We start from the raw sequence: 72,089 nt of genomic DNA, 5'->3' as shown, positions 1-72,089 counted from the left end.
TTGACTGTTACTTTGTTGAATATTCTGATATTGTTGGTTTTGAACTAGATACAAACCTTCATTTGAAAAATCTTACATAAATTAAAATCATTAATTATATGGATAAGTAGAGCCTTCAATACGGGCTAGGCCCGTTGGGCCGGCCTGGCCTAACTCGTGATTTGATAGGGCTGGGCTACGATTTTTAGAGTCCATTTAAAAAAAGGGCTTTTAGCCTGGCCTAAATAAGCCTTCCGATTTGTGGGGCTTGAGAAATATGGATAGGGCCAACCCCTGGGCCAAATAAAAATTAATTAAAAAATAAAAATAAAATAGAGTATTAAAAATAACAATAGTCTAAACTCAAAAATTGTTTAAAGTTTGAAATATGACAATTTAAATACAAATTATGTTTATAAAATATGTACTACATAAAATAAAAATTTCCTAAAATATCTAGGGAATCACTACATAGGCCGTAGCATATGGAATGTTGTCGTAGTTTTTGTGTTTTATTATGATCATTAGAAAACAATTAAGTTAATATTTCTATTTAGCTATTTATTCTTTTACTTGAAATCAAACTTAATATATATTATAAAGATAATTTTATTTGTGGATCTGATTAACAAATAGTAACACTAACACCATGTAGTTGTCTTGTTGATATTTATGATAATATTTTAAAACTATAATTTAATTTAATAAATTATAAAAGAATATACTTTTAAAAAAAGAGGGTTGGCCCGGCAAAGCCCATAGCCCACGTACTTGTGGGCTGGGCCGACCATTTTCTGGCCCACACCAAAAATGGGCTAGTCCGACCTGGCCCGTCAAATTTCAAAGTCTGTATGGATTAGCCCGGATGGGATGGGACAACCCATATTGACAGCTCTATGGATAAGGATACGTACCTTTAACTAATGTATCTGAAGTATGTATCTATGTATCTAATGCATGCACCTAATTTCATTGGATGCATTTGATCTATTATATACGTGTATCTGATACATACTTTGTGACTTAGATGTGTTAATTATGTACCAGCTACATGTAGCATATAACATATACATGTATTTGAAACTTATTATGTATTTGAAGTATGCATCTAATTATTTGATATTAATCTGAAGTATGGAATTTGAATTGTGCGTTTTGGCTTTGGTGGGTCTTCGTTATGCTAATTGTGCCAGTAATGAATTTGTGATTGTCATAATTTTATAAAAATATACAATAATCTCGTTGAAATATGATCAGATTACATGACAAAAACGTCTCAAATTCTGATCCAACCGATGACACTTTATTTTTCAAGAGAAGTCTTTGTTAGATCCACCTGGAGCACGATGAACGTGCTTTAATTGATGTCAAGGCCTGCAAAAAAACTTGGATAAGATTGGACAAAGGCTTATTATCATGAAGGTGCAGCTCTGTGTCTATTTGCAGGCATGCCCCCTCTTTCCTGGAATCAAATTTTGCTATTTTACTAAAGAGAAAATAGTGAAAATGATATTAGATTTCATGGAGTTTCTCTTTGGAGCTAACAAATTAAGAAGACAATAATGATGGATTTTGTTTGCCACGTGAGGTCTACAATTATAATTAGTTGAAAGATCTATTTTGAAATAATGGACAAGTAAAAGTAAATGAAAAGAATATTTTTTTATTGAAGGATGTTCAAATTGTCCCTGGATATTTCGCCTAGGGGTGTATAGGCCAATCGACAAGTCAAATCGAACCGATACACCAAGTCAATTTTTTTTAAAAAAGCCCAACTTGTGATTGGATTTGGCGTTGAAAAAAATAAATTCGACCACTCTTGATTTACAGAAAAAATAAATCAATCCGACATAATACATATATATATATATATATATATATATATATATATATATATGAAATTCTTGAAAGATAGAAGGGATAATATCGTTGTTAGAACACCACAATATTTTTCTTTTGGGGGTTAATGTTCTCAATGGTGAATCGATCATTCGATATCCTTTTCCTAAAAGATCATAAATCCTACCCTTTGGCATTGCGATAAAGTGTTGAAGAGTGAAAGACACTACATCGAGAGGGAAAGACCCGGACATTAAGAAGGAACAAGGATGTTATATCTCTCTAAAACAGGTACTGATAATGAACCACAAGCCCTAGCTTTTAAGCTGACAAAAATATATTGCACTTCAAAATAGTTACTTAAAGCAGTGCAAACGCACTTCCTATCTAGGCAAATCAAACCCAAAAAATCACTTCTCCCCAGCCAGTCTTGCAAAAGCGGGTGTGCGGAGAACAAAATTGAGCATCAAGGCTGCAATGCACACACATATATATACAATTTAAATTTGGTTATACATAAAAAAAAAAAAATTAATTATAATCTACTTTGTTAATATATTTTAAATTAGCTTATGGTTCTTGTTGTTTAGATATATTATTTCAAATTTAGGCTTGTAGCATTTGTAAATATTTTATCGAGCAAACAACATTAATCCTATTAGTTTAGATCCTAATTACTAGTTTCACAATAGTTTCAAATATTACTTTTTGTACCACATTTCGTTGGTTGGATACATATATCTTAACTCGACAGATACATGTATCTGAGGAAATAACAAAGCAGGATACATATTTAATTAAGAATTGTAACTAAAATGCTTAATTTAAGAAGGAAATCACTCCTTTAACAACTTTTGAATATACCTATTCTAATAATTTTTTAAAAAATTCAAATTTCTTTCATTTATTTTTTCTCCAAAATTTTGATTTTTTCTTCTTCAACTTTTCATGTTTAGAGAACAATATATATCTCGCACTCTAGTTGATTGTTACTTTGTTGAATATTATGATAAAAGTATATTGTTGTTTTTGAACTAGATACAAACCTTCATTTGGAAATCTTACATAAATCAAAATCATTAATTATTTGGATCAGGATACGTACCTTTAACTAATATATCTAAAGTATGTATCTGACGCATGCACCTAATTTCATTGGATGTATTTGATCAATTATATACTTGTATTTGATACATACTTCGTGACTTAGATGTGTTAATTATGTACCTGCTACTTGTAACATATAACAGATACATGTATTTGAAACTTGTTATGTATATGCAGTATGTATCCAATTATTTGATATTAATCTGAAGTATGGAATTTGAATTGTGCATTTTGGCTTTGGTGGGTCTTCGTTATGCTAATTGTGCCAATAATGAATTTGTGATTATCGTAATATTATAAAAGTGTGATATACAACGATCTCATTGAAATATGACCAGATTACATGACAAAAACGTCCCAAATTCTGATCCAACTGATGACACTTTGTTTTTCAATAGAAGTCTTTGTTAGATCTACCTGGAGCACGGTGAACATGCTTTAATTGATGCCAAAGCCTGCAAAAAAAAAAAAACTTGGATAAGATTGGACAAAGGCTTATTATCATGAAGGTGCAGCTCTGTGTCTATTTGCAGGCATTCCCCCTCTTTCCTGGAATCAAATTTTCCCAACTTCTATACATATATTTTGAGTATATGTATAGTAAAACGGTATCTGATTATATCTTCAATAATATATGGTATAAAATATTAAAAGTGGTAATATATGTAATTGTTTGAAAGTAGAGGTTGTAACAACTCCAATTTCACAATAATAACATTCAAATATTATAATCACTAAACTCGAAGTTACAGCGGAAAATGAAACCAATAAAGAAAACTATTGTAGAAGATAACTAGAAGGAGATGAGAAACATAGACTCAAAGAAAGGAGGATGAGATGACTAGACATTTTTCTCAACAATTTGCATAATCCCTAAATCACTGACCACTACCCCATTTAATGGAATCATTTTCACGCCCACTATTCGACCCGGATCCCAAATTAGCCTGGACTTGTTGCTTGCTCTTGGCTCAATAGCTCTTGTCAGCCTAATAACTACTTGTGTGACCTTGGTATCCATATTGGGTTGGACTTGGTTTATAACAGAGGTAAAGTTAATATATATGATAGTGATGTATGTCTAATAAGATAGTTTTCCCTATTTTAATTTGTATTCAGATCGAAAGTAACACTTACATTATTATAGATTTCATATAGAAAGTTAATCGTCTACTTTATAAATATTTTGTTTTGTATTCAATTTGATTGTATACCATTTAATCTTATAAATTTAGCATATCGAACAATAATATTTAATGAAAGACTTTTGTATTAAAGTTAATTTTTCAATCTTTTTGAAGGTTCCTATTCAATCAACATTTTAAAGTTCTAGCTTATCACAGAGATAAAGTAAAATCATATTTGATTTTTTTTGGAAAAATTACTTAAATATACAACACTTTTTTACCTATTCTCAGTATTTCCCTACTCTTTTACTAAAATACAAAAATCCCTTATTTTCCCCCAATTCAACTTAACCGGATACTTTATTAGTTTAAGTATCCGCCCGTTATTAATTAAAGTATCCGCGCTGCTATATTATGCATCCGCCCGTTAATTAAGTATCCGTGCTGCTAACAGCTTAATAATTTAAGTATCCGCCCGTTATTAATTAAAGTATCTGCGCTGTTATATTATGCATCCGCCCGTTAATTTAGTATCCGTGCTGCTAACAACTTAATAATTTAAGTATCCGCCCGTTATTAATTAAAGTATCCGCACTGCTATATTAAGTATCCACACTGCTATATTATGTATCCGAAAAATACTATAAAAAGGAATTTTTGGTAATTAATGAAAGAGTAGGGAAATGAAGTAATTTCTTTCTTATACTATGTCATTTGCCTAATTTTTACATTTTTTTTTTCAAATATTGTGTAATTGTGAGAAAAAAAATGAAAAAATCAGCTAAAATTTTGAAATAAAAAAATCGACTTAATGTTGATTTAATTTATAAATTTAATAAATTAACATAATTATTTTTCAATACAATATCAAATCAATACGATCTATATGTACACCTCTAGTTCCGCCTCTACTTGTGCATTTAAAACTTTGAAAATAAGAGCTACTCCTATGAGTACATATATTTAATTATAGAAACTAAAACTTGGCTAGTAATGAATATATTTTTAATTATAGAAACCTAATTCTACCAAACTAGCCTTGTTTATTTGGTAGAGATCCAACATGATGACATTTATGCTTACGCAATGTTACCTACGAGACTCAATTAAATTCGGCGGCGGCGCGCGCCCCATCCTTCAATTCTCCGCCGCCTAACTACGCAAATCAACATATTTGTCTTCTCACGAAAACGTGATATTTCTTTTCGTTTTATATTAATTGATTTTTTTATACGTATGTTAAGACATTATCAATAAGAAGATAATTTTACTAATTCATTCCTTAAAAAAAAAAATATTCAGAATTATTTACAAACAAATGTGAAGACTTTAAAAGAGAACGATAATATAGGAACAAAAATAATTAATATCTTCTTGATTTAGTAAGGTGGACAATTAATATAAAACAACTATTTGAAAGAAAAAAATCAACTAATACAGGACAAATGGAGTATTTTTTTTGTCCCAATAAATGTGACACTTTTTGTTTTACGAATGTCAAACAATTTAAGTTTGACCGAGAATATGAGTGTGGAATCTTCAAACTTTTTGAAATGAAATTTATATATCTGTAAATTACGTAAAAAATATTCTCAGTTACTATAATTGACAATTCAAAATATTTTAAAGATGTATGAAAAATTTAGGGTAAAACATAAATTTGTTTGATCTCAAAATTTTAAAAAAGGTATCACATAAATTGAAACGGATAAAGTATTATTATTTTATATAATAGGCGTGGGTTCTTTAGGTTTAATGTTCTATTCCTTTCGATTCGAAAGAAGTGATTTTCTCTTTTTTTTTTAAAAAATAAATAAATATAAAAATAAATAAATTACGTTATATTTATGTCACATTTTTTTATTTGATAATTATTTAATAGTATCGTCCTTATTTTATCTTTATGGTAAAGAAAAGTCAATTAAAAATATGCACTAAAATAATTTTTATAAAAAGAATTTCATAAACATAATAAAGTTTTCTCTTGTTTCTTAAAACATCGTGTTCAGACTGTCACATATATTGGCTGAAATAATTAATTACACTAGCTAACTACTCGGAATTAGAAAGATGAATTATTAAAATAAATAAAGTTGAATGGCTGAGATTTGAATTGATTGGAATTAGAAAAACAAGTTAGCTCATTGAGAAAGATGAATTGTTACCATGTATAAATATTACTCATATAATAATATATATACAACTCTAATACATAATTATATATCATAAATATAATATTTTTAAATAATATAAATGTATTACATATACATACAACCATTTAACTAAAAAACGTTTTGCTACGTGATACATTTATGTAAGATGCTCGAATATAAATGAGTGGAACCCCAAAGAAAAAGTTCTTAAATATGGAGTAGTAATTGATATACAAATACTTTGCTGTCGATAGTATCTCTTTTTAATTTTGCGATCTACCAAGTTTCAATTGGTAACTTTATTAGTTTCTCATCAACATCAGTTATGGTGCAGTGATGAGACTGCTCCATTCTTAAGTAGAAGACTTAGATTTGAACCCTGAGCATGAATTTTTTTTTGTTGGAAGAGCTACCTCTGAATGAGTCATGTAGTGCTCTATTCAAATTTAGTCGGGATTCCAAAATGAATTTCGAACACCGTGCACATTTGTTTTTATTAGCTTCTATCAATTAATAATTCCACTTAATCTACCGCGATGTGAGCTTCTATACGTAGGTAAAAACTTAACGACCAGCCTATTCAAAAGTTAAAATTTGAATATACACGTTACTTTTAAGTTGTTAAAAAGGTACTTAATTACAAATTCTCTTAAGAGTAAGACCTTTATTAAGTGCAAATAAATGAGACTTTATAAGTAGTTACACTAAATCAATATATGTATAATAGATATTTGCATATACATTTCTGTTACTTAAATATGGTTAATTTAATTTATATTTTCCACTTTATTAAACCATTTATATTGATACATGTATATTCCTATACGTATGTGTCCTTGTATCTGTTAAAAACATTTTGTTTTTAATATGAAATTACTATATAATGTGAATTCTGATTGAATCGGGTTTTAATGTAGACCGGAGTAGGAAAGCCAGCAACGGGCTATTGTACACCTTTAGCATTTAATGATTCATTTAACGCAAAAAAATAAATAAATTTACTTCTACATTACCTACATTCCACATATCCCATGCATAAAATTAAATTCAAGAAAATAAACCCCCCCCCCCCCCTACATTATATATATTGTACTTTTCATTTCTCATCACTCCACAAATTCACAATATTCCTTGGATAAGTTCTTATTTTTATTTTTATAGTGTTAAAAATGCAATATCAAGAATCAAATTCATTTCAGGGGAATCACCGAACCACAAGGGTGAAGCGAAGGTCATCGTGTTCGGACCCATTGGAGAGGGTGGTGAAGCTAGCATCCGTAAGTGCGGTGGTGATATTTAGCTCGAGTAGTTGTTGCATGTGCCATGCAATGAAAAGGCTGTTTTGTGAGCTCGGTGTGAACCCAACGGTGTACGAGTTGGACCATGACCCTAATGGGAAGTCGATGGAGAAGGCTCTTTCCAAGCTTCTTGGAAACTCACCTGCCGTTCCGGTTGTGTTCATAGGTGGTGAACTAATTGGATCGATGGATAGAGTTATGGCCTCTCATATTAGTGGATCTCTTGTCCCTCTTCTCAAAGAAGTGGGGGCACTCTGGCTTTAATTTCAAATATTGTGACTTTTATGATGCATGGGTGGCTATAAGATAAAGGCAAGTGAAATTCACGAATGTTAAAGGCGCCAAAATATGAAGTACTATATATATTTATACATTTTGAAGTACTATATATATTTATATAGTATAGTTTATGTAATTATAGCGAGTAATTAACAATAAAATCTTCTTTTATTAAATTAAATACTAGTATATTTGTCTTTTCATCAATCTTATAAGTTTTTATTCCTTTATGTATAACTTTTCTTATTCAACTCAGTTTTTCTGAATTAGTTATTTCTGTTTGTCGTATCCATACTTTAGAAAGTACTCCATCTGTTTCAAAAAGAATGATCTAGTTTCTTTTTCAGTTTATTTCAAAAAGAATGATTTCTTATCTTTCTTGGCTGTCACGACCCAAAATGAGTTGTGAGTGGCACCCACACTTACCCTCCTAAGTGGGAGAACCAAGGAATCCAAACCCCAACACATATCAATAATTTAACTATGAACAACAACAATAATGCGGAAGCTCAAAACTTATTAAAGTAACCAATCAAATAAACTTCTAAAGTCTAACACTTATTATCCCCAAAATCTGAAAGTCATCACATCAAGGACATCTAATCTTCAAATACTAAGTCTAAGAGTATTAAAGACACCAAAATAAATGAATAAAATAGGTAATGTCCGAAAACTAAGGACATCATGCCATGACCAAGAGAATCAAACACGAGCTGGAATGAATAGCTCACCCTGGAACCTGATGTGCTGGAGACTGGCTAGAGCTGAGGGCAAGTCGAAGTCACTGATACACTCGCTACACTCCACAAAAAGAAAACAAAGAAAAATACAAGTAGGGCTCAGTACGAGGCAACATGTACTGAGTAGGTATCATCGGCCAACCCAAAATAGAAACTAATATACAATGAATAATAGTATAAAGTCAACTATAGCACTTAGCAGGTGATAAGAAACAACAACATGAACAAGTGACAATTGAAGCAAGTACGTAATCAATCACAATATCAAGCACACACACGAGGACTCATGCCTCCACTTCACACTCGTTTGGGAAATGCGTTCATTGAGATTGAGTACATTAAGTTAATTCAATATCTTTTTCCTTTAATGTTACCGTGTCGGAACGTGACACTCCGATCCAATTATACTGTGTCGGAACGTGACACTCCGGTCCAATAATACCGTGTCGGAACGTGACACTCCGATCCAAAAATATCGTGTCGGAACGTGACACTCCGATCCAATAATATTGTTAATTTATCATTTATTATCACCACTTTTTAATTCATTAATAATATTACATCAAGCCTTCTTTATTCAAGGCATCACTTCGATTGAGAGGTTTTCAGATTATAAATCTCACGGTCTCAGGATTTTAGACCAATCACAAACCACACAACCAAGCCACACAATCACACAGTCAAGTACATAGAAAACTTCATAATATCATTCAATGCATATCAATCGCTATTAAGAGTTTATCTATCAAATAGAATAAACCATAACCTACCTCCACCGAAGAACCGAAGTCAAGAGAGCTAATCTTCAAATTCCTTCCCTTTCTGTAATGCCTCCGAATGTTTCTCGATCTATCAATTGTACATTATTCGTAAGTAAACAATTCTATCGATCCTCATATCACTATATGCCTAGTCTAGAGTTAAGTCTCAATTCTTTTAAATATCATAAATCTAATGATATCAATATAATATAGTTTACTTACTTAAACCCATATATCATCATTTCAATTATGTCGTAATAACGACCATTAAAGCTAAGCTACTGATTGTGAATATCACCCTAAAACAATAAAATGCAAACTAACTTATTTATGATAATACACTATAACCTCATTCTTAAATGTTGGATTATCAAATGGCACACATTTGCCAATAATTACTCACAAAAGTTTGTCTCCAACAATCCTGCCGCTACTATCCATTCTAAATTCCCATCAAAACCTTAATTATAAAACAATAATTATCACTCCTACTATTGATAACTACACTTCACCCTAACACTGCTGCCAATGCACACTCGTTCTTTCCAATGTCTCATCTAATTACAATACTATAATAATCATCATAATTTATCGCCTAACATTCACTCACTAAAATTGGACAAACAACATATTCAATAGATAAGACAAATGGATAATTAATGCATCCCAGGAATTTTCACTCAATTAATATAAACCCATTACATATTACTTAAGGAAATCTAAGAGTTGAAGCATTACCTGGATGGCAGTCGCTTCTGGTTGACGCCGCAGGTAGTGTTTCTCTCGTTAGTGTTTTTAATTATCTAGGGTAACTAATTATGAACTAATAAATATTAAATCTTACTAATTTTAATGTTATCTTCTTTAACCACCAACTAAATTCATTATTAAAACAACCCCACTAATTCCATATTGTAGTTACAAATAGTCCAAAATACCTATTTAGAATCTATCGAAAAGTATTTTATGAAATCAAAAGCTCTAGTACTCAAAACGACCAAACGGGTCATTACATTGGCAACACTTTAACTTCAACTTTCTACATGACATATTTAAGACCACAAAATTAAAGGATATTTTTATACATTTGGCATAACTTTAATTTAGAACCACAAAGATTAAAAAGTCTTCTTTTCTTTCTTAAACTCTATTCCAAGTCAAATTAGGCCTTTTCTCTTTTTTTTTAAATAGAAGGAGTAATTTTTTTTGTGTCTAATATTTTTAATTAAGAACTTTTCGAGGTAAGAATTGCAAGGCTTGAAACTTGGTAAATAGTGGATTCACCTGACTTCTCTACCCTTTTCACTTAAATATATTTCATATTTCTTGTGAAGAAGAGAATTCAAAATCGGGCTATATATGCTTTTTCTTTTAGTATTTCGATTATATTGATAAATTAATTGTTCAAACAATGAACTCCGTACCCGATAGAGGATTTAACTCTGGATACAAGTGCCAATTTTGGGTAAAAAGAAACGGGTAATAACCTCTAATTAAAAAAAGGGACTCTTTTTTATAAATAGATATACGAAATAAATTTTTATTTATCATAAGTGAATACTATTCAACTTTTCAAAATACAGCAACAGTATTTCATCGGACCATCCAAAGCATATTTGTGTTTGATTTTTTCTTTAGAGCTAAATAGAAATGAGAGAAGTATTGAAAGCACTTTTATATTTGGCATAAATTATTAGTTTCATTTTAAAATTATTGACAGCCTTAAAAATATTTTCTATTTGATTAACTAAACTTAGATACATCTTTGATCTGTCACATGACTTAGCAAGTGTTCTCAAACTCTTGTTAGAGCATGTATCTCTTAACAAAAAATCGAGAAAAGTGTTAAAAATACTCCTAAACTTGGCGAGAATTTAGGTGTGTATTTCATTCATGTTGCAACTTGCAAGATCAGGAATGTATTTAAGTTCAGCTAGTTATGTAAAAAGATTTTTTTAAAGTTGTCAATAATTTAAAAATAAAACTAATAATTTACACTAAATTTGGAGGTGTTTTTAATAGTTTTCAAAAGAAAATCCTACTCATTCCATATATTAATGAAGCTTGTTTCATTCGGAGTAGGCATAGAGAGGCTCATCTCTTCTGTTTTGTAATATTTAATTATAATATAAAATAACATCCACTCTATTAGACTTGGACGGTTGAAAAAAAAAGTTAAATATTTTATAAGTTGTATTGGTACTATAATATAAAACATTACTTATCATGATTATATGGAAAAATTCTTTTAAATATTAAAATAATAAAAATCTGATCATATTAAGGACACATGAATAATACATATACATGAAGACCAATAGCAAGTAAATATATAAATTTCGGCTATCTATTTTATCAAGAAATTATTAATTGATATTCATCTTCACGATATTCTCAATTAATGATTATGCAATATCATATATCATTATTTAATTTAAGCTACTCTCGATTTTCATATTTCTATACATAAATAGAACTAATTTTATCACTCTTTTCTTTATATTATTTTAGTGCTAATTAGAAAATCTGCATAAAAATTATTGGACAATTCCCAAATTGAATATTAGACATGTTCATTCGAGCACACTTAATTGACCACTTAGATCACATGCATTACAAGACAGCCCTAACGTAAGTGTAACACCCAAAAAGAGCCCAAGTGAATCCCTAAAAAAACATTTTAAAATACTAATGTAAATATGAAGTTGTATTTGTTCGTTCAAAAAGTTATAATTATATATATATAATTTCTTAATTATGATTCATAATCATAACTACTATTTTGAAATTGTATCTGTTCACTCAATCTAATTGTATAAACACATATACTATTCATTGGATTCACTCATCGCCATCATCAGTCATGATATCTGGATACACAAATATAAATATGTTTTTGAATTCATTAATACAAGTTGATTACTGATACAGTTGCATTGAGCCACTTCAACTTTTCATTTTAACCTCTGAATTTTCTTTAAAAAAAATTCACCTCAAATTAATATCAAAATTCCTCAAATTCAAGATACAAACTTTTCATGATATACCTAATAATCTTTTAAAATACCACTCATTAAGAACTAGTAACAATTTAAAAAAACTCGCAAGTTGAACTTAATTATAGTATTGTGATATAAAGAAGCTGTTAAAGTAGTTACAAGTGTGAAGGAATAAAAGTGGCAGATTAGTCTTTTCAAATAGTTAGTTATAACAACTTGTCCTAGTGATAATTAGGAAAGTTAGTTACGAGTTAATGTAAACCAGAACTTATACTATTGCTTGTATCTTCACTTAAAAAAATTCAATACAAGTTGTTTGTTCTCTCTTAGCTTCCATTAATCTCACAGTTGTGAGCTTGCATTTACGTTTATGGTATCAGAGCTGCTCTTCACAGTCATTACTGGAGAAGCTAGTTCAATCAAAGGATCAAAGAATCAGTAGGTTGATTCATCGATTCATTTTTTTTTTGTATTATATGAAGTGTGGGTTTAGAGGTGTTCTTGCAGATTGTGAATTCATTCCAGCCGGAATCAATGGTTTATCATCAGTATTAGCTTTGATTTGCTTCCGCGTCAGTTTTTTCAGTCAATTAGAGGATCAACTTTTCAGATCTCAAATGGCGATTGAAGGAACAACCTCAGATCTGCAGCAAAATAACTCAGGTGTTTTTGTTTCTCAAATCACTAGCTTTTTACAAAGCCAAGGTATTGATTATAACCATCCTTTGTTCCTTAATCCTACTGATGTTAGTGGATTTAGCCTTATTTCATTTCAATTGCTTGGAATCGAGAACTATACTTTGTGAAGTCGATCTATCGTGCCAGCTTTGTTAGGGAGAAATAAGATAGGATTAATTGATGGAACTGCAAAGAAGAATATGTTTGGTGAGGAACTGTGGGGACAACGAGAAAGAGTAAATGCAATTGTGTTATCATGGCTAATGAACTCTGTGTCTAAGAGTTTATTTAGTGGAATTGCCTTTGCTTCTACAACTTTGGATGTCTGGATAGATTTAAAAGAGAGGTTTAATAGGGTGGATGGTTCTAGGACGTATAGTTTACACAAAGACATTACATCAGTACAACAAGGCACTGCGTATGTATCAGTGTATTATACCAAACTTAAGAGTTTGTGGGATGAGTTTGAGGTCTTAGTACCAGCTTCTTGTTGTAATTGTGATAAGTCCAAAGGGTTTGTTGCTCATATGAATCAACAGAAATTATATCAATTTTTGATGGGCTTGAATGAATCCTACCAGCAGGCAAGAAGTCAAATTCTTATGATGGATCCTTTACCAACTATTAACTATGCATATGCTATGATTGTTGGGGATGAAAGTCAGAAGGTTGTGGTCAATAGTGTGAGTAGTATGGGGATGACCTCTTCTAGTCTAGAATCATCAGTAGTTATGTACTCCAAAGTGGGTGATAGTTCAGGTGTAAATCAAAGGTTTAAGAAGAATTCACTACTCATATGTGACTTCTGCAAGTGTAAGGGTCACAACAAAGAATTATGTTATAAGATTGTAGGCTATCCATCAGATTTCAAGTCAAAGAGAAAGGTTCAAGGTACTTCTCTTGCATCTATTGCTCCTGGTAGTAACTACTACAATCCACTTTTCCAGGCACATGCCAATCTTACTTATGGTATGAACACAAGTGTTCCTCCACCTGGATAGGGAAATTTTCCTGATCTGAATCAATATGCTGTAAATACTGGAGTTCCACCTGAAGCACTTATTGCTAAAAAATCAGCAAGTGCAGTTGATAAAGAGGTCCAACAGTAACTTCAAAGTTGTACATTCACTAAGGATCAATATGATCACATCCTGAAAAAGGTTCAACAGAAGTCAGAACCAAGTGCTTCTATGTGTAACACTGCAAATAATTCAGGTAAAGCATTTTTTGTGTCTGAAAATAGTAAGATGTGGATAGTAGATACTGGTGCAACAAACCATATGGTTTCTAATCTTGATATGTTGAGTCCAGATACTATGAATAAACTGGAAGTGTCAAAGCCTATATTTCTTCCAACTGGTGGTACCACTCAGGTGTCTCATACTGGTTCTTGTGTCCTCTCAGAAAGAAGTGTGATCTCAAATGTGTTACAAATTCCCTATTTCAAGTACAACTTGTTGTCAGTCAGTAAAATCACAAGGGAATTAGGTTGTTCAGTCACCTTCTTTCCTAACTTTTGTGTTTTTTCAGGAACTTTACAGTGGAAAGGTGAAGGAAATTGGTAAGGAAGAAAGGGGTCTGTACTTAGTGCTGAAACACTTATCCACAACTTATGACAATAAAAAAAATGAAGTTGCATTGGCTGCTCATCAGAACAAGGAATCAGACATTGAAATATGGCATAGAAGGCTATGTCATGTATCATCAACAGTACTAGCTAGAATATTTCATATGAATAAACAGAGTTTGTGTTCAGTTTCAAAGTGTCTTGTATGTCCCTATGCTAAACAAACAAGACTTGTGTTTCCTACTAGTAGTATCAAAAGTAGTTGTTGTTTTGAACTAGTACATGCTGACCTTTGGGGTCCTTTTAATACACCTATTGTTGATGGTAACAAATATTTCCTTACAATAGTGGATGATTACTCTAGAATGACTTGGTTGTTTTACTTCCTTAGATTCTGTTTCTATACAAGTATTCTTACAGTTTGTTAAGACTTAGTTTGGGAAAATAGTCAAAGCATTCAGGTCTGATAATGTTCAGTTCCTTAATTCAGTTTGTACTAAGTTGTTTAAGGATATGGGAATCATTCATCAGAGATCTTGTCCATATTCCCCTCAGCAAAATGGGGTTGCTGAGAGGAAACACATACACTTACTTGAAGTCACCAGAGCACTAAGGTTTGAAGCCAACATCCATTTACAATATTGGGGACATTGTGTGTTAGCTGCAACCTATATTATCAATAAACTGCCTAGTAGTGTGCTTAACTTTGAGACTCCTTATGAAAGGTTATATGGTACTAAACCATCTCTGAATCATCTTAGAACACTAGGTTGTCTATGTTTTTCAAAAGTTCTTACTGAGTATGATAAGTTGATGCCAAGATCTAAGTTAGCAGTTCTAATGGGGTTCTCAGAAATACAGAAGGGTTATATACTACTTGATCTAAATAACAAGTCTTTCTTTACTAGCAGAGATGTAGTGTTTAGAGAGGACATATTTTCTTTTGCCCAGGTTAATGGATCAGTACATCAGAAGGTGTTTGTGGATTCACTGCAGGGTTCAGATATGTTGATTCCAGTTCTTGATTCTACTGTCTCTATGATTCCTAGAGGTCCTTCCAGGACTAATTCTCAGGAAGTTCTGGGTACATAGACAAAGACAGATATATCTAGCAGTATTGTATCAATGATGAGTCTATTGTATCAGAGGAACCTATGGTGAATACTGAGGTTATAAAGTCAGTTGAGATTCCTCAGGAGGCTGAAGTACTTCATAATAGTAGATCCACCAGACATAAACATACCCCTACCTGGATGAAGGATTTTGTTTTCTTGTCTGTTAACAATGATGTAAAATATCTTTTAGGTAATTACATGCGTTATGCTCACCTATCTCCCTCCTATCAATGTTATATTGCAGCTAGCTTAAGCATCAAGGAACCTGATATTTACTTGGAAGCTGTTTAAGATAAAAGATGGATTGATGCTATGGCAATAGAAATTCAGGCCTTAGAGGATAATAAGACTTGGGTGATTTCAGACCTGCCCAAATGAAATAAGGTTATTGGTTGCAGGTGGATTTATAAGATTAAATACAAATCTACAGGTGAGATTGAGAGATTCAAAGCAAGGTTGGTTGCTAAAGGCTACAGTCAGAAGGAGGGGATAGATTACAAAGACATTTTTTCACCTGTTGTGAAGATAGTGACAGTTAGGACAATAGTGTCTCTTGCAGCTTCTAGGCAATGACATATACATCAGATGGATGTATTCAATGCCTTCTATGGTGATCTAGATGATGAGATTTATATGCAACTACCTCAGGGCTTTGTCAGTCAAAGGGAGAAAGTATGCAGACTAACAAAGTCACTCTATGGTCTCAAGTAGGCTCCAAGGCAATGGAATCAAATATTGATTGAAGCTCTTCTTAAACTCAACTTCAAACAAAGTCAACATGATTATTCATTGTTTATCAATAGATCAGGAGCAATGATAATTATAGTATTAGTATATGTGGATGACATGCTAATAACTGGTAGCTTCCTGAAGTTAATAGAATATACAAAGAAAGCATTGCAGCAAGCTTTCAAAATGAAGGACTTGGGGGAATTGAAGTACTTTCTAGGCATTGAGTTCACTAGATCAACAACTGGTACACTAATGCATCAAAGGAAGTATGCTCTTGAGCTTATAACTGAAGTTGGCATGAGTGCAGCCAAACCTGCAGGAACTCCTATTGACATCAATGTCAAACTAACATCTAAACTATATGATGAGAATGTAAACAAAACTCAGGATGAATCAAATGATCCACTAGTTGATCAGACAATGTATCAAAGATTGATAGAGAAATTGTTGTATCTGAATATGACATGGCCAGACATATCATTCATCACTCAGACACTAAGACAGTTCTTACAACAACCAAAGAAGTCTCATCTTGATGGCTGCCTTAAGGGTTGTCAGATACCTAAAAAGACAACCTGGTCAATGACTGTTATTATCAAGTGAATCAAATGGGCTGGTTACTGCTTTTTGTGATGCAGATTGGGCATCCTGTTTACTGACCAGAAAATTTGTGACAGGGTACATGATCAAGATTGGTCAGTCATTAGTATCATGGAAGGAAAAGAAGCAAACAACAGACTCAAGAAGCTCAGCTGAAGCTGAATATAGAAGTCTTGCCTCCACTGTGTTAGAATTAGTGTGGCTACTTGGGATGTTGAAAGAAGTAGGAGTTGAGGTTCAGTTACCAGTACAGATATGTAGTGATAGCAAAGCTGCCATTTAGATTGTTGCAAATCCAGTATATCTTGAGAGGACAAAACATAATGAAATCGATTGTCATTTCATAAAGGAAAAACTACAAAAGGGTCAAATTAAGGTACAGTATCTATCAACTAAAGAACAACCAGCTAATGTGTTAACAAAGCGGTTATCTAGATTGCAACATGAGCACCTACTATCCAAGCTAGGAGTTCTCAAGATTTTTTCACCACCTAGCTTGAAGGGGAGTATTGTGATACAAAGAAGCTGTTAAAGTAGTTACAAGAGTGAAGGAATAAAAGGGGCATATTAGTCTTTTCAAGTAGTTAGTTATAACAACTTGTCCTAGTGGTAGTTAGGAAAGTTACGAGTTAGTGTAAAACAGAGCTTATAAATATAGCTCTTACTACTGTTTGTATCTTCAATTAAAAAAATTCAATACAAGTTGTTTGTTCTCTCTTAGCTTCCATTAATCTCACAGTTGTGAGCTTCCATTTACGTTCATATAGTCACCCATGGAGTTTCTTCTTCAAGTCTCATGGAAAAATTTGTATTTCGCATGTCTCAATTTATTTTGCATAGTTCAAATTTTGAAAGTCAAATATTTAATTTTGATCGTGAATCGAGACATGTATTCTTTAATAAAATTTACATATTTGAAAATGATGGAAAAAAAATACTATAATTTACAATTATTAATAATTAATTTATTTTTAAAAATATTTTAAAAAATAATGATAAGAAAAAACTTATATAAATTTCAAAATCAAAAAGTGTCACATAAATTATGGCGGAGAAAATAATTCTTTTAAAATATTATTAGATATGTAATTAGAAGAAAATAGGAGGGAGGAACGTGGGAACAAATGAATACAAATATGTCGCCCGAAAAAAAATCTCCTATCGGATATAACCCCATAAATAATATAATAAAGAATGACAAACGGTTAATTTTTTTTTCGAAAATCTACTATTATAAAATTCAAAGAATAGCTATGTATGTATTTTTTTAAACAATCTCTATACAAATAATAAGAAAACTAAAGTTTGTTAAGCCAAGTAATTTTCCCATTAAACAATACTCCCTTTGGCTCAATTGATGTTTTAGATTTGAACACATAAATCAAGGAATTAATTTAATCTTAAAGATGTTAAAAGAAATTTTGATTAAAATGCTCTTAGTTTTTTTTTAAAAAGAATTTGACATAATTATCATCAAAATGGTATTTGAATTGGGAATGTGTTAAAGGACAAATATTCTTTATAAAAATTAAATATCTTCTTAATTTAATACTATACCTACCACTTTGGATCAAATTTTAAAGATTAAAATCTCAATTACCTCAATTATTTTGAACCTAAGAAAATACTAAACATTGAAATAATTACTCCTTTGTCCCACTTTATTAGTCAGTTAAATTATTATTTTTTATAGTTATATTAAGTAATGATTTAAAATATTAATTTTAAATTTTATGAAATAATCTATAGCAACACAAATATATCTATAACTATTTTAGACCATAAATTTTAAAATAATTATTTTATTTTTAAATTTCGAATCAACTGCGTCATGTTATTGTGACATTTTAATATTAATAAAAATGTATCATATGTCACATTATGTATCATGCTATGTCCACTGGTGGACATTACATTTGTGACTCTTTACTCTCATCAATTATGGTAGAATATGGTCAATAGTGGTTAGTAACTTTTGTAACCTCTAAACTCATTAACATATTATTTTACCTAATTATTCCCGGTAACTCTTGTAACCTATAAGTCATTCATTTATCCAATTTACTACCTCATAATCTTCCTAATAATTGCAATGAAGAATTCCTCCTCTATATAAAGTGATAATCTTACTTTGTTTGGGAAAAAAAATATATACGAGAGAAATAGTATAAGAAAGATGAGAAGTTTATATTGTGATTATATTGAGGCCAGTGTAGTAAAAGAAAGAGTTAAGACAATGAAAGATATTTTAAGGGCTTGTTTGGAAAGTCACCCTGATAATTAGAATTTGGTGTAATTGAGTGTAATTACATTGTCTGACATGTTTGGTTGACCATGTCGTATTATCTATTTTTTTATTAATATAATTTTGTTAGTACTCTAATTTTTAAATTAAAGTAGAATTAATTGTTGAATAAGATTATGGACTTACGTTTTTCTTTTATGTTAAATCATACTTAGGTATATTATGTTGAAATTTAGCATAAGCGTATTATGTTAAATTTTTTGTTTTGAATTTAGAACTTATGTTATATTTTCAACTTAATTTGTTTTAGGAGCATTGACTTGATATTTTACTTGCAGACTATTTTTTAGTCAGAGTTGATAGATTAGCTTTGTCAAATGTTTTTATAATTTTATGACATTATATTTATAATATTAATCTTATTGTCAAACATGCATTTCATGATATTCATAAAAATTTTGTGCTTTTTGTTTTTATGATTAACTAGTGAAGTTGTCCGCGCTTTGCGCAGTTATGAATGATGATAAAATATTAATACATTTATCAGATATATAATTGATTTCATAGAGAAAATGTTTGGTTAGTAGTTAAACGGCCTCCGACAAAGTCATAATTTACTCTTTTGAATCAAAAGAAATATAACTTACGACAATAATTTTTTTATATAAAATACAAAATAAAGAGAAATCATAAAGAGAACTACAAAAAAATATGACATTATTCTTACAATCTTAATCATTAAAAAATAAAAAGAAAAAAAATACAATTAATGCACAATCTTTCGAGTTCTTGTCGACATCCACTACCACAGGCCGATCACAATTCAATAGTCTTCATTTTATTCTTCAAGTCAAACTAAAGAATGAGTAAAATAAGTATTAAAAACATAACAATTTAAAAGGCTATTGTGATAATTTCTCCAAAGTCTTACAATGCTTCTATTTGTAGGACTATAATATGAATAACAAAAAATGTCATCAATATGACTATTAATTATTTTAGAGGTTATAATAATAAAAAATATGAGAGTAATGAAAATAACGACCATAAAGATTTGCATAAAACAATATGAAAGAACGGTTAATTGATATATTTAATATTCTATAAAAAAAATAGAAAAAAATTGCTATATTTATATAAGAAAATAAATAGGATTCTTAGCCAAAGATTATAGTAATGATGAAAACCTCGAGAGACTTGAGACATTATTGTGTAGATTTTAGTGTTATTTAAAATTTGTAGTGAAGGGTTTTGTAATTGAAAATTCATGGGGGAAATTATATTTAGACATTTTTTAGTAAGTTAAAGGCCAAAACTAAAAGGAAGAGATAATTATGTCCCACAAAGTCATAAGTTACTATTTTGAACCAAAAGAAATTATAAATTTATGACAATCAAAACATTATATAAAATAAAATAAAGAGATGAGAGAACTAAAATAAATAAATAATACAATAGCATTCTTACGATTTAATCATTAAACATTTAAAAAAATAAGAAATCAATACACAATCTTCAAAGCTCTTGTTGATATCCACTTCCTGTAACGACTGGGTTCCGTCGTTTTAGAAAAAGCCATCGGGAAAATTTTTTGGGTCGAAAAACTTTTCGTAGTAACTTGGAATTTCCCAACCTAGTCCAGATTTGGACGAAATTGGAGTCATTAAAGTCTAGAGAAATCTGTTAGCAATTGGCTGATCTAATTATGAATTTGATTACATGAGTAGATAGATAAGACGTTAAGGAATCTGTACGACTTTACGGAATTGAATTCGAGTGAGTAGAACTTCTGAAATTGATCTTAGCATGAACGGGTAGTTTCTGAGTGTCGTTGGTTGAAGGCGTGTTGTGAAATGGGGGTATTGGAATTATTAAAATAGCTCACTGTTTCATGCAAACCGCTTTGGCGATGATTTCTCTCACCAAGGCGAGGCCGCTGTAGCATGGTGGGGATCGTTGTGGCGGGACCGACGCGACTTAAGTCGGAAATAAACTCCAAAATGTCTTTATTCTGCACTTTTCGACTTTGAGAGTAAGGAGACGAACCCCAGGCGATTCTTGACAGTTTGCCACCATCTTTAAGGCTAAAGGTAAGGTTTTAACTCCCCGAATCCGTTTTTCGATCCGTAGAACGTAATCTAATGAGTAAATATCGATGGGGGAGAGTTTTGATCTGAGAATTATAGTGGGAAAAGACCTAATTTGGGTAGTGGGATCATGAGTATGATCTAGGGTTGTTAGAATTGTTAGTAATCCAGTAATTAGTGATTGTTTATTGATTCCCGTATTATATTGATTGTTTGTAGACCAAGAACAAGCGGAACCAATCCGGAAAGGGAATGATCAAGTTTCTTAGGGTTTCAAGCTTGTTTCGAGGTAGGTGATAGTTGTGATTCTATGATTGTGTGATATATGCTTGTTCTTGCTTCATTATGATACATGTTTTTATGCGAATGTTGCATTATTGATCACATTAATTGTAAATGAGGATATAGGAATGAGGAATGTCATGAATCATGACTTGATTGTATGATTATGAGTATGTACTTTGTAATTGTGATTGTGGCTTGTTGATTGGATCGGGTGTTACATTCCGACACACTAACTTGGATTGGTTGCCACGTTCCAGTATAATTATGGGATCGGTTGCCACGTTTTGGCATAATCATTGGATCGGATACCATGTTCTGGTATGCTAACAGTTTGGGTTTGGGTTTGGATTCCATGAGAGAGCCAATAATTTGATATAATTGTGTATCTTGAGAAATGTGAAACTGTTCGTTGTTTGTAAATGATGAAGATATTGTATATGTTCGATATATGCATGTGATTATATTGTTGTATTGACTTATGTATGTTGCAGTTAGTGGGATAGCCGTGTGATCCTACCAGTACACTGTGATTGTGTACTGATACTGCACTTGCTCTTTCTTTGTTGAGTACAGGGCATCTTCAGACGACTATTGACAAACATCGCTTAGAAGATTAGTGATCACTTTCGAATCCAAGGGTGAGCTAGTTCTTCCAGGTTGCTATGAGTTCTCTTTTTGTCTATGTCCACATTTCGGACTTAGACTTTCTAGTTAGTTATTAGTTCATTAGTTTGGGGTTGTATCCCTTCTTGTTTAGACTTGTTGAACTTTGGATGTTTTGGTACATTGACTTTCAGGTTCTATGTGTATTTTCCGCATTGTTTACTTGTTAGATCTTGTGGAAGTTTATGGGAACTTTAGTCTTTAGCTATTTAACTTGCTTCCATAACTTAAATGCCTTGTTATTCGATTCTTTGGTTAGCTAATTAGTATTAATGGTTCTCCACCGGAGGGTTAGTGTGGGTGCTAATCACGATGGTCTGGGTCGTGACACTTCCAGAAGCCACAATCACCATTCAATAGCCTTCATCTCTTATTCTTAGTCAAACCAAAGTATCAACTTAATAAGCACGGAAAACATGACAACCTGAAATGCTAATGTGCTCATTTCAACAAAATTTTACAATATCACTATTTATAGATTTATAAGACTACAATATAAAATATCAAATAATATCATGAATATAATTATTACTCCCTCTGTCCCAATTTATGTGACTTCCTTTCCTTTTTAGTCAGTTAAAAAAAATGACACATTGCTATATTAAGTAACAATTTCACTATAAAATGTCTATTTTACCCTTAATGAAATGATTTACAGCCACACAAATTTCTATCATTCATTTTAGATCACAAGTTTTAAAAGTCTTCCTTTCTTTCTTAAACTTCGTGTCGAGTCAAACTACCTTACATAAAATGAGACGGAGGGAGTAACTATTTTAGAGGTTATAGACTTATAGTAATAAGAAGCAACAAGAGTAATGAAAATAAACACCATTAAGTTTTACATTAAAGAGAAAAATAAAAAAAATGACTTTTTACCAATTCACACGAAACATTTGATATAAAATTTGCTTTACTTGAAATTCTTGTCAAGTTCTTACAATAAAACTCAAGTAATAAAAAGTACTACTTACATGTAAATAAAAATAATAATTATACATTTCTGTCAATAATCTTACGAGAGTAGATTTAGATTTTTTCCATTAAATTACTATATTGAAATTCTATTTGTTTATCAAATGTCATGAAAAAGATGATATATTTTCCATTCAACAACAAAATAAGCACCCGCAATAAAATAATCAAACATCATATAAGTAAAAAATAATAATCTGAAAACAATATATAAGCTATAGAATACTATTTTATAAAGTTATAAATAAAAGATTGAGATTCTTGACCAAAAAAATGAGATGACTTCATCTAGTTAATCCCTAGTTCTTATACATATAAATTTGATCATTTCTTTTGTACCAAAATTTCTAATGCCTCTATTTATAGGACATAATATGGAATATCAAAAGATATCATGAGCATGACTATTAACATGAATTATCATTTATGATTATCAAAAGTCATGAGAGTTTCCGCAAATAAAGACAATTAAGTTTTTATATTAAAGAATATGAATAAATGGAGTAGTAATTGACTCATTCATTTTTATACAATAATAATGAAAAAAAAGAAAATAAAAAAATGTCAAAAAATGAGGGAAAAAAAAAAGATAAATAGAATCATTGGCCAAAGAGAGGCTCCACATCACTTTTCTTTTATCTAGCTTTATATTATATATAGATTTAATTAAAATATAATAATTTAAAAAATGTAAATCAATAATTTTTTATAATATATTAGTTAAGAACATATGTTTATTAATTAATATATTTTCAAAAGACAATACATGTCTTAAATATTCAATTTAATATTATTTACAAAAGTCTTTATTTGTCTAATATAAAATTTTAATTTTAGATAATTAATTTTAATTTTTAAAATTCAATATAACCTTATGATTACACATGTCCAGCCAGTATACTTGTTATTACACTATGGCAAACAAACGGGTCATCGTGATTACTATGTTTGTAATTACTAGGTTGGTAATTACTATCCTAATAATTACACAAATTCCAATTACCTGGTGGGCTATCCAAACAGACCTTACGTCTTCAACTAATTTACTATACAAAAGTGAGTAACTATATATTAAAGGAATTTTTCATTTTTTTTTGGAATTTGAACGCTTTAACTAATTTGAAGTTATTTAAGTTATATGACGTTATTGGAACATTTTGTTCTAGAAGGAACAAGTTAAGAATATAAATGTTGGTGATATTAAATTATGTCAATAAACTTAAATCTTTTTAAAGAGAATGAGATATTCGAACATCTGAGACAATGGTTGATGACTTGATGTGTTGTTAGAAAGAGCCGTGGCTCAATATGTTACCGTTTCTAGAGATAAAAATAAAAACGACACGTGAAGTTTGTATCGTGTTCCCCTTTCAATAAATGCCGCATAACCTATACATTGTACTATCAATTTATTACTCTCTAATGACTTTTATCACATCTTTTTTTATACACGTGGCACCTTTAGTTACTAATGAGAGGTTAAGTTTTGTGGAAGATAGAGAATTTTCTTATAAAAATTGGTTAGTTTTTTTCTAATTTGTCTTTTAATTATGATAAAAAAAAATTAAATTAATTTAATCTAAATTTTTAAATTTTAGATATGACAAATATCACTAATCTAATTATGTACTTGAAGAAATAGAAAGAAGGTGTAATGAAAAGCAGCCAAATTAGTGTAAAAGACTCCAAGTTGCTAATTAATGAACTTAATTTTCTTTATGTTCAACAATACTTGTTCACTATTGACTTAACACACTTTTTTAAAGAAATTATAAATAAAAGGATAATTTTACTATCACTCTTTGAATATAATAAATACAATATTTTGAAAAATATAATAGAGAAATAACTATAATTAATAATAAGAGAAAATTAGGAACTAAATATAAAAAACCATTAATTTCATAAAGTGAATAAATATTATTGATCTTCCCAAAATAATACATGAATAATTATTATTAGACGGAAGGAATATAGCATAAGTAACACTCTTTCTTGTCCATATTAATTATTAACTACTCAATGTTTTTTAGTTTGAAGATATTTCTTAGGAAATTTATTCACCTTAGAAAGTGAAAATGTGTTTGAAAGGATAAAATACACTTATCTAAATTAAAATATATATATTTTGATATGATTAATATCTTCGTAAAATATTTTAGTATCTGTTTTTTTTTATATCAATAGTCAATTACTCTTTCTGATCGTATCTACTTGAAAGTTAAAATACATGAATTTTAATTAATATTTTAAGATATATTTTTATTATATCAATATGACATAAATTGCAACTTATAATTTTTTTAATATAATTTCAAATATCTAAAAGTTAAATATTAAATTAATTCAATTTTTAAAAATTAATTAAATTAATTGATAGGTAGGTAAAAATGTACTCCTTGGCTATTGACGTAATCCTTTTGAGTTTATTTATTATTTTAAAGACATAAACACCACAACCGCCGCCTTCCATTAAAGGCTCTTTTCTCAAACCTTTTTTTTTCGGCTTATACACACTTTTTAGCGTCTTTAATTTAATGATATAAGTACTCGGTTCGTTCATTTTACTATTTTGAGATGTTTAATAATTTTTCTGGACAAAATAATTTTACATATTATATCCTCAATTAATTAGTTTGAAAAAGGTAAAACTTTTCATCAACTTCATAATTAATAGGGATAAAACGATAAACATACTATGTCATTGATTGATTTCTTAATAGGTGTGTCAATTCAAAAGTGGACAAGTAATTAGGGACAGAGGAAATAATATATGTTTAATTTATAAATTTAATAAATAATTTATCATTTTGAGACTATTTTATCCTTATTATTAAATACTATTTATTTTTTTAATAATAGATGATTTATATTTAAAAGTGATTTTGTAAAATTATTTATATTATTTACTGTTTTTTAATTTCGATAATAAGTCAATAATGAACTACTATAATTGAAAACAAACAAAGGGAGTACTATTTACCAACAAAAGAATTTAGTTCGATATATCTCATGCACCAAACGACAATAAATAACCCCTTTATCTTAGGACACTATATATACCCTTGAATTTCTTTCATATGTCCTCATCATTCCAACAAACTCAAATTCCTTAAATACCTTTTGTAAAATCATATTTTAATTTTTTCCATCTAATTTTATTACCAATACTAGTGCATGCACAACTAATTGATCTCAACACACACATACAAAAAATAAATTGTGACAATGCAATATCAAAACACCAGGGCAAGGCAAAGGTCATCGTCTTCGGACTCGTTGGAGAGGGTGGCTAGGCTAGCATCAGGAAGTGCGGTGGTGATATTTAGCTCGAGTAGTTGTTGCATGTGCCATGCAATGAAGAGGTTGTTTTGTGAGCTCGGGGTGAGCCCGATGGTGTACGAGTTAGACCAAGACCCTAATGGAAAAGGGATGGAGAGGGCGCTTTCCAAGCTTATTGGCAACTCACCGGCTATACCGGTTGTGTTCATAGGTGGTGAACTAATCGGATCGATGGATAGAGTTATGGCTTCTCATATTAATGGCACTCTTGTACCACTTCTCAAAGAAGCCGGAGCTCTCTGGCTGTAACAATCTTTCATTTTTAGTCTGTTAAGAAAAATGAATGATCATATTCTTCTATTTTCGAATATATTGCAACTTTTAATTAACTTCCTACTTTGTCCTTAGTCATGACATGCTCTCCATAAACATAAAATGTAATGATATATTTAAGGTCACGAATTTTCGATCGAATATTTTTCTTTTTTAAATTTCATGTTTAGCTAAATATCGACGTATCATATGAATTAGATGATGGATTATTACTAAAAGAAGCATGTCAAGAGCAAGGGATTTTTTGCTTGTTTAATTTAATGAGCTTTAATAGTAGTAGTTAGGTTAGGTAAAGTCAGAAATATCTGGTAATAGACCTAATAGTATTATTGTGGCAATCTGGTTAATGCCTGACCATATACATTTAGTCCATTCCTCTTTTTCTACAATTTGGATGGTTGAATTTAGAGGAATTGATTGAAATTAATAATAATCCTTGATATATATTACTCTAATAACCTAACATAAATAGTTGACAAAATTATCCACTGTAACATAGTCGGAAACGTACGAACGTACGACTACAATAGGGCGGAGAGGTGCCAAGCGACACTACTTCATCGGAAAATTATGTTATACGTTAGAATTTGATTTAATTGACACCTCTTAACATATTCGGTTTACTTAATAAAAATTTTGATTCCGTCATTTTTCATATAAAGAAGAGAATTATTAAAAGATTGACAAATCTAGAATACTCTCTTAAAAGAAAAAACTAAATGACCTAAATATAATAAACTTAATTTTTTTTTATAATTTTTTAAGACTTCAATTTATATTTAATTTTAAACCACTACTATATTTGAGCCGCTTCAGCTATAACATCAATCGAAAAATGACGATTTTCTAATAATGGATGGATCCAATCGATCTCAATATAGCAGTAAGTACTATTTCCATCATTAAATTTATATCCCTTGTATGTACACTAGTATCAGTAGTATGCCAGCATGCGCAGAAGCGTAACTATTTGGGCTAATAAATTCGAAACGACAAGTGAATAATATGTACTCCTATTAAATAGGAGTAGCAGCACAAATGCCAGCAGCCAGTGCAGCCTCTACACACTACTCCTAAAAATACTATTTATATTTCGGCCACTTTTAATTGTTATAATTTCATTTTTCGAGTTAAATTATAAAAATTTTGACTAATATTTTTTGATGTATTTTTTCATCATATTGATATGCAAAACATTGCAATTTATAATACTTTTCGTATATTTTTTGAATATCTAAATTTGTTGTTTAAAATATTGAATTAATGTAATCTAATTTAAATTTTAAAATTAATCAAATTAATTTTCGAAAAGTACAACATGACAAATAAAAATAGACGGAGGGAGTAACTTTTGCTTTTTATTTATCTATGTTATAGAAAATTAAGTCAAGTTTATTATTTGCAACTCATTTTATTTTAATGATTAAATAATTGTATAAAGTTATGTTGAGCAAAACACAGTTTGAATATGTGGTACGTTGGGAAAGACAAGCACAAACAAAGGTGTATGACATGGCAATAAAGGAACAAAATTCAACTATAAACTTTATCTTCTATTTGAACCAACAAACAAATTCAAGCTCAAACATTGTTTGGGGCAGCAAGCATATAACCAAAAGCAAACAAGACAAGCAAATATAAATCAACAACAGGAGACATCAAGATTACGTGAAAAACTTTTTCAGAGTGAAGAGTAAAAATCATGGGGACAAAAGCTACATTATAATCAATAAGAGTTATAAATGTGTTCTCCAAAATGACCAACAAATAAGTGTCAAATAATGAGCAACAACTTCTAGAAGATAGCACCAAAAACTAGAGAAGTAAAAATGAGTAAAATCACCAAAATACAACTTTTGTTCACGAGATAAAATCTAGAGTTAATCCACCACTCTCAGTTCCCAATCAAAGATTAAGTTTAAAGGAAATGAGCTGTCAAAAAATTAGCTCAGTCGAACAAGAAACGAAACGGAAATTGCGATTTGAAAGTGGCTGCTAAGGCTGAAAATAGGGGTACAAAAATCTGTACTCTTTTCTCACTTTTCTCTCTTGTTGTGGTTGCACGCTGATCTCTCTTTTTATTTCTTTTAAAATAAGACCTAAAAGATGTCTTACATATGCACCATAAAGTATTGAGCTTATGAACAAAAGTGGGCAAGTAAAAATTAGATTTATATTTACCCACATAAAAAGGGGAAAAAAAAAAATCTAAAGTCCAACAATTCTCCCCCTCCCGACTATGTGGAGGAGACCGTCATCCCGAAGATCATGCAATATTTTTCAAACTTCCCTCTTGACAAAGCTTTAATCATTATGTCGGAATCATTATCATCCGTATGGAATTTTATAAGTTCAAAAAACTTAGAATTCAACACATCTCGAATCCAATGATATTTCACATCAGTGTGTTTAGATCGATCATGAAATCTAGAATTCTTGCCAAGGTGAATAGAACTTTGACTGTCGCAATAAAGCACATACATCTCTTGAACGCAATTAAGTTCCCCCAAAAATCTATTCATCCAGATTAACTCTTTACAAGCTTTAACAACAACAATAAACTCAGCTTCTGTAATAGATAAAGCAACATATTTTTGCAATCTAGATTGCCAAGGCACAGGTCCTTGCAAAAGTAATCAAGTATCGTGAAGTAACTTATGAGTATCAACATCACCAATATCTAAATTAGTGTAACCAAAGAAAATAGATTTTTTTGTCCCAAAACACAAACTCAGACTAGAAGTTCCACAAACATATCTCATAATCCACTTTACAATATTCCAATGCTCTCTTCCTAGATTAGGAAGAAAACAACTAATGATACCAACATATGAGCAATATCTGATCTTGTACACATCATTGCATACATCAAATTATCAACAACTGAAGCATAAGGAACCTTTTTCATATCTTCCTTCTCACCATCACTAGAAGGACAATACTTAGTGCTCAATTTAAAGTGCATAGCTAAAGGTGTATTGACAACTTTAGCTTTTTCCACTTTGAACCTACGAAGTACTTTATGAATTTACAAATTACTTTCTAAATATACATCTCTTGTGATAATCATAACTTTTTGGCGGACGATCTGCATGCCAAAAATCTGCCTTGATAATCCCAAATCTTTTGTAGCAAAGGACTCATTCAACTCTTGAGTCAACTTTTTAATCCTGCAAACATTATGACCAACAAGAAACATGTCATCACATAAAGCAAAATAATGATACAGTTACCATCAAAGAATTTTTGCACAAAAACACAATGGTCAGAAGAAGTTTTCTTGAAGCCCGTACCATTGTCTGAAAGCTTGTTTTAGACCATATAAGTTCTTCTTTAGTTTGCAAACATCATTCTTTTTTTTCTTGACTTCAAAACCTTTTGGCTACTCCATATAAATTCTTTATCTAAATCGACATGGAGAAAAATAGTTTTAGTATTCATTTCCTCAATCTCTAAATTTAGAATTGCATCCTAGCTTGAAACCACATGAACATAAGACATCTTCATAATCAGAGAGAATATCTCATCACAATCAACTTCTTTTTTTCTGCTTAAACTCCTTCACAGCTAGTCTAGCCTTGTACCATGGAATTGAGTTGTCATCTTCATGTTTCACCTTGAAAATCCATCTATTTTTCAAAGCTTTTTTGTCTTTAGGTAGCTTAATCAAATCAAAGGTATGATTATTATGTAGAGACTTGATTTCATCTTCGATAGCATCAAATCACATTTCTTTTTCTTCACTTTTCATGACCTCATCAAGACTCTTAAGTTCTCCCCCGTCAGTTAAGAGTACATAATCATTGAAAAAATAATGAGATGAAGGTATTTTTCATTTAGTAATTATTTTGAGAGAACTCTCTGAAACATAAATAAAGTTGGTTGTTAACCAACTACATCATCTTGCATTGATGCATCAACATCATACCGATCATTCTGAATATGATCACCATCTTCATTATCAACTTGATTTTCTTCAGGAGTAATAGGCAAAAAAACTTGATGAATATCAACTGAGCTCTCATTACTCTGAGAATTAACTTTCTCAGCTTTGTCAAGATCTTCAAAGAACACAATATCACAACTTCTAACAAATTTCTTCTTAACTAGATCATAGAAATGATAATCAAATTTATCATAATCATAACCAACAAAGATACATTCCTAGTTTTAACATCCAACTTTGACCTCTCATCCTTAGGAACATGCATAAAGGTTTTACACCCAAATACTTTAGATGATCATAAGAGACATTCTTATCAGATCAAAATATGTCAGGGATATCACCATTCAAAGCAAGAGTAGAGAAATAAATTGATGATATAGGTAGCAGTATTTAGTGCTTCTTTCTAAAAGGAATCTGATTGCTTAGCATTTGAAAACAAACATCTAACCCTCTTAACTAAAGTTATGTTCATCCTTTCTACTAAACCATTTAGTTGAGGAGCTTTTGGAATAGTTTTCTGATATCGCATACCCTGCTCTCTACAATTTTTATCAAAAAGATCAATATATGCACCACCATTATCTGAAAAGATGCATTTCAATTTTTTCGATTTGTCTCTCAATCAAGGCCTGAAAATTCTTGAACACATCAAGTACTTGATCTTGGACTTCAAGTAGAATACCCCAAATTTGTGATAATGATCATCAATAAAAGTCACAAAGTAAAGTGCACCACCATGAGATCTTACCTTTAATAGGATCACACAAATCAGAATATACCAACTCCAGAAAATCAAGATTTCTTAAAGGCGGATGGCTCTAAAAATAAATACTTTTCTATTTACCGGCTAAATAACGAACACATTTCTTCAACTTTACTTGTTCCACTCAGAAAGCAAATTCTTTTCAGCCAAATTATCAATCTCCTTCTCGCTCATATGAGGTCTTCTATGTTATAACTCTGATGAAGTATCATTCTCCACCAAATTTACCGAGCCTCTAAAAGTAGAGCCCTAAAATACAAACAAGTTAGATAACACTTCACCTCGAGCCACAATCACTGAAGCCCTTAGTAAGATTTCGCTGACCAGCACCAAGAGTGTTAACATAGCCCTCATCATCAAGGTTATCTATAGAAATAAAATTCAAGAGAATATCTGGAGCATGCTTGACATTGTTGAGAACTAGTCTCAAATCATTGTTACTTTCCAAGCAAACGGTGCCAATGCCAATTACCTCAACCTCAATATCTTTGCCCATTTTCAACATTTCAAAATTACTTGAAGTGTAAGAAGAGAAAAATTCCTTCTTAGGCGTGACATGTGAAGTAGTACCAGAATTCACAAATTAGCTAGACTTATCATAAATAAGATTAATGACATTTTCATCACAAGCAACAAGAAGATCACCCTTAGTAACAATAACAACACGATTTTCATTATTGCCATCTTTCTTTTGTTGTCTTATATTTCTTGTACTCATATCAATATTTCTTGATATACCAATTTTTTTGTGGCAACAGTCACATGTAAAATTCTTGTATTTAAACTTTGACTTCCCTTTACTTTTATCTTTCTCATTTTGACCTCTAAATTAGTTCCATGTCTTTAGTAACCAAAACATCAGAATGTAAAACCGATGAAGATAAGTCTTGAGATCTTCTTCTCATCTCTTTATTTAAGAAACGACTTTTATCATATTCCATAGTTACAGCACCACTGGGAGCATAATTAGTCAAAGAAATTTGAAGAGTTTCAAAAGAGTCTGACACAGTATTAAAAAGTCAAAGCCATGTATTTCTTCATCAAACTTTACACTTATTTTGGACAACTGGTCAATGACACCCTGAAAATCATTTATATGATCAGAAATAAGATTGCCCTCTTTATATATGATATTCATCAATTGTTTCTGTAGAAACAACTTGTTATACTCAGTCTTTGAAGCATAGAGTGTCTCAAGCTTATCATATAAACTTCTAACATGTATATCATTCATAATGTTATTTCTAACATTATCTTCAACCCATTATCTGATATAGTCATAAACCTGTAGGTGCTCAAATTTCAATCATCATTGATTAACTCAAGTTTATTAGAAGCGAACACATTTAAATGCATTTTCATGATAAATAAAAGATCTTTTATCTTGCCTCTCCAAATATGATAATTGCTACTATTCAAAAACGTCATCTTGCTCATATTTGGATCTATCATTGAAATAGACAATTAACAAAAACATAATGCTCTGATTGTGAAAGATAAAAGAAACTGAAGACATAGAACATGTTGAACAACCTAGTCCAATCAATGTGTACAACAGAGTTAGAGTCACACTAGGATTAAACTACTTATATCAACTAGGATGCTACTTCTTATACTAGCTGAAGTTGATTACGATTAGATTACGACTAGGATTAGATTATTTATAATTGCATTATTATTATTATTATATTAGTAATAATTATTGTACTAGGACTCTAAGTAAAGTTAATTCACGACTCTACACCTTATATAAGGAGCATGTACTCAACAATTTTAATCATCAATACAATCCTTGATTTCTCTAATCCTAGACGTGAGAATTCTACATGGTATCAGAGCTTAAAATCTCTTCTGATCTCTGTGTACTAATAAAAAAAAAGGAAGAAAAAAAGAACCATATGTTCAACTGCAATGGCCCCTTCTACCAACACTATGTCTGCCCCATCACTTCATCAACTCATTGCCGCTTGCTCCCTCAAACTTAATCTAACAGACTACCTCATATGGAGTTCAGAAATATCTCAAATGGTTCAGGTCATGAGACTAATTAACCTATCTCATCACAGATAATGAACCAACTAAAAGTAGTTGTTCCATTGAACAGACTGTTGGGAAAATTGTAGCGGTTGAGATGGATGCAAAAGATAGTGGCAACATTGATGATTGGAAGATAAAGATGTGTTTCTAAGGAGTTGGATCTCAGGCACTTTGAGAGAAGAAAACATGTACCTAATTGTCAGCAGCAAAAGATAAGGAGTTTCAGCTTAAACAACAACTATACAGTTTTAGGCTAGGAACAAAAAAGATTGATGAATACATCAAGTAATTCTTGTGTTCTTGTACCAGCTGAAGTCGACTAGAATTAGATTACGACTAGGATTAGATTATTTTTAACTGTAGTATTATTATATTAATAATAGTTATTGTGGTAAGACTTTAAAATAGTTGACTTAGGACTATACAATTCTCTCCCTATATTAGGAGAATGTACTCAATAATTTTGATCATCAATAAAATCCTTAATTTCTCTAATCCTAAACGTGAGAATTCTACAATGATACCACTTTTCCTTCTATCAATATCAAAATGTGACGCTAAATTGCAGAAATGGTGTGTCTATTTTTCCAAGTGAAAGATTATTGCATTTGATTTTTGGGATTTGTCCAATTTATTGAAAAGTTCTAAAAAGTATTAATTCTCTAAAAATCATTGTCACCACAAAATATAAAATTCTTTCAGACATTGAAACAAGTAGTTAGACAACACGATAAGACCCAACTTCGAAAATACTAGGAAAAAGAATACTTGTACCCCAAAAAGATAAATTATTTACGAGTGACTATCCCCTTACTTTTCGATTTTTAACAATTAATGCACATGTACTGCTTGATATCATCAAAGTATATATGTACTCTGATGATGGTAAGAGGAAGAAGCAATGCTTCAGTGAAAAGTAAAAAGATTGATCAACTACGACATGATGCCATCAGAAATATAGAAATCATCAGAGCATATATATTTTGATGATACTAACCTTGCAAACCAAAGAAAAATTGATAGATTTGTTCACAAGATCAATATCAAAACTACAATTTACCATTTCTGATCCAAGAAAGATTTGTTGAAAATATGTCTCACAATATTACAAAAACAAAATAGATAATTATGTTATCTCAAGAGCACCACCGGTCACAAATAAAGTTGTGTCACACTTATTTTGTACCTTGGCTATTGACGTAATCCCTTGAGTTTATAATTTATTAAAGTCATAAATACCACAGCCGCCGCCTTCCATTAAAGCCTTTTTTTATCAAACCGTTTTTTTGCGGCTATATATTGGCTATTGCGCTTTAAGTGTCTTAAATTTAATTACATTTTCACCAACAAAAGAATTTAGTTCGATATGTCCCATGCACCAACAAATAATAAATAAACCCTTTCTCTTAATCAAATAAAAAACACTATATATACCCTTGAATTTCTTCCTAATATTTCCTCATCAATATTCCACAAAACTCAAATTCCTTGTATACATTTTGAAATCACCAATAGTCCAATACTAGTGCATGCTCAACTAATTGATCAACACACACACACACAAAAAAAAAAAAAGTGTGACAATGCAATACCAAAACACTAGGGCAAGGCAAAGGTCATCGTCTTCGGACTCGTTGGAGAGGGTGGCTAGGCTAGCATCAGGAAGCGCGGTGGTGATATTTAGCTCGAGTAGTTGTTGCATGTGCCATGCAATAAAGAGGTTGTTCTGTGAGCTCGGTGTGAACCCGATGGTGTACGAGCTAGACCAAGACCCGAATGGAAGAGGGATGGAGAGGGCGCTTTACAAGCTTCTTGGAAACTCACCCGCCATACCGGTAGTGTTCATAGGTGGTGAATTAATCGGATCGATGGATCGAGTTATGGCTTCTCATATTAATGGCACTCTTGTCCCTCGTCTCAAAGAAGCCGGAGCTCTCTGGCTATGACACTCTTTCCTTTATAATTTGTTGTTAAAAAAAAGGAATGAGAAAATTTCTATCTTCGAAAATATTAAAACTTTTATTAATTTCCTATTATGCCCTTTGTCATGACAATTGACATGCTCTTTGTAACCATGAACATGTCTATGTTAAAAGCCATGAATTTTAAGACATTTTTAGTATGTGTGCGGAATGTTTTTCTTTCTTAAATTAGTTAAATATCGACCTATAATATATAAAAAAAAATTGAAGATGGAGTACTAAAGAAGCATACATGTCAAAATCAAGGGATGTTGGAATTTTTTGCTTTGTTTAATTTAATGAGACTTATAGCAGTAGGTAAGTTAGGTAAAATAAAAAATATGTGGTAATATACCTAATAGTATTTATTATGACAATCTAGTCTGCCAGCATGAGTGGAAGTACGTAATTAAATTCTTGGGCTCATAAATTTGAAACGACAAAAATAAAGAATATGTATTAAATATTACTCTCTTTCCCTCTGTTTTTAATTACTTGTCCACTTTTGAATTGACACATTTGTTAAGAAAACAATTATTGATATAGTGAGTTTACCATTTTATCCCTATTAATTATGAAGTGTATAAATTAAAAAGTTAAGGTTTCAAAAAGTTCTACCATTTTTAACGTAATTAATTGAGGATATAATATAGAAAAAAAGTTTGTCCTTTCTTGATTTGTCAAAATGAACACGTAATTAGAGACAACTAAAAAGGAAAGGTGGACAAATAATTAGGGACAGAGGGATTATGATCCAGTAGCAGTACAACACCAACAGCCAGTCTATGTACAGTACATTAATCCTAAAATTAATTTTTATAAATAAAATGTCATCAAATCAATGAACCAAGTAATTAAATGAAGAGAGTATATAGAAGTATCCTTGTTGGAATTTCCAATGTTATGATCTAATAAACCACATTTCGATCATCTCTTCTTACTTTGGTTTCATTATTAAAAACATTGTCGGGGTGTATTATGCTAAAATATTTTATAAAATATGAATTATGATTCAGTTTTTGATATATTTTCTATATTGTTTATAAAATCAAATATTTATATCTTTTTATCGTTGAAATACCATACTTACATCTCTTATAGGATATATTTATAACTAAATGTATTATAATATAATTATTAAAAAATAAATTAAAATTATAAATAAAGAGTTTTTGCATATAATTAATCTTTATTAGAAAACTATTTCTATCCTATTTATAAACTTATCCATCTGTCAATTTTCATTTTTTTTTTATCAAACACTTGAAAATATGAAGTTCTCATAATGTTAAAAACCAAAGTTAAAATTAAGGTGGATGAGAAGTCGTTGGTTTTTTTAAACGAATGAACTAGAGAAATAGCAGAGGAAAATATTGCAAGGTTATCAAAGGAATTTTATTTTATTAACAAACTCAAAGACGTAAATACAATTCCTAATTAAAAATAAGAAAAATATGCAAATGATTTCTTTACAAAATCAAATCACAAAAAGTAGAAACCTAACTCCTAAATTCACTTAACAAAATAATTTGAAATCCTAAAAACTAGCTATTGATAATTTACTATAATCTTTTAGAGATAAGTAATTATCTATTTTGTTTTTATAACTTTTGAGACTTATTTTCAACAAATCTTCCTTGGATTGGAAATAGTAATTGTGACCTTATGAACAAGTCTGTCAATTTATCTTTGATCTATAAGGCCTGTGAAATCGCTTGCTTTTTGTGGCATCAAAGATTCGACAATACTTGTCTTCAAACAATAGTTTAATTTTTTTCATTAGTTGATAAATACTCAATAAACTTTTTTCAATAACATACTCATAAAGGACTTATGAAATTATTTTTATATCTAAACTTATTTTGATTGCAAAAGTCCTTTTTCCTTCCTCATTCTTAATTCTGACTTTCTTATTTTTCATAGATATGAATTTTTTAAAAAGATTTTTGTCATATATCATGTAGTTTGTACAATCACTGACACTTACAAAAATAAAATTTTTAGATTGAAAAATATATTGTCACAAATAAGTGGTCTTCTTTTCTTTATTAACGACTTGAGCATCTACTTCATATTTTTTATATTTACGTTTGAAAATCACATGTTCATGACCAAATTGGCTGTAGATCTTGCATTGTGTAGCCTCTTCTAACATTTTATTAATGAAGGGTGACCTTTTTTTGTCCTAATGTTGACAATGTGGACAAATTTTCCTTGAATTATTACCATTGTTTTGAGTCTTGTGCTTTTAACCATATGAAATTACCATTCAAAATTTACAATTCATTATATCTTGATTTTTCAAAATAAAAACGATATTGGACCAATTATTTCTATTAAGTGCAATAACTAAAATGGACCACAAGGGAGTAATAAATATTACGTGAAAAATGTGCAATTTCGGTAAGTAAAGATGAACTGAACCAATAATGGGTTATGGGTCATTGTCCAATTTAATATAAAGTTGAGATGGACTAAGACGGGCTGAATTAAGATGGGTTAAATAATCGATAAATTTTAGGAATCACATACTTTTAATATGAAATTACAATTTATCCCTCTTTAGTTTGTAATTACATTAATCCCTTAAAAATTAACACAAACTAGATACATAATATGTAGCTCGAATACATTATAACATAAACCGGATACATAATATGTTGCTCGAATACATTAAAAACTAGGTCAGATACATAATATGTAGCTCATATACATTTAAAACTAGCTCGGATACATTATAAAATAAACCGGATACATAATATGTAACTCGGATACATTAAAAACTGGCTCGGATACATTAATATGTAGCTCGGATACATTAAAGAAATAAGGAATTTTAGAGATTTTTAAAAATAGAAGGGGATATTGGAAATAAGAGAAACATAAGACGTGTATTTTGGTAATTTTTCCTTAAATAATAGGTTATAGTAGTAGCTCAGTGGCATAAGGTGTTGCAACATGTACAAGATGCCCAAGTTTTAAATCCTTGCATCTGAATTTTGTTTATTTTATTTAATGTGGTCTGCTTTAAAAATGTTATGTTATTAAAAGCCGAGATGCTTTGCGAAAATTTGTTGGCCACTCAAGTTCAATTCCTCGTGGCCACATTTTTTTTTCTTTCTATTTTGGCTTTAATTTGGACACTCTTCATGAACTTTATGGTTACGTTACTGGTAGAGAGCAGAGGACTAACTTTTTCTTATTTTTAATTTACTATGAAACTCAAAATCAGGTCAATCATCTGAGCCCATGTATTAAGTAATTTCAAATTATTTTAACGAACAAGGTTCTAAAATGCTCTTGACTATGAAATTTGTTACAATATTGCCCTCCATCCATTTTATGAGTGTAAGCCGTTAGAAATAAGAGTATTTTTAAGCAAAAAAATTAACATCAAGAATATTTGGGGGGCCAAAAGCTAGACTGAGGATAATTTTGTACCAATTCAAATAATTGAGGGACAATTCAAGCCTTTCTCCATGATAATTATATTAACCTATATGTATAGCAATCTATAATAACAAAAAAAAATTTAAACAAGTATTCATATATAAAAATCTTAATCTAGAGTTAAACCTTAAAAGTCAAAATTAAGCATTTTGGTCAAAGATTTAGGCATCATGCTGGGTCTAATTGGGCTATTGATTTATGATGGATCAACTTTGGTTAGCCCAAATCAACCCTCATCAAAATCACTCTAGCCCAAACCCATTAAAATTCGAGCGGATTGAACACTACATATAAGTTTGAGCTAATTTTGCCACCCGTATGATATTAATATATTCCGCGCAAAGGTAACATGACGGAATATTACAATTAAAGATCTTCCTAGTTTAAAAATCACATTTTTTTGCCACTTTTTGCATATTAGAGAGCTTACATTCTGTGCAAAGCAATCAACTTGTTTCCAAAACAAGCCATTACTAAAAGCTAATATACATGACAATGCCAAATTGACTTGCTACTAGTCAGACATTGAACTTTGCATCGATCCTTCCTCAATGTTCGCGCTTGACACTTGTAAATGGCATCCTATTTTCTAGCAACTTCACTTTATCGCGCAGCTCTTCGTTGATAACAGAAGATTCCTAACCAGAACAAAGGTGAAAAAAATGAAGTAGGGAAAGTCACATAGTGTTTGCATAAAGCTAAGATGGAGGCAAATTAGTAATAGCAAAAAACATGACAATTTTACCCTTGATCGTCTTCGTTCTTCTAATAGCATGTGAGCTAAATTGTCGTGATTACTGTTCAAATCTGTTATCAACCTTTGTGCTGCTTTAAGCTGATAGTATGTGCAATTAGACGATTAAAAAGACTGTGTTATACGAGGGATAAGGACATCGAAAATCAATCATCACTTACTTGTCCTTCTAGACTTTTATTCTTGTTTTTTTCATACTGCAGATCGCGTAAAGCCTGTTGTAAACTGCAGCAAGTAAACAGATATAACTCCGTAAAATTGGTGAACAAAGAGAATGAATTGTTCAACTTATTGAGTATTTACTGACCGATCCTTAGTAACGTGATTCTCTTCTCTCAAGTTGGATGAAGTATCTTGTATCTGTTCATCACGGAAACGAGAAGAGAGAAGAGAGTTATCCAACGGACTCAGAAAAAATAGCATGATCTTTGAGTAGTCAGGTGTATTTGTATTACCTTCACACTCAAATTTGTTGGAATTTGACGAGTTTGCCTATTTGATAACTCTCTCCACATGGTCTGGTTTGTTGCTTGTATCGAAGACTGGATTTGTCCTGTCTTGTGTTCACCTCCAGTGTATTTTGATTTTGATTTGTCGTAACTGGTTGTAGGGACATCACGACTGGTTGTAGGGACATCACGATTTGTTGTATGGATATCGCGATTGGTTGTATGGACATTGGAGGAAAATCGTGAACATGAGTTGCTTTTAGCAGAGGTGTTTGTTTCTTCCTCAGAAGAGACACTGTTCTTTATATTTCGACGATCAGCATAACCAATTTCATGGCAATTATCACGCCTGTTGAAGAAATCTCCTCAATGAAACTTTCGTAAATGAAGAAAACTTATAATGTTGGAAAGAACAAATCAGTTGAACATACCAATACTGCTTCTGCATAAATTGTAAACGTGCCTCGAGTCTAGCAAGCACAATCGTGCGTTCAAAATCCTGTTTATCATGAGCTGGCTTAACAAAATTAGCTTCTAAGACGCCTGTATCGCACAAGAAAAGCAGAAAGTGAAAATGATATCAACCGTCGTTTCACTGAATCATTGATTACTCATGAAAACAGTACCTATAACGCCACGACCATCACTTCCAGCAGCATTCCACACCCTCCAAAAAGGCTGACAAAAAACGAATACATCAGCTAAGCAGAGCAATCGAAAAGAAGAATACTGCACGCATTAGCTAAACTTAAACGTATTGGTCCAACTACTGACATATATATCAATAGTCGATTTACCAAGCCCTACTCCAGCTCGTGATATTGATTTCTCATGTGATTACTCAACTAATAGTTATTATTTCAGAAAGTCACTTTCTTTGTTGAAGAAGAATTGAATCAAGACTTCCTGAGATAATAAGTAACCATCTGAGAAATCAACGCCAATATTATGATGCGTTGAGTGAGGGAAAGCTAACCTTAATTAGCCGGTTCTTGTGATAAACGTTGAAGCCTTGAACATCGATGTGATGTTCTGCATCCTTTACAAAACCAATAGTTACCACAGCGACCGCCTATTATGAGAAAACCAGTAATTGTTAGAAAAGCCAAAAGTGTCAAAAATACTTGTAAAAAATATCTAAAATCATCAAACTTGAAACTTTAGAAGAAAAAAAGAGGTTACATTTGGATCCTTGGATGTTTCATCACCAATGGGCTGAGGTCTGTACGTATTCTTCTTGGCAAGATTCATATCGTCAATCAAATTATGATGCTCAACATCTTTCCCACGCAAAATGATTCGAAATCCAGGAGAAAGCCTCAAATACAAAATTGAAGCATAACTCTGTAAACAAATTTAGTTTAACGCGATTTTGTTATACTTTTTCCTACACCTTGTTAAAGTACTAACCAACAAAATGAACGTGAATTCAATTTTGTATCAGCTATCTCTGGCTTGCAAATAAGAACATTAATAGAAATGTGTAACAACTCAGAATATTTACCCTTAAAGAATGTTGATAAGTTAGAAAATGCCTGGAGTTAGGATATATTTTTGCCATCTCAATCTTCTTTTCGTCTCGACTAACACCTTTGATTTGAATGTCCTGATGAAGATAGAGAGCATCTAACAGTTAAGAAACCGATCATAGGATATGGCGTATGCAATTCAAGAAAAAAAAACAGAATACTACATGAGGATCGGTGTCAAAATCAAGTTCAGTGTCTCCTTTTTCATCCTCCCACAGATTGTATATGATAATTCGTGTTCCTTGATTATTCAATAATTCAAACTACAACAAAGAAGAACGATAACATTAGGGACATATAGTAGTACACGTAAAAGCAGAAATATGCACCAGAAATGAAGATAGTTCTCAGTTTACCTGCAGGAAGAGATCCTCTTCACTTTCAAACGGAGACCATTGTACTATCGTATCTGAATTTCTTTTCCAATCATCAGGTGTAGATCGAACCAACATTTCCCAAATTTCTCCTCTCTTTACAAAATCAATCTTCACATTGCCAAACACAAAAACCGTATTAAATGTTTTACAAATACAGATCCTCTAATTACAAGAATATGATAAATCATAGTAGCCAGGAAGTTAAGTCACATACCATAGGAACAATGATATCTTCTTTTCCTGTGGTCCTTAAAAATGTATATGACAACATTCCAACACTTTGTGTTGTGCTATACAAAATAAAAGCAATACATTACTTCTATGATTGCGATGCTAAATCAATCGTTAGGAAGAGAACTATATAAGAAACTAGCAATCATAAAAGTACCTTAGTCCGTCCTTTCCTTGACAACGCGAGAACACAATCACATCTCCCCCGAGTCTCATACTACTTGTTTTGAAACCATTTCCATCTTGCACAACATAAGAAAACTATTAGGCAATTGTTGCATACTGAAAAACAGTTGCACTCCAAGAATTTTATTTAGGCACAGCTGAATAACAGAACAAAGATGGTTTGGTTGTTACAACAGATGTAAACTCACATTGGCCTATAGTATTTGCTAATTTGCTCTTTGCTGAGTATCCGAGAGACATGCATTGGCGCATTTTGTCAGGAGTCATTCCACCACCATTATCTGTAGTCCAATTTCTGAAAGATTAGCTCAAGATTCGACTCTAGAACAAGAACGCGAAATCTCCCAAAAACTCTAAGAATCCAAAGAACCAACGACTCTAAGGAGAGGCAATGAATATACCTTCCACTAATAGCATTTTACCCTTTTCTTTCTTATTGTCAAGAACATCTACGCTGACATAGGTAGCTCCATTGCAAACCTGGAGGGAGAATATTTTAAAGAAACGGAAGGAGGGAGAACAGAGAAGGACATAAAGGAACAGGAAATTACTACAGCATGTGTACCTCGTCCATAGCATTATCAAGAAGCTCAGCAAAAGCTGGTGTAGAGAATGTGATCACGAAAACATCAACAAAGAGAAATCTTCCAGTAATGAACAGGAAAGTTAAAAAAAGGATCATGTTTTGCGACAAACTTTACCTCCCAAAGCCCATTTATGACTGGTGGCATTTGAATGCAAGAATTTCGGATGAACTCTCACATGATCCATGCCTTCTGCACATATGAATGAAATCAAAGGTAATATGAAGGATGCTCTTCAGTTGTTAGAGATTATATGTGTCTCACTTTAGTTGTGTAATAATTTTAAAGGGTTTATAGTTGTCTTGAATTACTCTATTCACGCGTTAGTTCATATTCTTTCACAAGATCATATCAGAGCCGGCCTTTGATAAAACCATTCTCACTCTCATAAGTAACCGTTACAGACAATGTTAATGCTAACTCTAATATAAGAGAATGAGGAGTTATTTATCCTAAAATCGAACATATTAAGGAGTTTATACATCTAAACCTTAAAAATCAATCAACAAGATTACATGTATGAATGGAATAAAAAAAAAATACTCTTATCCAACATTGATAGTATAAGAGTTCTTAACAATATATAACAACTGCACCTCAATCCCAAGCAAGTTGCGGTTAGCTATATAAATCTCAACTGTTAGTGTCCCTCCATTTGTGCTCACATCAATCCAATACTATGCAAAATAAAGATAAAAGTACTAGAAGCTATCTCTCCATATTACACAATATTATACAAAATCTTTTTCTTTCCATGTGCCCTCTCTCTCGCTAAGTCTGCATGAATTTTAAGAGATTATTATAGGTCACTAAGTCTGCATGAATTTTAAGAGATTATTATAGGTCTTTTGAGACAACTTCATTTCATTTGATTTTAGTTCTCCGTAAATTTAATACAATAAACAACATCAGGAGGGGGTAAAGTGCTACTAATAATCTACCACTACACTATATTTCATCCCAAATTCATGTGGATACGAAGCTACATTGTGCAATTACTTCAAAAACTATAGATAGGCAAGGACAACATGAGTTAATATAGTATAGATAGTCTAAAAGAAATTGTACATATATAATATATGTTCAATCATGTTACTTTTCCATATTAGTATTACTCTTATACTTTTTGTCCTTCAATTTTTGTTACTATCTATTGCTTCTTGTACTTCAATTAGCCTACTATTTTGTTGTAGTTACGGTCAATTTTTCATATTAATATTACTCTTCTAGTTCTTGTTGTTGTTTCTTGTACTTTAATTAGCCAACTATTTTGTTGTAGTTATGGTCAATTTTTCATATTAGTATTGCTTTATAGTTCTTGTCCTTCAATTTGCTACTATCTATTGTTTCTTGTACTATTTTGTTGAGTTATTGTAAGTTTTTTAATTTTTAAAGTCAACTGTCTATCCAAACCATCTCGTCTCTCTATACCCCACTTGTAAGATTAGACAGCGTACATTATTATTATTATTGTTATTGTTGATTTCTTTCTACAAAAATTCTGACTTCACACTATACGAATTAATGAATTATCAAGGAATATTCAAACAATACCTGCATGACTAGCAGCAAAACCACCATCAATCCCTTCATAATCTCCAGCTTTCCAAAACTGCTTATTAGATGTAACAACAACTTTTTCCGTACCCACTCCCAATTCATTATTCCTTACAACAACTTCAAGTGACCGGTTAAAAGCCATGCGCTCTTCTGGTGGAAGTGGATCAAGAAATCCCACTGGCAATGCCGCTTCAACTTTCATCTTTTTCAACGGACTCGATCCCAAATCATTATCATTATCATCATCATCATCACTATCAGTATCGAAAAAACGCGAAAAATTACTTCCTCTTCTTCCTCCACTACTACTACTTACACAAATCATAGCTGTATTTTCATCATCTATATCATCCAGATCAATGATTTCTTGCTTGATCGAGTGAGTAGAACTCATGATATTGTGCTAAATATTAAGAACTAGGGTTTTTTTTTTTGTTGTTGTTGATTAATAGTTGTTTGTTTGTGTTTGGAACAAATTGTGAAATTTATGCGACAGTTTTTTTTTTCCTTATTTATGTGAAAAAATATTAAACCGTCTCTTACGTGGTTTTAGGCTTTATAGAGTTATTATACAAAGTTGGCGCCAATGTGGAGTACATGCCCATGATGGACATTCTAATTAAATTAAATTGAAAAATATAATTATAGTTTGTCAATTGTCATAGTAAAGTATTAATGTGAATTTTTTTTTTTTTAAAATGTTAATTTGTAATGCTTAAAATATTAGTATTAGTGTTTTCTAATTTGTATATTTGAATTTATTAGACCTCCAATAGAAAATGTTGATTAACATTTTTATCCTTTAAAAGTGGATATATTTGTTATTATCTTTATCTAATTCATTTTACTGTTGACTGAAGTTTGAATATTATAAATTTTTTTGTTATTAAAAACAAAAATATTGCATAAATACTCTAGATGATAGTTGATTTTCTTTTTGAGGTGGAATAAAGAGTGAAAGAGCACAAAATAAACAGTTTTTTTTTTTAAATTATTATTATTATTATTATTACTACTTTATTTTTTTTTTTGCTTTGGGGGTGAGGGTGTGTTATTTCTTTTTCTTCTTTTCTTTGTTGCTTCTTTAACTTCCGTGAGGAATATGAACATTGAGGACTAAATTCGATGAATCTTTTTCTTCTTTTATCTTCCCCTGAAGAATGTGAACATTGAAGACTTAATTTGGTGAATTCTTTTTCCTTTTTAACTTCCCTTTTCTAGTGAAGAATATAAACGAACTTAATATATATGGTGAATTTTTTTTTCTCCTTTAACTTCCCCTTTTGAGTGAAGAACATAAATATTGATGACTTAATTTGGTGAATTTTTCTTCTTCTTTACCTATCCGTTTCGAGTAATGAACATAAGCATTGAGGACTTAATTCGATGGATTTTTTCTTTTTTAACTACCCGTTTTCAGTGAAGAACATAAACATTGAGGACTTAATTCGGTAAAAACAAAATTCTTCTTTAACTTCCCCTTTCGAGTGATGAACATTGAGGATGGATTTAGTTCAGTGAATTTTTCTTCTTCTTTAACTTCCCCTTTCAGGTGAAGAACACAAGCATTGAGGACTTAATTCGGTGAATTTTTCTTCCTCTTTTAAGTACCCATTTCAAGTGAAGAACATAAATATTGAGGACTTAATTCAGTGATTTTGTTTTTCTTTTTAGCTTCCCCTTTTGAGTGAAGAACAAGAACATTGAAGATTTAATTCGGTCAATTTTTCTTCTTCTTTAACTTCCTCATTCAAGTGAAGAACATGATATTGAGGACTTAATTTGGTGAAATTTTTCTTGTTCTTTAACTTTCCCTTTCGAGTGAAGAACATGAACATTGAGGACTAAATTCGGTGAATTTTTTTTTCTTCTTTAACTTTCCTTTTCGAGTCAAGAACATGAACATTGAGGACTTAATTCGAAGTGTTTTTCTTGTTCTTTAACTTCCTCTTTCGAGTGAAGAACATGAACATTTTTTATTTTTTATTTTTAATATTACTGTGCTCCACGCAAAGGTAACATGACGGAATATTACAATTAAAGATCTTCCTAGTTTGGAAATCGCATTTTTTTCCACTTTTTGCATATTAGAGAGCAGCATACATTCTGTGCAAAGCAATCAACTTGTTCACAAAACAAGCCATTACTAAAAGCTAATATACATGACAATGTCAAATTGACTTGCTACTAGTCAGACATTGAACTTTGCATCGATCCTTCCTCAATGTTCGCGCTTGACACTTGTAAATGGCATCCTATTTTCTAGCAACTTCACTTTATCGCGCAGCTCTTCGTTGATAACAGAAGATTCCTAACCAGAACAAAGGCGAAAAAAATGAAGTTGGGAAAGTCACATAGTCTTTGCATAAAGCTAAGAGGGAGGCAAATTAGTAATAACAAAAAACTCGAAGTGTTTTTCTTGTTCTTTAACTTCCTCTTTCGAGTGAAGAACATGAACATTTTTTATTTTTAATTTTTTTTACCCTCCGTAGGAGCTCGAAGAACATGAACATTGAGGATTTGATTCGGTGAATATTTTCTTCTTCTTTAACTTCCCATTTTGAGTGAAGAACATAAATATTGAGGACTTAATTTGGTGAATTTTTTTTTCTTCTTTAACTTTCCTTTTCGAGTCAAGAACATGAACATTGAGGACTTAATTCGATGTGTTTTTCTTGTTCTTTATCTTCCTCTTTAGAGTGAAGAACAGAACATTTTATTTTATTTTTTTTATTTTTTTTATTTTTTACCCGAGCTCGAAGAACATGAACATTGAGGATTTGATTCGGTGAATTTTTCTTTCTTCTTTAACTTCCCATTTTGAGTGAAGAACATAAATATTGAGGACTTAATTTGGTGAATCTTTTTTTCCCTTTAACTTCTTCTTTCGATTAAAGAACATAAGCATTGAGGACTTAATTCGGTGAATATATCTTTGTCATACTAAAATTATAGGGATAATTTTGCAAGCCTTCCTTCACATTTCGCTCGATCACAATTAAATGTCTCATGATTTATAAAATTAGCTTACCTCCCTTATATTGACTATACTTGTTTTCATTAATATAAATAAAATATAGTTTGATAAATCTGCCCTTTTCTAATATTAAATTCTTTCAAGCAATTATTTCTATAAGAAATACCATGCCTAATAAATTCTTTTAAAATAAAATTAAATTTAAAAAGAAGAACTTCCTATATATAATTTGCAGACGTGAGAATGAGATTTGGGATATCTCCTAATTCTCCAAACTCTAGTGATAATAAAGATCGATTCCACAAACAATTCTTTAGATCAATATTGTTTAAGGATAATTGCCTTTTAGGAATTTGCTAATTATGATATTTGGATAGAAGTAATTAATTGAAAGAATTTAATATTAAAAAGGGTATATTTGTCAATCTCTATTTTATTGACATTAGTGAAAAAAAGGAAAACAAATTATTACAAAAAATTAAAATAAGAGAGATAATTACAATATCGTAAAGGAGGGATTTACTATATAGAGTGAAACATGAAGGGATGTAATTTAATGCTTAAAAGCACGTTTTGTAATAATCAATTAAACAAGTTTTACCAATCTATATATTTTTGTATTTATAAGCACAAACCTCCAACAGAAAATGTTGATCAACATTTTTATCCCTTTAAAGTGGACATATGAGTTAGCGTTTTTATCTAATTATATTTGTTTTACTGCTAACTAAAGTTTGACTATTATAAATCTTTCGTTATTTAGAAATAGAAAAACTGCATAAGTAAATATTACGATAGTCAGATTTTCAACTACATTTTAAGAATTCATTACCAACTTAATTAATATCCAAGACGTTTTAAAGAAGAATCTAGAATATTCAAGAGTTGTAAAGAAATGAATGAAGATCGCTAGAATGAGTATTCTAGATAGAAAAGTCTAGAAATGTTCTAGAAAATGTAGTTTTAGAATTAGGTAGTTAAAAGACCATTCTAGAATAGAGTAGAAATTTTCTTAGCTATAGATTCTTCCATCACCACCTATAAATAGAGGTGGTTCATATGTGTTAACCAACCAAGTTAGAAAGCAAGTAAATAAGAAAACAAGAAAGTAAGCAAGCAAAAGAGCAAACAACAAGTTAATTAGTGAGAAATAAGAGAGAATTGTCAGAGTGTGAGTGCAAGAAATATTGTGTCTAAGAATAGTAAGCCAAAAGCGGGTCTTTACTTTGCAATAATAAAATTCAAGTTATACGATAGTGATTGTGCCCGTCTCCAAATTCTTAATTCATTTCAAGAACTCATTCTCAATTGTTACACTGAGAACAAACATGACCATCCATTTTTTACCTGCTAACTTTTTGTTGCTTTAGCATCTGTTGGTGATGTGGTGTTTGATCCACTGATGATATCCCATAACTCCTGGGCGAGAAAGTAATATTGCATTCTTGTGCTCCATGATTCGTAGTTGTTTGCATTGAGCTTCTCAACGCTATTAAAAGTGCTTGCAAAATCCATCATTTGATAAGTGCCTCGTGATTTATAGTCTCCAATAGTAGGTTGTAGGATCTCCTTTCCTTTGAGTTGCTATCTTCCTTTATCCACCAGGCTCTGAATAAGTGGTATCAAAGCTTGGTGGATAATAAAGAAAGGTAATAACTCAAAGGAAAGGAGATCCTACAAGGTACTATTGGAGACTAAAAATCACGAGACACTTATCAAATAATGGATTTTGCAAGCACTCTCAATAGCATTGAGAAGCTCAACGTAAACAACTATGGATCATGAAGCACGAGAATACAATATTACTTTATCGACCATGAATTATAGGATATCAATGGTGGATCATACACCACACTATCAACAGATGCTGAAGCAACAACAAAATGGAAGGTCAAAGCTGAAAAGGCTATGTTTGTTCTCAGTTTAACAATTGATGATGAGTTCTTGCAACGAATTAAGAATACCAAGACATCCATAGAATTTGGGGACACTGGCGACAATTTTCACAAAGAAAAATGAGTGTGCTTACAAAGGTTTGAAAATGAGCTTTGTCAATGTTACAACAAAATATGACGATCAGTCAATACTTCTAAAAGTTAAAATCTCTATCTAATGAAATATCAAAATTAGATCCAGAAAATGCTATCACGAAAACAAGACTGAAAAGAATAATTTTTCATGGTCTAAGACTGGATACAAAGGCATAATTACAGTCACACGGGGTGGGCCACAAAACCAACTTTATCTGAGTTAGTTCTTTTTTTTGCAAATGAAGAAGACTCATTATCAAGTTTTCTTAAGGATGAAGATAAGTCCTAATTCAGCAAAACACAATACTATAAAAAAGAAAAGTGGAGAGAAGCTCATGTTCATGGAGAGATCAAAAGAATCAACATCAAAAAAGTCAACAACAAAACAAGCAGACGAAATGCTTCAACAACAGTCAAATAGAAAAGTTCTATGGTGAAGGTAACGTAGTTGTTTCTTGCCAAAAGAAGAAGAAGGAGGTGGAGAAGGAGGAGGAGGAGGAGGAGAAGAAGAAGAGCAGTTGACCCATATAGGGCCATCTTAACCCCTAGGCCACTAAAGTCATCGCTTGTGGCCCCATATATTTTGGGGCCCCCATTTTTTACAAACAATTACTTATATATGTTATTTTAGAAAAAAAAATACATGTACTATGAGTGTTATGATTTCTACTAAGAAAATTGCATATGAGATGAAAATAAACCTGCATTTCTTAAGAAACACTTTGATGAAAATATGGATAGCGAAATCACAAAGTTCCTTGAAGAATCTTTTAGAGTTAATTGCTTTATATGTGTAAAGTAGATCAAAGTATTTTTTTCACTTCAAAATAGATTTGAACCAATTGAAGCATATGAAAATATTTTTGATTTCTTATTTAGTGGTACAATATTGAGATCTCTAGATGATGAGAATTTAAAAAGAATATTGTCTTAACCTTGAACTTTCTTTAACACGTAAAGGTTATTCTGATATTGATGGTTTAGATTTATTTTTTGAATTAAAAGTGTTAAGGAAAATAATACAAGTAGAAGATATTGATCTAATGAAAATACCCTATCAAACAAAAAGACTTGATTCTTTTCCAAATACACATATTGCTTATAGAATAATGTTAACAGTTCCTATAATTGTTGCCTCAGCCGAAAGAAGTTTTTTCAAAATTAAAATTGATTAAATCTTCTTTAAGATCAACAATGTCTCATGAGAGATTGAATGAATTAACTATATTGTCATTTGAAAAGGAATTATTAAAACAAAGTGATTATAAAATAGTACCTAATGACTTGCATCTAAAATAGCTAGAAAAGTAGATTTTAAATAAAAGTATATATAATGAAAAAAACTAAATATTAGGACCCCTCTCTTAAGTTTCGCTTTAGGCTCCCAATGTTGTTGAGTCGGCCCTGGACCCATATATATTAAAATAAGTTATTGGAATTTATCACTTTAAATTCTTAATTATTATTCTTTAAAAACATAAAAACTACCCTAAAAGGTGTTTGGCTGACGCATATGCAACGAAGAGGACGACCTTCTGGTAAACAATTTTTCAAGTGCGTGCCTCCATACAACTATTTTATTGCTGCATATATACAATGTAACTCAATTTTGTCTCAAATGAGATTAGATAAGAAGTGTAAGTTTTAAAGTTGACCAATCCGAGTGTTTTGAAGTTTGAAGGAAGGGGGTGGGGGGGGGGGGGGGGGGGGGGACAAGATTTTAATTTACACTATTAATCAATGATAATAAGGGGTGAGGAATTAATTGATGAGTGATGATTAGTTAGCAAGTTAGTTGGTGATTACAGGATGTTGATTTTAGCAAATTATTCTCGTAGCCTTCTAGTCAGTTAGCTTCGACTTTACCTATTGTTATTTTAATATCACATTATGATTCAAGTTTTGATATAATGGTATAAGTAATTAAATATTAGGTGTATTGTATTATATGAATAACATTAGATTTATGATATGGAGATATTGGAACTTAATCCTAGGTTTGAAATTTAGGAACTTGATTATAGATTTGGGTGAGTTTTGGGTTTAGGCTAGACATATAGTAATATGAGTGTTGTTAGTTTCAGAATCTTATTGTGGTTATTTATTTAAATAGATTGCACTGATTTGGAAGCCCAATGAAAAGGGAAGGCTCAAGTCCCAGAGTGATTGTTCAATTATTTGATGCAATTGGATTTCTCAACCCTTGTTAAGTGTATAGAATCGTGTATTTCCTTGTGATATGTGTTAGGGAGTAATGAAAATTGGTGATGAATTGACTTGTCTATATTGAATAATTCTAATGATGAAAATGGAGTAATAAAAGGCAATGTGATTAATTATTGGTGTGTAATGTGTTGAGAATGGTTTGAAAGGCTTATTGATTCATTGTTGGTGTTGTATCACGATTGTGTTGTTGTGAATTGTGCATTGTTATGAAAATGGTCATTTCCTCATTATTTATGTTAACATGTCATTTGCATTGATTCTGAGACTTAGTTGTGAAAAATGTTGTGAATTGAGGAAGAATAAGAAATTAAAGAGGATGCACCATTTCGAGGGACGTGTCGCGCGTCGCGATGGATATTATGAGTCGAGGGATGTGCCGCACGCTGCGACGGATTCTATTATCGAGGGACATGTTGCACTCCACAATGAATTTTATTATTGAGAGTCATGTCACACGCTACGACGGATGCATGGACATATATGTCCCCATTGGTCCCAGACTAAAAGATAACGAGTGTGTATCATTAGATCAGACATGGATCACTATACTTGACATTGCATTGCATATCTTTATCATTTGTGAGCTTTGGAGTGCCTTTCAGTGGAACTTGTATATGATGAACTTGATCCTGTGTATTTCTGATCTGTAATCGTCGAAATGTTGTAATTAAGTTGTGTGCTATGAAATTATGAATTGTTGGGTTGAGCTGGTTTTATGCATGTTATAGTTGTGGAGGTTCGGTTGGGGTGGTAGGATTACCCGTATTCTATATTCTTAACTTGTATTTAGGAGTTCACTTGCTGAGTACCGTGTGGTTTGGTGCTCACCCCTTGCTTCTACATTTGTGTAGGTTATGAGCCCAGTTCTTTATGATACTCTCTCTTATCTTCTTGTCTAAGGCTTCCTATGGAGATTTGTGAGGTAGTTGATTGTCATCTTAGCAGACCTTTTTACTCTTATTTATGATTTTGTCCTACTTTAGATACAACATCATTTGAGACTTTTTTATTTCTTTCATATCTATTGTAATACATTATAGACTTGTACACGTGACAACCAGGTTTTGGGGTATATTTAAGGTAATTATGAATTTCCGGATTATTTTATACTATTAGACTTTTATTCTCACTTTACTTTCGCATTGATCGTATATTTGAGTTTTAGGCTGACTTGTCTTGGTGTGATAAGAAGAGTGTCATCACATCCATTTTTGGGTCGTGAAAAAATGGTATTAGAGTCCCAGATTCATGGTCTCGTGTATGTACAAGCCAAATCTAGTAGAGTCTCGAAGATCGGCGCAGAGATGTCTATACTTACCTCCCTTATATAGACCTTACTTGTTTACATTAATATAAATAAAATGTAGTTTGACAAATCTGCCCTTTTCTAATATTAAATTCTTTCAAGTAATTATTTCTATAAGAAATATCATGCCTAATAAATTCTTTAAAAATTAAATGAAATTTAAAAAGAAGCAATTCATATAGATAATTTTCATAAAATAGATTTGTTTTTTTTGGTTTATGAACCTCTGGAATTATTGTAGCATAAATGAAGGCTTTTGTTAATGCAGCGGCTTATTTGCAGACGTTGGGTAGATGAGAATGAGATTTGGGATATCTCCTAATTCTCCAAACTCTAGTGATAATAAAGATTGATTCCACAAAAATAAAATTAGATCAATATTGTTTTGGGATAATTGCCCTTTTAGGAATTTGCTAAATACTTGGATAGAAGTAATTAATTGAAAGAATATATATAATATTAAAAAGAGTATATTTTCCAAGCTCTGTTTCATTTACATTAAATGAAAAATATGTTAAAAAATTGTTTTAAAAAAATCAAAATAAAGGAAGTAATTGAAATATCGTAAATCACAAGGAAAGTTAATGTATAGAGTGAAATGTTAGGGGATGTCTTTGAAATTCTCTCAAAATATTAATGTGAATTATTAAAAAAAAATGGAATGCTTAAAAGCACGTTTTGTAATGATTAATCAAACATGTTTTACCGATCTATATATCATCACCATATCATATCATCATTATTATCATCATCATACTCCCTCTGTTTCTATTTATATGTCACAATTTTAGTTTTACGTGCATTAAGAAACTAAGTTTACTATTCTACCCTAATTTAATGTTTATTGAACTCAAGTTTTCAATCAATGGATATGAATTAATTTAACCATTGAACATGAATTATTTACTTAACTTTTCTATATTGGTCAAATGTATATTTTCAAGGCTAATAACTCACAAGGGTAAAATAGGAAGAATATTGTAATTTATGCATTGATTTTATGATATGACAACTACTTCCTCTGTCCCTAATTACTTGTCCACTTTTGAATTGGCACACCTATTAAGAAATCAATTAATGACATAGTGAGTTTACCATTTTACCCCTATTAATTATGAAGTGGATGAAAAGTTTTGCATTTTTCAAAGTAATTAGTCATTTAATTGAGGGTATACTAGGTAAAAAAAAATTTCCTTTCTTGATTTGTGAAAATGGACAAGTAATTAGGGACAACTATAAATGGAAAAGTAGACAAGTAATTAGGGACAGAGGAAGTATTAAGAACCAACCATTTATAGTAAGGATGACATATAAAAAAGAACGGAGGGGGTATCATATCATATCATATTATTATTAAAAATGGGAAGCTCCAACCTTCAAAGTTAGATTACCATTTTGCCCCTTTACTAAATCTAAATATGATTAATTCATATATCAAATACTAATATTTTAATTACATAATGGTAGAACATGAAGTCTAACAACTACACTTTAATTTTTTAGTTATGACATTATAATTATAATTGATTTGGTTAAATTCAAATAAAGTAGAAGACAACACAATGTATGAAACTCTTCCAATTCGGCAACTCTTTTAATTTTGAAATCAAAAATTAAATTTATGTATCATGATTTAGTGTGCCCCATTAATGAAATTTGGTAGGTGAAAAAATAGTCAAATATCACTATAAATACCAGTCAATTCTAGCTACAAATCATCATTTTTTTTTCTTTTCTATCATCTATTAATGTTCCCTTACAATAGAACAATTCAACTTATAAGTAGAAGAGATGAGATTTTTTTTTTTTCATTAAATTTGGTATGCAACCCATATTTTTATGTAATTCATATATCATTTTGCATTGTTCTGGGATAATTTTTTTGTATTTGTATTATTATTCTTGCAAGTATCAATTATTTGACAAAACTTCTATTAATACATAATGAGTTTGATAATATTTGAATAATTTATGTAATAATATGCTCATATATCTTTGTTGTCAATTGTTTAAATACAAGTTAATTTAATTAAATAAAGATTGCTAAAAGATTATTACTTTGATGAAAGATTTTGATTGTGTTACTTTATCATTTATCTTACATGGTGTTGTGAACACATACATATATTGTTCATTTTCACCTTTTTCGTTTCATTTTTTATTTTTCTACTATTTATACGATATGCAATTTAACTTTCAAATAAAAATGAGAGTTACACTTACATTTGTGAGACACTAAAGCCTAATTTTTCTTAAACATACACATTCTATATTAAAGGTAGTTTTCCGTAGTGTTAAAACTCAAATGGTTGGTGTGATGATAATTTTGGACATTTTGATTGTTTCTTTATGAATTCTTTCGACCCTTAATTATTACTACTAAAAACTACTCCTCAAATTAAAATCATGTAAAAAATATTATGAGAATGGAATAATTAAGTTTCATTTTGTATAGATTTTTAGTAACATAAATCAACAAGATTATTCTATATACTGCTTGAGGTATGTTGTTTTCGAGTAACATTATAGCGTCTTTTGCAATTGCTTTATATTGTTGAAACATATATTTTCACATGGAAAATTGTATTTTCACTTTCAATTTGTGGAAAACTTACACATGTATGTTTAACTAATATTCATGTCATTTTAAAAAAATTAAAATATGAATACACGTGCAATGCACGTGTCCATAACTAATTTGTATTTATAAGCACAAACCTCCAATAAAAGTTGATCAATATTTTATCCTTTTAATGTGTACATATTTGTTAGCATATAATTACCAATATCATTATGTGGCCAAAAGCCGAATTTCTATCGAGGAAATTCATTATCTACCATATACACATAAATAAAAATAAAGATCTTGCATGTAAAATGTAATTTTTCTGATAAAAGGGTTCGAATATTAAGTGAATATCTTAACACTTACTTAATAGGCAACACCCGTGGGTGCTAGCGGCTTTCTCAAAAAACTATTTTTTTACTGAAGTTGGAAATATCCATCCAACTAATGCCTGAATGAATGTTTTTAAATAACAGAAACTCAAAATTACATTTCACACCATCCATATATAGAAGCGGAGCTAGTATACCAAGCTCAAATTGAACTCCTAAAGGTTAAGTTGATATTGTTGAAATTTTAAGGCTTCAGGAGCAACTCTCGTTTGACAAGAAGTAGTTTATTTGGATACAAGGGTGGATCTACAGTGTTAACTTAAGGTAGTTCTAGGAACTCATAAACTTCAAATTTCAGATCCGCCTCTGATTGGTTATATAAATAAATACATCAAGAACCTAATAATCAGAGACGGACCCATGTCTTCCATTGCACGTGCACCCGTTAACTTTTGAAATTATGTATATAAATATATGTATACATATACCTTGAGATATGACATATATTTTACTATTGAATAAAATAAGGGGTTGAATAATTTTGAACTTGAGTCCTCATGGTGCAAAGTAAAGTTTAAAACCACCCCTCCACAAAGCAAATTTTATCTAGTATAGTCATTTAATTCATTATAAAAAAGTAAATTTTATCTAGTATAATCATTTAATTCATTATAAAAAAGCTTATTTTATCTAGTATAATCATTTAATTCATTATCATTGTTATATATGGAGCAATTATCATTATAAAAAAGAAAGATGATTGGTACCGAGGCAGATCTAGAAGGGCGAAGGAGTTCCTCCGAACCCTTTTACCAAAAAATTACATTTTATATGCAAGGTCTTTATTTTTCTTTACGTATATATAGTAGATGATGAATTTTCTCCATAGAAATTCTATTTTAGCCACATAATGATATTGGTTATAGTCTATATTGTCAGTTCCAAAGGTTTGCTTTTTACAAATGATGTGGAATGATGTTTTGCTGATTTTACATCTCCTACTTTTATTTTCTTAATTATTTATCGATCGATTGAGCATCGTGCTCCTCTGTAAATAACCATAGTGAGTCAGAAAAAATATCATATTTATATTCCTGAAATAAATGATCATATTATATTCTTTCACATCGAAATTACTTTATGTAATTAAGAAGAAGATAAATATAATAAATTCATAAGTTTATGAACTGACTTTGCAGTTGAGCCTAATTACTCAACTAATTATTAGGCTGAACTCAAGCTAACAATCTCTATCTAAAAACATATTAGGCTCGAATCCTGCAATTTTAAAAAATGAAGAATCAAAGTCAAGAATTTCAAGGATGAAGGAGGTAGATATATATATAATACATTGAGATATACAAAATAATCTTATGAAGGATAAAGATCAAGTTGAATACCTGGCTAGGTTACACACTAATATCTTTTCTTGTGTTTTTTCATTCTCGTAATAATCTTGTGGTCCAATTCTTTAACCATCCTTGAAAACCATGCTAGATTTTGAGTTGATAACATTATGTATATTACGGATAATCCAATAATTAGACCGCAACCATAACCCATGAGAACTGGCTGCCAACTGATCATTAATGAGTCTCCTTCTTCTCCTTGCCCAAATGGAGTTGTTGCTTGTGGTACCCCTTCATCATCGCCACAATCTTTTGACAGTGGCAATCCACGTAACTCATCATTCCCTTGGTATGAACTATTCTCAAACGTATCAAATTGTTTTCCTCTAGGGATGCATCCAACAAGATGATTGTGAGAGAGATTTAAGACTGCAAGAAATGTGAGGGATGCAAGTTGTTGTGGAATTTCTCCGCTTATTTTGTTGAATGAGAAATCTAATGATTCAAGTACAGATAAGTATTGCAGCGATGTTGGTATCACACCCTCCAAACCATTATGAGATAAATTCAAAGTACGAAGTGCAATGAGATCTCCAATGGAACTTGGAATACAACCTTCAAATCTATTCTTCGAGAGATTGATAACTATGTTTGTAGTCAAAACTCCACGAAATTCAAGATCCAACCCCTTTGTTGTAATTGTTTCAGAAAAATGATAATAATAATACAAGTCTTCTCCCACATACTGTGGGATTTTCGTGATCTCATCAATTATCTTCATAGCTTTCAAATTCTCAAAAAGGCTCATAGGTAAATTCCCACTAAATCCATTGGATGATAGATCAATTATTCGAAGATGTACAAACAAGTTTCCAGCCCTTGAAGTTTTAATGGGCCCGTGGAACTTATTTGATCTCAAGCTTAAAATCTTCAAATTCGGTAGGGTTCCTAACCATTTTGGAAATGTGTCACTCAACTCATTGTTACCTAAATCTAGAAATTCCAAACTCTTGCAATTGACCAAAGATCATGGGACTTCCCCCTCTAGCTTATTCCCGTGCAAGTTAATGACTCTAAGCGTGTTTCCTATACTAAAAGTTGTATTAATTGCCCCACTAAGATTGTTGTTGCTTAGATCAAAAACCCAAAGTCCACTTATCTCACCCAAACATCGTGGGATTGTTCCCTTCAAATTATTACTTCCAAGATCTAGCACTGTCAAGGCTTTTAGACTGCAGGAAGCTGAAGCAATTTGTCCACTGCGATTATTTTGCGAAAGGAGAAGATAAGATAGGCTCTGTTGGTTTAGGAGTGACATCGGAATAGGACCTTGCAACTGATTTTGTTTTAGAGTAACGTCCCACAATGTTTTGGACTTGAACTCCTGAATTTCTCCACTGAAATAGTTATCATTGAAGTATAATTCATCTAGTGAAGGAAGGGAGAATATCCATGATGGTATAGTCCCATTCAAGAGGTTTGATGACAAGAAGAATGATTGTAGGCTTTGCAGACCACTTACATCGAAAGGAATTGGAAGAAACTTCGAACACTTCAAGTAGAGTCCAACTTCTGTTGGAGGATAAAAAATCAAGTTGGCCATAAAAGTTGTTAATTCCAAGTGATAGCAGCTTGAGGTTTCCAAATTTGAAGAATTGGGAAATTGGTCCTTCAAGATGGTTATTTCTGAGATTCAAACTTTGTATGTGGGAGAGATTCCAAAGAGGTTTAATAATAGGACCTGAGAGGTTACAAGAACTCATATCCAAGTAATGCAATGAAGTTAGATAGCTAAATGATTCGGGCATCTTACCAATAAAATTCACTTTACGTAGAGATAAGAAAATGAGAGATGTACTGCTATTCCATTTGGTCGTGGGAAACCTAATTGTGAGTTGGGAATTGTATGATAAATCAAGTGTTTCCAGGTTGGAAAGGTGAAAAACACTTTCGGGCAGTATCCCCCATAATTGTGTGTCATTAAGTCGTAGAGTTGTTAAATAAGAAGAGAAATTCAAAGGAAAGGTGGAAGAGATGCTCACACCGTAAAGGTCAAGCTCTCTTAATTGGGTTAAGTTCTCAAGGAGAAGTTCAAAATTGTGAGGTCCGAATCTAAAATCTGAATGCGACAAATCAAGATGCGTCAAATTAGAAAACTCACCAAATTTAGGTGAAATGAGCGATCCTGAAAAATTATTAGAAGAGAAATCAAGTCTTTCAATATTTTGGTATACAAATGGGTCCTGCATTTGTATATTTCGGTATACAAATGGGTCCCGCATTTGTATATTTCGGTCTATTTGCTTATTTCGGTATACAAATGGGATGGCAAAAAACATGGAATGTTTGCTACGAATTACAAATAAAAAAAATATGGCTATAACATTTAATTTGAATTAATAATTTGATATTTCATACAATTTTCCCTATATTAAAGCTAAAAGGAAATATATCACCCACTTTATTTTACTTTCATTTTTGACACAGAATAACAATTTTAAGTGGACTACAAAATGGTCTCTTCGTCTATATGAAATGCTAATGTGTTATGTGCCCCATTTGTCAAGATTCAAATTATACTGAGAATAAAATCGGTAGAAGCTTCTTTAGAAAATGAGATGCTCATGTTGACACTATTAATACGAAATCAGGATTTTTATCAAGTAAATTCAAAATACAAAGAAGTAAACACATAAATAAGTTTAAGAAAATTCAATAATTATTATAAATGTATAAAATATAATTATACTTATGTATAAATGGTATAATTTTCTGTTGATGAGAGTTTGAATAAACCCCTTCTCCCTGGTTCCGCCCCTAGATCATTGTTATATTACACGAACAAAGGAATTTTTAAACCAAAAATAAAATAATGTCGAATACAAACTAATGGACACCAATTAATGGAACGATTGGAACAAATTTGATCTAATGAGAAAAAATATGTGTACAAATAATGATAGTAATGTTTTTGAGAAGGCTTATGAAACTTGCTCTTAACCCAATGAAATTTTTTTTTTTTTCACTCCAATAGAAGTCTTCTGTCCCTTTTTACTTGTCAAACTTTTTACTTATTATTTTTGACAAAACAAGAAAAGAAAATGTTTTTTTATTTATTATATCCTCAATTTATTTAGAGAATTATTGTTTTTGAAAAAAGTAAAACCTCTTTAATGAGTAAATTGATTTTGGAATTCTATCAATTAATAGGAGTAAAATGGTAAACTCACTATGTCAACTATTATTTTCTTAATAGATATATCAAGTTAAAAATGGACAAATAAATAAAGATGAGTATAAATTGAGCTTTTAGATGTTCGAAAATTTGGAAGGTCCATTTCCATTTATTTTTTTAAAATGGTCATTATTACTCTTGTGCTCGTAAGTTAGATTTAAAAAAAATGGTCATTGATACTCTTGTGCTCAACACGTTTCCATAGGAATTATATGCAGTGTAGCTGTTGGGTGATCTAAAATTCACATTGGGTTATTATATGGGCCAATCATATACTGCCACAAGGCTTTTTATAAAGCTCAACTAATCAATTGGTCGATGGTTAGTTTTAGGGGCATTTTTAAGTCAAAAGATAACCTTGAGGACATTTTAAAATAAAGGTAGGTATATTTCTAAGTCATATTCATTAAGTTAAGGATATTTTTGGTCACTTTTCGATTGTATATATAATATAAATTAAGGGATAATTTCAAAAAAAATCTCTAATATTGTGTTCCATCACACTGACCCTTGTTAATTGGTTATTTCAAAGATTGTTTGATACAGAACTCACTTACTGCCAGTAAGTTACAGTTCAAATAGTCACAATTTAAGAGTGTCAACTAGATGAATCGGGATGCAATTGATCAAGTTAAAATGGCTTGACTTAATATCATCCCAAATATTACATGGGCTAAAATGGCTGAAAATGGGTTGGGTCATGAATCATGACTTGCCTAGTTTAACCCATTTTTTTCAAATGGTCCACCTTCCCCTACACCACCCCTTATTTAGGTCCGCCCCTACCTACCATCCATCGAAACTCGAGCCCTTATGTTTGACTCACAACCCTGATCCCCCGCCCGATCCAACCTTGACCCAAGGCCTAAGACATGACCTCGACCCGACTTTGACTATAAACCCAAGATGTGAGCCTCACCCCTCGACTTCAACCTGACACTCGGGACACTAGACTCTAATTGACCCTATTAACTTGAGAGCTAAAACCTTATTTTGACTCGGATCTGAGGCCTGACCTAAACCCATTACCTGATCCCCAACTTTGACTAAGATCTCAAGTCTGGACCATAACCCAAAACCCCAACCTAGTCCTTGAGACTTAAGCCCCGACTTTAATTTGACCAAGAACTCGAGACTAGAGTCCCCACCTTGATAGGGACCCGAGACTCGATTTTGACTTTGAACCCGAGACATGACCTAACTATAAACCCAAGATTTGACCTTAACTCGAGACCTGACTTGACCCGAGAATTAGACCTGAATTTGACCCAAAACTAATGACCCGACCCTAATTTTGACCCAGAATTTGAGATCTGACCTTGACCCAAGACCCTAACCTGAGAACCGACCCCAACTTAAGAACCGAGACTTGACTTTATCTTAGAACTTAAGCCTTGATTTTGACCCTAAACTTTAAACCCTAGACCAGACCCTAACTCTAGCCCGAGGCTCGATCTCGAATCTCACTTGGGACTTGGAGACGTGATCCTGATCTGAGAATTATGTCACGCCCCGAGCCTACACTCTGGGCGGGACCGGCACTCGGAGACCATTGCTGGCCCTAAGCGAACCCTCGGCCTGGCTTTCTTAACTCAGCGGAAACCTAACTCAACAGAATAACTCAATGCAATGGAAGGTCATAAGACAACTTAAATGATACATATCTGGCCAAAAAGGCAACTCGAATCTCAAAATAGAATATTTACATATATATATAGATGAGAGACTCAAAACTAACTGACTGACTGTTTATGAAGCCTCTAAAATACTGAGATGGATGTTGGGACAGACCCCGCAACATCCTAATAAAACAAAACTTAATAACACAAATAACCGAGTCCTCCGGGAAGCAAGGAGACTCACCACTCACTCTAGAGTGCTCAACTGGATCAACGGTGTGCTGGATACTGATCCCGGTTACCTGCGCCTGCATCATCAAACGATGTATGCCAACTGGCATCAGTACATGAAATGTACGAGTATGCGAGCTGGACCGCTAAACAACAACTTAAGCTTGAAAGGAATACAAAAGAGAACTTACCTTGGCTCTGTACAACTCAAGAATAACTGAACTTAGTATATAAAGCAATAAGACACATGCAATATATAAAGCTTTGTAAAACTATTTAAAACATGACGTAAAAATCATATTTATAATATCATGAAAATACCATGCTTCTTCTCAAAGTCTACTTGTGCAATGCATGAATGAAGTTCCATACCCCCATCCATACTAAGCAGAACTTATCGAGGAACCAAGCTCTTTCTATTGCTGTGGGAGTTTCTCTAACCAATAACAACCACTATGAAACTAAGTGGTGATACAACGTTTTACCTCACGTTGCCCAAGGACTATCATATACCATGCCATGATATAGGACTTTACTTTTACTTAGTGGATCCGCTAGCTTAACTTTCGTGGTCATCTAAAAAGTATGACCCGAGAAATCCCATGTTGGCTACCTGGTTCTATGGGGGCTGTGAGTTCTTTGAACGCTCCCCAATTCGGTGCTCAAGACTACTCCCAAAAATACTTTAGCTCATAAGTGTTTTAAGCACATTTTTCTTTAGTTGAGATAATTACTCAAAACTTAGCCGAAGGCACTTGAAAACTCTTTCTAAAAAGAACAAATCAAAACCATATTTTTAATATGATCATTGATGACTCGGGATATTAATACTGCTTAAACATTGATGGTATATCTAGAGACCATATTGTTTAAACATTGATGACATACTCGATTTGTCATACTAATCATGTTTTAGAAACTCTTTTGCAAAACTCATCTTTTCTTTTTAAAAGAGATAGTGCTCAAACTTCTCAAAACTTCTTTGGAAATCTAAGTTTCCTCTCAACTTAAATGTGAAAACACTTATAAACTTCTTTGGGAAATACTTAGTTCCCTAATTACTTTTGAGAAATGAATTTAACTCTTGACTCTTGACTTAACTTGAAACTCTTGACTTAACTTGAAACTCGATACTCTTTACTCGACTTGAAACTTAAAACTCTTTACTTAGCTTGAAACTCGATACTCTTTACTCGATTTGAAACTTAAAACTCTTTACTTAGCTTGAAACTCTATACTCTTTGCTTGACTTGAAACTCTATACTTAACTTGGAACTTGATCCTTAGAATGAAGTTAAAACGTTAATGAAGACGCTTGAAAACCTTGAAGACTTGCTTGGACTTACTTAACTTCTAAGCTTGACTTCTAATTTCACTTGCCTTCTAACTCCACTTGACTTGGAAACTAACTTCACTAGACTTGGAATTATGAATTCAAGGTGTTTGATCACATGTTATGGAGGGATTCTTGATGTTTAGACGTACTTTGGAGTGTCGGAAACAACTATGAAACATAGGTATAATACCTAGGAACATGCATGAAAGAGTGGGGAATGAAAGGGGTAGGTTGGGGTCCTTGGCGCTCTGCAAGGCGCGGAGCGCCAGCCCTTAAAATTCAGAAGGGCCCTGCTGGCGCTCTGGCTGGCGCGCCGCCCCAAAGGCCGAGCTTCATAGCTTCTCTTGGGGCACGCTGGCTGGCGCGACGCCCCAACACTTTTCCCCGAGAACTTGGCTTTTCTCCTTCATTTTTCCAACTCTAATCCTCCCTTACCTTCAATGGTTTCAACCCAAACACTAAGGATCATAAAATCACTCAACCTACTAGAGATTCAACTCAAAAACACAACCCAAATCATGTCCCACAACCAACAAGAACTTCAACAACACAACTAACAACATCAACAACAATTAACAACTTCAACAACTTCAACAACAAATTCAATCTTTTCTCAATTAATAAAATGAGTGTTATGTGTTGGGGAAAGGATCAACCCACATTAAGAACTCACATACCTTAATAGGGATCACCCCCGACGATTTCCACAATGATATCCTTGCTTGATCTTCCCTTTCTCCTCTTCTTCTTCTCTTCTTTCTTTCTTCTTCTCTTCTTCACTCAAGAACCCTAACTCTTACTCTTTTAAAATGGGACAAAAATGATCCACAAAACAGCCTAACACAATAATATAACCAAAGGAATTGGTTAGTGAAAAGACCAAAATGCCCTTACAATTTCCGGACGGATTTCCCTGCCAACAGTCCAACTTCCAAAGGGCATAACTCACTCATACGAACTCGGAATCGAGCAAACTCAGTGGCGTTGGAAAGATCATTCTACGATATTTGCAATAATAACTGGAACTACTCATAACTCATCCTGAGCTAGGAGTTATGGCTGCTCAAAGTTTGCCAAAAACTCACTTTTTCCCATACTTAGCCAAATTTGCAGAATTTTTAAATTCTTTTCAAAAATGAAAATTTCCAATTCTAAGCCTCTTCAATTATTTCACATTGCCGGATGTTACAATATCTCTCCCTTGGGAACATTCGTCCTCGAATGAGATGACTCTTACTAGGCTAAGGGTGTAAATCAAACTCAAACACCCAACAAGCAACCATGCAAACACCAACAACAACTACATGCTCACTATAATTCAAAGAGCACTAAGAAGAAATTAGTACCTTGATCTACACTTCCTTCGAATTCAAAGAGATGTGGATATCTCTTCTTCTATTTCCTCTTCGGCTTCCCAAGTAGCTTTCTCAACAAATTGGTTCCTCCAAAGACCTTGACTGAGGCTACTTCTTTCGTTCTCAACTTGCGAACTTGGCGATCTAAAATCTGAACAGGAACTTTCTCATAACTCCCTTCATGGGTAAAACTTCCAAATATACCCAATCCTGTACTTCAAACTCTAACGCCTTTCTCCTAACATCAATATAAGATTCTTGACGACTTTGTGCCATTTTCAACCTCTCTTGAATCACTTTCGCCTTCTCTATAGCTTGATGAACTAACTCTGGATCTATCAACCCTGCTTTACTAACTTCAAACCATCCAAAAAAAGAGATCTACCTCTTCTCCCATAAAGAGCCTTATAACGAGCCATATGGATGCTAGAATGGTAACTATCGTTGCAAGCAACTCCATGTAAGATAGGTAATCATCTCAACTATCCTTGAAATCAATTCCACAATCCACCTTGATACCTCAAAACACCATCACCCCCTTGTTCAAAAGCCATCATTGCTTATGAACATTTTACCTGAAATTCTAGCAAGATAGGGTCTGAGTCTTTCTCACCTTCTACTTCTGACACTAATGATAACTCGGCCCCGTTTGTCACTTCTATTCCTCCTTTTGTGGAATCTATAAGTCTGACTCCTAGGCGTGCAAGTCTGTGCACATCTTTCTGCTAACTCTCTCTTTCCTTCTCCAATATGGGTGGTGCTACCCATAGACAACTTTGCTTAAAGAATCAGTAACAATATTAACCTTACCAGGGTGATAAAGAAAACTCATGTCATCATCCTTGAGTACCTTTAACCACTCTCTCTTTGTCTGAGATTAATCTCATTCTAAGTGAACACACCCACATGAACATCATACAACAATGACGCCATATCTTCGAAGCAAAACTATAACAACCAACTCTAGCTCATCACATTACACCTCGATTCGCCTAAACTCGACTATTGTTCTCAAATCCATTTTAGATTCAGATATTCAGTATGTACTCAAGAACCAAATATCATAACTGGGCGGTAGTCAACTTCTCTTCCCATTCCTGAAAGTCTTCCTCACAAGCTTCAAACCGTTGAAAATTCATTGTTCTTCCGAGTCAACTTGGTCAAATAAAACCCTTATCTAACAGATCCCTTTAACTGCTCTTTCAAATCTTTCAACTCTGCTAGTGCCATTCTATAAGGCGAAAAAGTGATAGAACAAATATTTGGAATGATGTCTATGCCGAAATCTATTTCTCTCTCAGGAGGAATTCCGGGTAGATCATCAGGAAAAACTTCTGGAAACTCTCTTACTATAGGAATTGACTGAAAAAGAGGTATCTCAACACTAGAGTCATTAACTCGGACTAAGTGATAGATACAACCCTTCGAAACTAACTTTCTCGCCTTGAGGTACGAAAAGAAACGACCCTTAGGCACTGCTGAACTACTATTCCACTCTATGACTGGCTCACTAGGTTGCTCAGGTATAACATCAAAGTTCATAGCAACAAAAGAAATTTCAAAAGATAAACTCACTCTGGGGTCTAGCAAAGCATAAACAGCAAAGTCAAAGACTCAAATCATACCAGTGACAACATCTGGCGAATCTTCTTGCTCTTGACGACACTTGATTGCATAGAGGCGGTTTGCTCCTCCGCCAGTACTAGAAGTAGCTCCTCTAAGTACCATCCTGTCTGGTGGGACAACTGAAGAAGATTGGGCCTTACTGCCCAGATTTCCACTATTTTGCTTGTTCTTTGGGCACTCCTTTATGAAGTGACCCTCTTGTCCACACTTAAAGCAACCTGTCTGGCCCTGACGACACTTACCTGGGTGGGTTCTACCACACCTAGCACATGAAGGAGCCTTACTACCTCTTGGTACCATACTTCCTTGAGGATAGGCAAGTCTAGCCCTGAAATTATAGGAATTTCTATTGTACCTGTCTTTGTTCTCAATTGCAGGCACACTAGCAGATGGTGGAGTAGGTCCCTTCTATTTCTGTGGGAGAGATGACTGATTAACATCATTCTTTTGTTGCCTGAACTCGTCCCCTACTATCTTATCCCTCTTAGCCTTAAACTCTTCTCTATCCTTCAACTTATCCTTCTCAACTTGTTGTAAATGGATCATAAATCTTGCTAGATTAATATCTCCTATCAGCATAGCTGCCTTGCCTTTCTTGCTTGATTGACGAGATAACCCAGCAACATATAAACTCATCCTGCTTTTCGTGTCAGCAACCATCTCCGGAGCATAGCGGGAAAGTTATGTGAACTTCAGACTAAACTCATGAACACTCATAGACTCCAAATTAAGGGTAAGAAACTCTTTTATCTTTGCCTCTCGTAACTCACGAGGAAAGAAACGCCCCATGAGAGCACTCTCAAACATAACCCAACTCACTACTGGCGCATCCTCAGCCATATTCTTTTTCCATTGGTCAAACCAAATTCTAGCGAAACCCTTCAATTGGTAAGCAGCTAGTCCCACCCTCTCCGACTTAACAACCTGTATCACATCAAATACCCTTTTAAGTTCCTCAATGAAGTTCTCTGAATTCTCAGTAACACTTGAACCTGTGAAGCTTGGTGGGTTCATCCTTAAGAGTTCACGGATTCTTGAAGTATCAACCACTTCGTGTCGATTATCTCCCTACCCAACATGATAGGTTGCAACTTGACTTAACATCCGGATAACTTCACGAATATCAGCATATTTTATCTATTATTGGGTTTGCACTTCTAGGGCATTTGGTAACTCTTGTTCCTCAACACTCTTCATAGCTGGACGAACTCTGACTGCTCTTCGTGGAAGCATGATCCGCTGAAACATGCGCAAGCACCAATTAGAAAGAAACTTTTTAGAGATAACCTCTAACGCACGAGATGAGTATGAAAGAAGTGAGAAATCTTCCTAAATGTTGTAGCCTCCCAATTATAGATGTGGCGCGCTTCACACCGATAACTAGGACTCTACAGACACGGCTTCATAGACTCCATAAGACTCTGGAACTTGCTCTGATATCAAATTTGTCACGCCCCGAGCCTACACCCTGGGCGGGATCGGCACTCGGAGACCATTGCTGGCCCCAAGCGAACCCTTGGACTGGCTTTCTTAACTCAGCGGAAACCTAACTCAACAGAATAACTCAATGCAATGGAAGGTCATAAGACAACTTTAATGATACAAATTTGGCCAAAAAGGCAACTCGAATCTCAAAATAGAATATTTACATATATACATAGATGAGAGACTCAAAACTAACTTGCTGACTGTTTATGAAGCCTCTAAAATACTGAGATGGATGTTGGGACAGACCCCACAACATCCTAATAAAACAAAACTTAAGAACACAAATAACCGAGTCCTCCGGGAAGCAAGGAGGCTCACCACTCACTCTGGAGTGCTCAACTGGATCAACGGTGTGCTGGATGCTGATCCCGGTTACCTGCGTCTGCATCATCAAAAGATGTATGCCAACTGGCATCAGTACATGAAATGTACGAGTATGCGAGCTGGACCGCTAAACAACAACTTAAGCTTGAAAGGAATACAAAAGAGAACTTATCTTTGCTCTGTACAACTCAAGAATAACTGAACTTAGTATATAAAGCAATAAGACACATGCAATATATAAAGCTTTGTAAAACTATTTAAAACATGACGTAAAAATCATATTTATAATATCATGAAAATACCATGCTTCTTCTCAAAGTCTACTTGTGCAATGCATGAATGATGTCCCATACCCCCATCCATACTAAGTAGAACTTATCGAGGAACCAAGCTCTTTCTACTGTTGTGGGAGTTTCTCTAACCAATAACCACCACTATGAAACTAAGTGGTGATACAACGTTTTACCTCATGTTGCCCAAGGACCATCATATACCTTGCCGTGATATAGGACCTTACTTTTGCTTAGTGGATCCGCTAGATTAACTTTTGTGGTCATCTAAAAAGTATGACTCGAGAAATCCCATGTTCTATGGGGGTTGTGAGTTCTTTGAACGCTCCCCCAATTCGGTGCTCAAGACTACTCCCAAAAATACTTTAGCTCATAAGTACTTTAAACACATCTTTCTTTAGTTGAGATAATTACTCAAAACTTAGCCTGAAGGCACTTGAAAACTCTTTCTAAAAAGAACAAATCAAAACCATATTTTTAATATGATCATTGATGACTCGGGATATTTATACTGCTTAAACATTGATGGTATATCTAGAGACCATACTGTTTAAACATTGATGACACACTCGATTTGTCATACTAATCATGTTTTAGAAACTCTTTTGCAAAATTCATCTGTTCTTTTTAAAAGAGATAGTGCTCAAACTTCTCAAAACTCTTTTGGAAATCTCAGTTTCCTCTCAACTTAAATGTGTAAACATTTATAAACTTCTTTGGGAAATACTTAGTTCCCTAATTACTTTTGAGAAATGAACTCAACTCTTGACTCTTGACTTAACTCAAAACTCTTGACTTAACTGAAAACATCTTGACTTAACTTGAAACTCGATACTCTTTACTCGACTTGAAACTTAAGACTCTTTACTTAGCTTGAAACTCTATACTCTTTGCTTGACTTGAAACTCTATACTTAACTTGGAACTTGAGCCTTAGAATGAAGTTAAAACGTTTAATGAAGACGCTTGAAATCCTTGAAGACTTGCTTGGACTTACTTAACTTCTAAGCTTGACTTCTAATTTCACTTGCCTTCTAACTCCACTTGACTTGGAAACTAACTTCACTAGACTTGGAATTATGAATTCAAGGTGTTAGATCACATGTTATGGAGGGATTCTTGATGTTTAGACGTACTTTGGAGTGTCGGAAACAACTATGAAACATAGGTATAATACCTAGGAACATGTATGAAAGAGTGGGGAATGAAAGGGGTAGGTTGGGGTCCTTGGCGCTCTGCAAGGCGCGGAGCGCCAGCCCTTGAAGTTCAGAAGGGCCCTGCTGGCGCTCTGGCTGGTGCGCCGCTCCAAGGGCTGAGCTTCAGAGCTCCTCTTGGGGCGCGCTGGCTGGCGCGACGCCCTTGCACTTTTTCCCGAGAACTTGGCTTTTCTCCTTCATTTTTCCAACTCTAATCCTCCCTTACCTCAATGGTTTCAACCCAAACACTAAGGATCATAAAATCCCTTAACCTACTAGAGATTCAACTTAAAAACACAACCCAAATCATGTCCCACAACCAACAAGAACTTCAACAACATCAACAACAACTAACAACATCAACAACTTCAACAACAAATCCAATCTTTTCTCAATTAATAAAATGAGTGTTGTGTGTGGGGGAAATGATCAACCCACATTAAGAACTCACATACCTTAATAGGGATCACCCCCAACGATTTCCACAATGATCTCCTTGCTTGATCTTCCCTTTCTCCTCTTCTTCTTCTCTTCTTTCTTTCTTCTTCTCTTCTTCACTCAAGAACCCTAGCTCTTACTCTTTTAAAATGGGATAAAAATGATCCACAAATCAGCCTAACACAATAATATAACCAAAGGAATTGGTTAGTGAAAAGACCAAAATGCCCTTACAATTTCCGGACGGATTTCCCTGCCAACTGTCCAACTTCCAAAGGGCATAACTCACTCATACGAACTCGGAATCAAGCAAACTCAGTGGCGTTGGAAAGATCATTCTACGAGCTTTGCAATAATAACTGGAAATACTCATAACTCATCCTGAGCTAGGAGTTATGGCTGCTCAATGTTGGCCTAAAACTCACTTTTTCCCATACTTAGCCAAATTTGCAGAATTTTTAAATTCTTTCCAAAAATGAAAATTTCCAATTCTAAGCCTCTTCAATTATTTCACATTGCCGGATGTTAAAAATTAAGACCTGATTTTGACTCAAAACCTAAAATTTGAGACCCAACCCAAATTCGACCACTTTGAATACAACTCTTGACTTGAGATTGAGCCTCAATTTTGATCTAAAATTGGAGATCTAAGCATGACTTGAGATTCGAAACCCAACCTCGACCTGGACTAAAGATCTCAACTTGACCCAGAACTCGAGATATAATCATGGATTTGACCTAGAACCTAAGACTCGAGCATCGACCCTGACCCGAGATCCGACCTCAACTTGGGATCAAAACCCTAAGACCCGAATCCTGACCCATTAGAAAAATCAAAGTAGATCTCAAATAGCTAATCCAAATTAAAGTAAATCCTTAAAATGAACTTGAATTGTGTTAATATTGGGCTAATTGAAAATTACTTTAGAAATGGGTTATGTTAGGTGTGACTAAAATTAGTCTAATATGAAATTATCTTGTGTCCAACTCTTAAAGTATGAAAAAATTTCACTAGTTCAGGAGTTAATTACTTAAACACGCTCTAGTTTGCAATATTACGAATATTACCAGATTTTAGTGCATCCAGATACATGTATCTAGGGATACATGGGGTAGAAATTAGGTGTAATTTGTTCTAGATACATTGTATCCACATGGATTCACATGTATTTGGGTATATAACAATCACTCGCTTCCCTCCCATCTTGCTTGCCACTCTCCTATATATCTGGTATCTCATATATATGTGAATTGCACCATATACTTGTATCTAGTGTGATTCGATTGTATGTGGAATACATGATTATCTCGCTCACCTCTCTTCCTGTTTAAGTGCATCTGGTAGCAAAATATGTGTCTAGGTATATCTTTTTCAATATATGATATGAAAATTTTAATTACTGATAAGATACGTAATTATTTAAAAGTACAGATAGCACCAATATATATAATACGAATGTATGTCTTAAAATGTTAGATGAATTAGGTGGGCCAT

The 72,089-nt window shown here is 32.3% G+C and overlaps 5 protein-coding genes across 6 annotated transcripts; 3 read left to right on the top strand and 2 right to left on the bottom strand.

Moving 5' to 3' along the window:
• Positions 1-7,357: 7,357 nt before the first annotated feature.
• LOC125846516 (glutaredoxin-C1-like) lies at positions 7,358-7,829 on the top strand. Its single transcript, XM_049525976.1, has one exon. The coding sequence runs from the start codon at positions 7,375-7,377 to the stop codon at positions 7,765-7,767; it is 393 nt and encodes a 130-aa protein (XP_049381933.1). The 5' UTR covers positions 7,358-7,374; the 3' UTR covers positions 7,768-7,829.
• Positions 7,830-16,455: 8,626 nt separating this feature from the next.
• On the top strand, positions 16,456-17,257 carry LOC125858686 (uncharacterized mitochondrial protein AtMg00810-like). Its single transcript, XM_049538513.1, has 2 exons — positions 16,456-16,927; positions 17,013-17,257. The coding sequence occupies exons 1-2, from the start codon at positions 16,456-16,458 to the stop codon at positions 17,255-17,257; spliced, it is 717 nt and encodes a 238-aa protein (XP_049394470.1).
• Positions 17,258-26,333: 9,076 nt separating this feature from the next.
• Positions 26,334-35,685, top strand: LOC125842396 (glutaredoxin-C1-like). Of its 2 annotated transcripts, XM_049521698.1 has the most exons (2): positions 26,334-26,489; positions 35,206-35,685. In XM_049521698.1, the coding sequence occupies exons 1-2, from the start codon at positions 26,458-26,460 to the stop codon at positions 35,534-35,536; spliced, it is 363 nt and encodes a 120-aa protein (XP_049377655.1). In that variant the 5' UTR covers positions 26,334-26,457; the 3' UTR covers positions 35,537-35,685. The 2 variants fall into 2 exon arrangements, with proteins under 2 accessions (XP_049377655.1, XP_049377645.1); XM_049521688.1 differs by lacking the exon at positions 35,206-35,685 and having other exon boundaries at positions 26,334-26,963.
• Positions 35,686-39,549: 3,864 nt separating this feature from the next.
• LOC125858675 (protein MICRORCHIDIA 7-like) lies at positions 39,550-45,065 on the bottom strand. The gene is made up of 19 exons (XM_049538506.1): positions 44,666-45,065; positions 43,229-43,303; positions 43,093-43,127; positions 42,929-43,007; positions 42,716-42,808; positions 42,499-42,583; positions 42,325-42,400; positions 42,090-42,218; positions 41,898-41,996; positions 41,709-41,810; positions 41,387-41,548; positions 41,181-41,276; positions 40,831-40,882; positions 40,636-40,747; positions 40,211-40,553; positions 40,063-40,115; positions 39,917-39,980; positions 39,747-39,836; positions 39,550-39,639 (listed from the first exon to the last, which is right to left on the bottom strand). The coding sequence occupies exons 1-19, from the start codon at positions 45,063-45,065 to the stop codon at positions 39,550-39,552; spliced, it is 2,235 nt and encodes a 744-aa protein (XP_049394463.1).
• A 1,827-nt stretch (positions 45,066-46,892) lies between these two features.
• Positions 46,893-59,060, bottom strand: LOC125858666 (receptor-like protein Cf-9 homolog). The gene is made up of 3 exons (XM_049538498.1): positions 58,550-59,060; positions 57,636-58,450; positions 46,893-46,982 (listed from the first exon to the last, which is right to left on the bottom strand). Exons 1-3 carry the CDS (start codon positions 59,058-59,060, stop codon positions 46,893-46,895), a joined length of 1,416 nt encoding a protein of 471 aa, XP_049394455.1.
• Positions 59,061-72,089: the final 13,029 nt, after the last annotated feature.

This window comes from Solanum stenotomum, chromosome 1 (assembly GCF_019186545.1).
Source record: "Solanum stenotomum isolate F172 chromosome 1, ASM1918654v1, whole genome shotgun sequence".
NCBI lineage: Eukaryota > Viridiplantae > Streptophyta > Magnoliopsida > Solanales > Solanaceae > Solanum > Solanum stenotomum.
Note: the sequence above shows the minus strand (reverse complement) of the source record. Positions and strands in the feature narration are given on the sequence as shown.

What these genes read in the sequence shown, in the direction of transcription:
- LOC125858666 (XM_049538498.1), bottom strand. Translation starts at nt 59,060, where the DNA reads ATGGCCAACTTGATTTTTTATCCTCCAACAGAAGTTGGACTCTACTTG. An exon ending in GGCAATTAATACAACTTTTA is followed by an intron (nt 58,451 to 58,549) that starts GTATAGGAAACA and finishes TGGAATTTCTAG; the next exon opens with ATTTAGGTAACAATGAGTTG. An exon ending in GTCTAATTATTGGATTATCC is followed by an intron (nt 46,983 to 57,635) that starts GTAATATACATA and finishes TGTTCTGGTTAG; the next exon opens with GAATCTTCTGTTATCAACGA.
- LOC125858675 (XM_049538506.1), bottom strand. Translation starts at nt 45,065, where the DNA reads ATGAGTTCTACTCACTCGATCAAGCAAGAAATCATTGATCTGGATGAT. An exon ending in TTTTGCTGCTAGTCATGCAG is followed by an intron (nt 43,304 to 44,665) that starts GTATTGTTTGAA and finishes TCATATGTGCAG; the next exon opens with AAGGCATGGATCATGTGAGA. An exon ending in CTTATCAACATTCTTTAAGG is followed by an intron (nt 41,549 to 41,708) that starts GTAAATATTCTG and finishes ATTTGTTTACAG; the next exon opens with AGTTATGCTTCAATTTTGTA.
- LOC125858686 (XM_049538513.1), top strand. Translation starts at nt 16,456, where the DNA reads ATGATAATTATAGTATTAGTATATGTGGATGACATGCTAATAACTGGT. An exon ending in TGATGGCTGCCTTAAGGGTT is followed by an intron (nt 16,928 to 17,012) that starts GTCAGATACCTA and finishes TTTGTGATGCAG; the next exon opens with ATTGGGCATCCTGTTTACTG.
- LOC125842396 (XM_049521698.1), top strand. Translation starts at nt 26,458, where the DNA reads ATGCAATATCAAAACACCAGGGCAAGGCAAAG. An exon ending in AACACCAGGGCAAGGCAAAG is followed by an intron (nt 26,490 to 35,205) that starts GTCATCGTCTTC and finishes GGCAAGGCAAAG; the next exon opens with GTCATCGTCTTCGGACTCGT.
- LOC125846516 (XM_049525976.1), top strand. Translation starts at nt 7,375, where the DNA reads ATGCAATATCAAGAATCAAATTCATTTCAGGGGAATCACCGAACCACA.